Below are 72,089 nucleotides of genomic sequence, written 5' to 3'. Positions count from 1 at the left end.
TTTTTGCCAACAGAGTTGTTATGTATATGGTCTGAGAAGAAATCAGGAAAATTCTAAATCACTATAAATTGGGTATATTTTAAGAATATTGTTTCATTCTATATGACATATATTCTATGGATAAGACTCGACCTTTTACTTCAACAAGTATAACAAAAAATCAAGGCTCTACAATTTATTACTTACCTAGCTTTTTACAAGTAACAACTTATCTAAATTTCATTTCCGCATCAGTAAAATCCATGTGTTGATAGTTCAGCTTGAGCCTAAACTATATTCACCACTGGGATTTACAGAGGTATGGAGTTGTGTCATGAGGAAGAAGACCAGGACAGATCCTAGAAAAACACTAGGTACTAGGCTTAGTTACCCACATTACAAACAGATAATGGTGGGTTTGACCCCTTTGTTGTCTATATGCTGATCTTCTTGTCCAGCTTCCCTGACATGATTCTGATCACCCTAGTGATTAGATTTAAGAAAATAGGAAAGATCTGAGTTTTACACAAATCACTAAACTACTCTAAGCATAAAATGGTAAAACTTTGGGACCAAGGGTGAGGTAAAAGATTCTTGAACTTTATTCAAGCTGTTTCAGTTTTGCACACCTTTGGTCAATTCTCAGAGAGAATATTCAGATTTGTTTTTCACTCAACACTCTCTTTTTGCATGCCTATTTGAAGTCAGGCAATGTGCTTGATGTTAAGATGAACACAACTGAATAAAATATAGGACATGCTTTTTAGTAAACCTGTGGGACAATAGCTCTTGATTTAACTCTTCCTTATAATTAGTATTTTATTTTATCATTGTACTCGTACATCACTACCACCACTACTGCTAATGATACTACTTTAATAATATGAATTATTTCAACAAAGTTTTTAATTGAACCATTCTTCTCTTCTACGGTCTCAAAGCCCATGATTCACTTAAGGATTTTCCATGAGTTTCTATGGTTTGCCATCACCACTGATTCCCAATGTTTTATCACCTACTTGAGCTCCAGATACATATTTCAGGCTATGTACTGGTTACCATATAGACTTACTATAGGCATCTCCAGCTCAGCATGTCCCAAATTGAATAGATGATGATTCATCATCCTTTATTCAACCTACCCATTCTGTCACCTAATTTTGTCAAGTATATTTTAAATATATGTTTTTATTATCTCCTTTTCATGCTCACTTTTATTTATGGAACTCCTGACTTTATCATCTTTACCTCGGCTGTTGCAGTATGTTTCTCATTTACTTCAGTTATTGTAAAAAGCTCAGCTGTCTAATTCCCATATGATTAATTGGCTAATTCTCTTTTGTGAACCTGTCTCCCAGAGTGGGATATGAAGTCACTTCACTTTGAATCTTTTATCATCAAACTATATACCTACTAGCTCTTCAATAGCATTTATCTACTCATTACATTCCCAGGCCTCCCTCATTCCTTGAAGATTTTGGTAACTGATTCCATGTTGATCACTAACATCTCTCCTGCCATAACCCTTGATGTCAATATCCAGATACATCGTTTTTTCTTAGGCCTTGTCCTAGTTATATAACCTTATCGAGCTACTCAATCCTATCTATAAGAATGTCCTAAATTCGTCATTAACAATAATCACACTCTTCCATAGTCTCAATTTCTAGCACACAGATTCACATCCGCTATTTTACCAGGTGACTTCTTCTCACACCCTGACTCCAAAAATTGTTTGACCCCATCCGGACAAGTAATTTATCCTCTCTTTATTCTTTATTCCCCTCAAGTCTTTATTTTTGCTCTTTTGCCATTTAAATTATTATACTCTCAAACTCATTGCCATTCTCTCCATTTCTATAACTTCCCTGGAAAAGCCCCAACTATAGAAAAAAAAGAAATCAATTTTACCTGCTTTGAGCCTGCACCATCACAGATGAATGTAACTAGGGAAAACACACATGTATCCAGCCATTCTAACTGTTCTTTCTTAATATTAAGGCCACTGACTTCAAATGGGCCTTTGTCCTTTGACTCTTCCATCCTCCTGGATGACTACCTGATAGTTTCATATCCTGCTCAATCCTTCAATGCCTTCTCCCCCATTGTTGCTTTCAACTGATTATCTAGATCCTATTTGAGAATTACAGTAGAAGCAACTTTAAAAAGACCTTCACAAGCTACCACCATCACATCTACTTACCTGTGTCAACATCTAAATGCTCTCCTTTCATTCCTGTTACTGACCTCAAACTGGCTATCCTCCTACCTAAGGCCAATAGCTCCATTTGTGTACCACATCATCTTGTCTACTCAGGGACATCTCATCATCTCTGTTACCTCGCTTGCATCACTGTTATTCCTCTATATATACTGGATAATTTACAACAGCATTCAAACATGTTTAAATCTCTTCTTTGGTAAAGAAAATTATCTCTTTATTCCACGTCTTCTATAGGTAACACCTCAATTATCTGCTTTCTTTTATAAGAGCAATCCTCAGAATTGTTCAAGGTGTAATTTTCTCCCTCTCAGTCTTTCTCAAAACCACTTTAATTGGGTTTTTGCTCCCATTGCTACATATAAACTGTTCTTGAAAAGCTCACCAATCTCCATGGTATTCAATCCTAGGGTCACTTTTAAGTCCTCATTTATTTGATCTCTCAGCAGCATTGATCACCCCCTATCTTGAAGCACTTCAAACACTCTGCTTTCTAGAGTCCATATTCCCTTTTGTGGTTCTGTCCTAATATCTCTTTTCCAGGTTTTTTTTTTTTTTTTCCTCATTTCCTTGCTATGGTTAGCAAACTTTTCTGTTTGAAGACTTTAGCAGGGAAATTGTGTTTTGCATTCTCTCCTGGTGATCTTATCCAGTTTCATAGCTACTTATAACATCAACATACTGAGAACTCCCAAATTATATCTAGAGAGCAGATCTTCCTCTTGAACTCCACATTGTGATTTTTGCTGCCTATTTGACACCTATACTTGAATGTTCAATAGGCATTTCAAGCATAACATGCCCCTATTATGTGTTACTGAATTTTTCTCCCAGTACCACCTGTTCCTACTGAAATTTTCTTCAACTTGGTTTATGGAAACTCCATTTTTCCCTATTTCTTTTACCCAAAATCCTAGTCAGCCAATTTATCTCCTTCTTGCCCACCCCATATACAATTCATCCATAAATCATGTCCGCTGGACTATTTCATACTCTTCAATTGCTATCAGCTGGTCCAAGGCACAATCATCCCTCACATTGATTTTTGTGATAGCTTATCTGCTCTCCCTATTTCTACCTTGCCTCCAACTTCAGTTTGTTTTCAATGCAGCAACCCATATGATCCATTTGAAATACATATAAAACCAAGCTGTAACCAAGCAGGACCCTATGGGCCTTCCCTGGACAGACCCCTCCCTCACATCTTCTGCTGTAGCTCCTCTGTGAAGTGCCCAGATAATAGTATCTGATGCAGATTTCCTGAGTTGTTTTACAGATGCTAAAACCACCACCAAATGAAAGAAATTAACTACTTTGTGATGAGCACGTAGCCCCCAGACTTACTGGAGCCTGAGGACTGATCTTGTTAACTCCTGTGACACCACCCTGTTACCTCACCATCAACCAATCAGAGAATCCTGCAGGAGCTGATCACACACCCACGACTCCCCGCCCTCACCTTGCCTTTAAAACTGCCTCTCTGAAGCTCATCTAGGAGTTTGGGTTTTTTGAGCCTTAGCTGCTGTGGACTACTTGCTTGGTGCCCTGCAATAAATGCTGTACTTTCCTTCACCACAACCCAGCGTCAGTAGATTGACTTTATTATGCGTGGACAAGTGGACCCAAGTTTGACTCGGTATCAAAGCCATTCCTTGCCCCAAACCACCCATTGACTTCTTATCTAGGTGAGTACCAAAATTTTTGCAATGATCTACACGGTCTGGGTTTTGCTTACTTCTGTGATCTTACCTTTCATCTCTCTGAGTTTCAATCACTATATTCCTAACTCTTTGATCTTCACATACTCTTTAAAATGTTACTATCTCAATAAGGCCTTTCCTGACCACTATATTCCAAATTTCAGCCTTACCCGCAACAGCACTTCTCTGCCATATTTTTAGTAAGATTTTTACCATCTGATGAACTGTATATTTCACATATGGGTTTGTTATGCATTTCATCCCCACTTCTGCTGCCTACCATCCATTTAGAATTTAAATTCCATGAGGGCAGGGATTTTTATTTTGTTTGCTTGTGTCTGCAACAGTGCTTATAGATAATCACGTACTATTTATTGAATAAACAAATTAATGAAGAAATAAATTAACAGATGAGCAGAGTTGAAGGAAAAAATGAAGCATTCTCCTAATTTGTGAAAAGATCACATGTTTACCTAGCATTAAGAGTGCTTTCCTTGACCCACCTGGGGAATGAAATAGAGGGCCATCACGATTCCAAGGTTTGGAGGTAGGAAGAAGCACGCAGCAGCACTGCTAAATCGGCTTGAAGAAATCGAGAATTGAGTCTTAAGAAGCCACTAACAGGGCAATTTAACCATTGCCACTTTTGCTTTGGAAGTCATCTTAAATATTGGCGATAGTCGATGGTGAGGATTGGTGGATTTTCCTACTTTGTTTTGGATATTAAAAAATAAGTCACTGCAGAAACTAGAGAGTGGGTATTAGGTATTTTTAGGGGACACTTTTATCTGTTTCAGAATGATCTTTCCTACCTTCTGTTCATTAATAGAAAACTTAGAACCCAATATGTAGCTCATCTTCATGTATATAACACTTCAGACATCTGTTTTGTGTATATGTAATTCACATGAGATTCATTTAAGAAATAAGGCAATGAAAATAGTAACACTTCTTAAATATACCTAAACAGTTCTCAGAATAACACTGTTTAATTATTTAGCAACATTTTGGGGATTTCATGGTGGCAGCACAGTTCAGCCATCCTCCCTGGTGATAAGCAAATGGGACTACAAGATGATACAAAGAGATTAAATGGACAGCATTCATTTCTCACTTGTTACATAAATGCTCCTAGTGTTCAATATAATGAAGAAGGAAATCAGCAACACTGGCAGACTACAGGGGTAACAGCAGGGGCAGATTAAGCTACTGAGAGGTTCTGGGGAAATATAGTAAGGAGTTCTGATTTTGAATATGAGGGAAAGCTCATACAGACCGCAGACTCTTTCCAAATTCTAAAATTTGAGATTCTGAGAAGAGCATCAAAAGTTTGGTGACTCAGAGAACTATGTGTAGCAATTAACACAAACTCTGAGAAATGTTTGGAGAATGGCGACGGTCCACAGTATAGGGCATAAAGCTGGGGAGAGTCCTGGGGAATGTGGCTTCCTGGTGCAGGAGAGCTCTGGGGCCAACAGATGAGGAAGAGCCAAGTACACAAAATAAACATGGGCCCACTCGATTTATATTACGTTCAAGAGAACTTGGGTTCCTCACTTCTCTTTAAGCCTGGATTTATTAATTTCCTATTTGCCAGAAGTCAGTTTATGAATTCATGAATTTAGGGAACATTGGCAGAATCCCAACACTTTTTTCCAGCCGTATAGCTGTATCTAGCCTGTAGTTACAGACATAACCTATACGTTTTAATGAGGATAAACAACATTTGAACAAATGTTTTCAACATAAGAGAAGACATTTCAAAACCAAATGTTCGTAGCAAAATTATACCTCCACACAGAGCAGAATTTCAATCACCTGTAGAAAGGATCTCAGTTCACCCCTCTCCTCACTCAGTCTTTCCCTCTCCCATGAACGTCTCTGCACGTTGAACTTTTAAAAACATATTTTAATTTGGTGATAGACTATTAGTAACTTGTGAAAAAAATCACAGATAACAAATTTAAATCATTAAAATTACAAAATATGTTTTTATTTTAAAACAGATTTTCTTCAGAAGCAGAGTGAAAATAGACTGTCACATTCAGCGTAGCATTTTCAGTCAATATGATGTCTGAGCTTTTGCTGCTGATTCGAAGACACTTTTGGTGGACTCTGGACATCCACCTCACTGTTTCCCAGTTTCTGTTTTCATTGTTTTCCCAGTGAGATGGGCAATATCATCACTTCGGTATTTACAACCTGGACTGTGACCCTCCAGTTACAGACAATCAGAATTCAGATCTGTGTTTGCAGAGCCCAGGGAAAGAGTGCCAATAAAGGCTCACATCCTGTATTTCTAAATATTGAAAAATTCAAATCTTCTGACTTTGGCAAGTAGCTCTTCATAACATCTAGAAGAAGGCCAGGTTAAAATGCATAATTTCAGACTCTTGAGTTTTTTCACCAGGATGAGATGGCACAAGGGGAGCCAGTTCCTTGGCCCAAATATGCTGCTCTTGTTTTCCAACTCCTTACTCTGTCTTGACCACAATGTGCATATCCATACTCATGTGCATGGTTGTGGCTACCTTGTTTCTGCAGTCCAAGTTCTGTCAAATACTCATGCGAGTACCTACACCTTATCTGGCCTCGTGCTTAGTGATTTGAATATTAGAAGTGAGTAGGCTCTGGAAGTAGGCTTAGAGTCATTTTGATAAGGACTTTTGGGATCCCAGATACCTAAGACATGACCTAAAGGGGGAGGCATGGGATACAGGTGGAAACATCTTTTAGACCTTGAGACTCTTTGCTGCATGGGGAGTCAAAATCCCAGCGGAGAGCCAGAGTGGGTTCCTTAGGCCTTTGCCCAGGTATAAGGATGTTACTGGTTAGGCCTATAGTTTAGAGATTCTTTCTAAATAAAATATATATAGTTTTTAGTCTTACTGGTAGGAGTAAACAGAGTTGATTAGATTAATTCACATGTACTGAATTCTAAATTTTTATCATTATAGTACTAATATTAGTTATTATTATTACTATGTTATTCCTACTGAAATTTACATGATTTTTAAAAATTTTTTAACAACTTTATTGAGGTATAATTGAAATTTTAAAAATCCCTACCTGTTTAATGTACATAATTTGAGTTTGAGCATATGCATACATCCATGTTATATAAAAATCTTTAAGAAAACAAATTTTATCTATAATATATGGATAGATAAATATCATATGAGATAGATACCAACTTTGTAGCTCTTGACTATTACTTATTTTTCCCTTTATCCTAGTTTCTAAAATTCTTCTCCTCATGCAAAGCTGTCACTGAGTGAGGGATATTGATAGAACACTCATGAAATGCGACTGGTAGAGTAATTGAATCCACACAATTCATTTAACTTGTAAGGAAACTATAATAGTTTCTGGAGGGATTTATTTATGTCTTTTTCTTGTACAAGTGCTGGATTTGGTTACTTTGTAGAATGAGTAGGGTCATTATACAATTTAGCACTAAGGAAAAAAATTCTTTTTGATCTCATTGGTTGAGTTACTTCTCTAAAGTAACAGCTTAAGAGATGTTTTGATGATACCAGAAAACTTAAAAATCTCACTAAAACTATGAAATCTAAAAATTACATTCATAGAATCTAAATTTAGTCTTCATGTCAATTAGATTCACTTGTTAAATTCCCCATGACAGTAGAATATTGGCTTTGATTTAGCAAGATTACATGAAGTTATCAAAATGTTCTAAACAATTGACTTTCTTTTCAGAAGTGATATGTCTTTTGCTTTGTTCAAAGTTGGATCAGTGTGGTTTGACTCAACATGCATACATTGTCATTAAGTCCAGGTTTTGTTCATTATTTAAATAATTATTTTAAAAGTTAATTATAATTGTAATGTATATATAATTTTTCCATTTTATTGATATATAATTGACATATAGCACTATATAAGTTTAAATGTACAGCATAATCACTTGAATTACACATATTGCAAAGTGATTACCACAATAAGCTTAGTCAACATCCATCATCTCATAGATATAAAAAACAACAAAAAATATTATTTATATATATAAAAGGTAAGATGTCCCACTGCATCAATATTACAAGGAAAACACTGGATGAAATTCGTGTATGTCACATAATGGAGGAGGACTCAAACAAAGTAGTGAGATTGCAATCATTTGCTTTAAACAATTTAATTAACTTACACTTCTATGGCCAGGCAGAGATACTTTTGGCCACCTTCATAATGGGAAACAGTTTACAAAAGTCTTCCTGTGTACAAAGCATACCTCGGATGCTATCAAGAGAAAATATTGTATGTTCACCAAACTGTGTAAGTTAATTGACAATGTCAATATACAAGTATTGACCACATAGAAATTGCAGGTAGTAAATGAGGAGAAGATGAAAATCAATTGTTCTAAGAAGAAAATGCATATTACACCTGGCGGCTCTGTTTAATGGAAACTGTGAAGTAGGGTGTTAGAAAGTCATATGCGAAAGGAGAAGAGAAGTTCATGCTCAGGGAGAGGGATTTGCATCCAGATTTCTCCCCTAATTAGCTTCTCCTGTTGAGATTATCTGAGCAAGCTGTAATGAATATAAGGAGTTAAGTGCTGTAAGGTTATAAAATTGTGGTCAGGGGGCTTCCCTGGTGGCGCAGTGGTTGAGAATCTGCCTGCCAATGAAGGGGACACGGGTTCGAGCCCTGGTCTGGGAGGATCCCACGTGCCGCGGAGCAACTGGGCCCGTGTGCCACAATTACTGAGCTTGCGCGTCTGGAGCCTGTGCTCCGCAACAAGAGAGGCCGCGATAATGAGAGGCCCGCGCACCTCGATGAAGAGTGGCCCCCGCTTGCCACAACTAGGGAAAGCCCTCGCACAGAAATGAAGACCCAATACAACCATAAATTAATTAATTAATTAATTAATTTTAAAAAAAATTGTGGTCAGGATTATGGAGTTGATATGAGGTGTTAATAACCAGGTGTGGGTAGAAGGGAGGCAAGGAAGCCAGGGCATGGGCTATTCACTCAATAACACAGAGATTCTCAATTCTGCCTGTATACAGAAGTACTTCAAGAACTAAAAATGCTTTAGTTCTACCCAGATCAATTTACTCAGACTCTCTGGTAGTGGTTTCTGTGTAGTTTTATTTGTGTTTTAAAACTCCGTGTAGCCAGTGTTGAGCAACATAGATTTAGAATTATGATAGAAACAGGAACAGGAGAGTTGTCACCAAGAAAGGTACCTAAGTCTTCAAAAAAAAAAAAAAAGTGCAGCTGTTACTAGGATACAATTAGTCAATGGATTATTATTATATACCCATTAACTGATCATGAAGTGGAATCATAAAAGCAGTATACAAAATGTTTTATAATCTGATTACAACCATAAATATGAATACTATATACTAATTCTATTTTAAATATAAAAATGTAAACATTTATTTAATTAACATGATAGGATTATGGGATAAAATATTTCATTTTCTTTAATGTTACCACAATGGTGCTTTAAAAATGTTTTTAAAAATAAAATTTAAGATATTACTTAAGAAAAAATTGGTTTATCAACATGCAACATCTGAATTTAGCTTTTTTTTTTAAACATCTTTATTGAAGTATAATTGCTTTACAATGGTGTGTTAGTTTCTGCTTTATAACAAAGTGAATCAGTTATACATATACATATGTTCCCATATCTCTTCCCTCTTGCATCTCCCTCCCTCCCACCCTCCCCATCCCACCCCTCTAGGTGGTCACAAAGCACCGAGCTGGTCTCCCTGTGCTATGCGGCTGCTTCCTACTAGCTATCTATTTTACATTTGGTAGTGTATATATGTCCATGACACTCTCTCACCCTGTCACATCTCACCCCACCCCCTCCCCATATCCTCAAGTCCATTCTCTAGCAGGTCTGTGTCTTTATTCCCGTCTTGCCACTAGGGTCTTCATGGCCTTTTTTTTTTTTTTTCCTTAGATTCTGTATATATGTGTTAGCATACTGTATTTGTTTTTCTCTTTCTGACTTACTTCACTCTGTATGACAGACTCTAGGGCCATCCACCTCACTACAAATAACTCAATTTCATTTCTTTTTATGGCTGAGTAGTATTCCATTGTATATATGTGCCACATCTTCTTTACCCATTCATCTGTCAATGGACACTTAGGTTGCTTCCATGTCCTGGCTATTGTAAATAGAGCTGCAATGAACATTTTGGTACATGACTCTTTTTGAATTATGGTTTTCTCAGGGTATATGCCCAGTAGTGGGATTGCTGGGTCATATGGTAGTTCTATTTGTAGTTTTTTAAGGAACCTCCATACTGTTCTCCATAGTGGCTGTATCAATTTACATTCCCACCAACAGTGCAAGAGTGTTCCCTTTTCTCCACACCCTCTCCAGCATTTATTGTTTGTAGATTTTTTGATGATGGCCATTCTGACCGGTGTGAGATGATACCTCATTGTAGTTTTGATTTGCATTTCTCTAATGATTAATGATGTTGAGCATTCTTTCATGTGTCTGTTGGCAATCTGTATATCTTCTTTGGAGAAATGTCTATTTAGGTCTTCTGCCCATTTTTGGATTGGGTTGTTCGTTTTTTTGTTATTGAGCTGCATGAGCTGCTTGTAAATCTTGGAGATTAATCCTTTGTCAGTTGCTTCATTTGCAAATATTTTCTCCCATTCTGACGGTTGTCTTTTGGTCTTGTTTATGGTTTCCTTCCTGAATTTAGCTTTTGATCAAGATTCCTTGGTAACCAAACTCAGGGAAAGGAAACAAAAATCATTTCTGTAGGGAATAACCTCGTTTTTTCATGAAAGAAAGTCTGATCAGATTTCCTTTACTTCTCTCTGGGAAATGCCAATGTCATTGCTACACCTGCTCACCAAGCAAAGTCAGCTCTCCAACTTCCTTCTTCTTCCATCTTGAACCCTTCCCGTATTTGTATTAATCATTGCAATCATGGCAGAGTGCAACTTTATTTAATGAGCAAGTTTTTGACCAACTACTGTCCTACTGCGTTTTGGATATTCTTGAAGATGTGAGGGATACTGAGAGTAAGGTCAATATCACAAGGTTATGGAGAATATGGAATTTGGACTCATGTAAGCCTGGGTTCAACTGTTACTCCCATCTTAAAGTGCCAACACCACAACAAACACCACTCACACTGTTCAGCCCTCCCTATCCTGCATTACTCAGTTAACATGTTTAATGTCTCTCTCCCCATCACTATAGCACATGCCACATGGTGACAAAACTTTTATGTCTTCATTTACTGACTTATCCCTATTGTCTAGAATATTTGGCTTATAACAGGCTCATGGAAGGTGCTCAATAATATTTATTAAATAAGGGAATTCAGAAACAGCATCCCAGTGTCATTTTGACTCCCTATCACTTGCTACTTCTATAGTTTTGCCTAAGGTCCCAGAGTCGGTAAGTTACAAAGACAGAATTTAAACACTAGGTTTACATGAGTCCTAATTCCATGGTCTTGTTGATTTTTTAAGCAGCAAGGCATGGTTTTATCTCAAGGCCTTTGCATTTGCCATTTCTTCAACTTGGACTGCTTTTCTGGCAGATAACATGATGGTTTTTTCCCTCACTCCCCTCTGCTCTTCACTCAAATGCCAGAATATCAAGACCAGTATGACTAAGACAGAGTGACTAGACATGTCTTTTCTCTAAGCGAGATGGGGAGTCACTGTAACAAAGAATACAATTACTTGGTTTATGCTTAACAGGATCACTCTGACTGAACTGTTGGGACTAGGCCAAAACAGGAAATGTCAGAGCCTTGTCATAAATTACTGAATTAATCGAGAAGACAGATGATTGGACAAGAGTCATAACATAGGTGTGAAGTGATGGAGCTTGGTTATATGTTGATTATAGAGTTAATGGGTTTTACTGTTAGAATAGATAAGATATAAGATAAAAAGTGACTGATGGTTAATTCTTAGGCTTTTGGTTTGAGGAACTGGAAAAATAGGGCTGTAATTGATCCAGAAAAGTACAGAGAAACTGATTTGGGGTGGAGGAGAGATCCAGGAGACTAGTACTGTTCATGTTAAGTTTAATATGATTTTTAAGTGGTTGTGGTGAGTAAACAGTATGATACACAAGTGTAGAGTTCAGATATTTAAATTAGGAAGTCATCAACATAGAATATTTGAAGTGACTCAAGGAGATTACCAAAGGAGTGAATACAGATGGAGAGGAAAAGACGTATTAGGACTGAATCCTGGGACATCAGTGTTTAAGACATTGAAGATATAAGGAGGAACCAGCAGGCAGACTCAGAAAAGATCAGCTGGGGTCGGAGGATGAATATGTGAAGTCTTAAAGCCAAATTTCCAGGAGGAGGGAGTGATGAATTGCATCATGACTTTTATAAATCAAGAAAAAGGAGAAATTAAGAACAGAGTATTGGATTACATTCTACTTCTTTCTACACGTCGACTGAATTTTCTCATACAGACATCCTCCATATGACTGGAAACATAGTCATTAGAATGTCCTATATTTCATAATTTTTCTACCATAGAGACCAAAAAGGTTCTCATGCTTCAGTTCAAAAGTTCTGAGTAAGATGTCCACTTCCAGGTGTATAAACTTTGGCCCATGAGAATGGTGCCAAATAAAATGCCAGTTTGGCTTTTTCTCCATGGCCACCATCATTCCACAGTTATAAAAAGTAAAGGAACTTTTTTAGGACAAAATTATAGATTTCTACTATAATCATTAATTAATAAGATTTACCATGTACATAGACTTATATATATTTATTTTCTTATTCTCTCAGAAGAAATAAGAGTAAATCAGGCAGTTTTATGTTAGTGCTTTTGTTGGGCATGTAAGTAGTCCTCAGTACACAGGTCTTTGGGACAGTACTGCACTTTAGCTGCCTAAGTAATCCTTGATGTCTCTCCGATTTAAAAAAAAAAAATTATCAAGAGACCTCCTAATTTCTCTACTTCTACCTAATTTAAACTTGCATTTTTAGTTCACAAAAATTCTGTAAGGTAGATGATGTTTTCACTAAATTATAAATGAATCAACAAACGTAACAAAAATGTAAAAAAAAAAACCCACCTTTTTCAAAGTTAAGCAACTTAACCAAAGACATATAGCTAATAAGTGTTAGGATTTGGATGTAAGTCTGTTTAAATTAAAAAATATATGCTTTTCTCAACCTTGACACATTTTATTTTTTTATCTTGTTTGACTTGCTAAACTCTGTGTGCTATTGTTATATTAACATCTGGTGTTGTCTCTCTTCAGTAAAGCTCACATTACTCATGTTCTGGTTAATATGGGATCGAGATCTAATATCAGCTGTAAGGTACAAGAATTATAAGAGGTCTCATGACATAGGAGAAAAACAAGTTTTGGAAAGAGACAGACTGGGTTCAAATGTTGACAACTATTTCATAGCTGGGTGTAATTAGACATAATATTTAACTTCTATGACCCCAATGCCCTCATCTGACACATGAGTATACTGTTGTACCAGCCTCATGAAGCTGTTTGAGCATTAACTAAAATAACATATAAAGTATCTAGTGCAGTTCCTAACATACAATGTGTGCAAAAAAGCACCAATCCCAAGAGCTACCAAAAGGAAGAGGGAGAGGCTAATGCCTTACAGGGTCCTGACAATTGACTGGAACTGAACGGCTTATTACAAGAGAAGAGGATCTTAGAAGTCTGCAAGTTTGATTTGTAGAGAACTAGCTTTATAATTCAGGTGGTCTAAGTAAACTCCATGGGATGGAGATAGAAGCGAGGATGAGTTGTCACAAGTATCAAGATCTTTGATGCAGTATTGGTTCTTGGTAAAAGGCAGATTGTGTGCTCACATTAACACTGGAAACAGGACTTAGTGCCTTTGTGCATTGAGAACTACTAGGAACTAGGCATAGGAATATAGTTATGAGCAAATCTCTCTGGTATATTTTGCAGGACTCCAGTCTTAGTATGTATATATAGTGAAAATTGGTGCTTTATATTAAGAGGCAGTTATCTGGATTGGCCTTTTACTGTGGGAGGTTTGGAAAATCAGCTTTATCTCCAAGATTATATAAGGTCCATAGGATTATATTCACCCTTGGTCAAAAGGCAGAAAATTATTTCTGGCTTTCACTAATCTGTACTCTACACTGGAATTTCTTGGCTCTGGATTTGTGATAGGCTGAGCCTAAAATTACCAGATTAATTTTCTTCATAATTGGGCAGGTTAGAGGAAAAGTAGGAATGGCTAATAGACTTTCATCTGAGATTCTTTCATTCATGTGTGTAGACATATCAGAATTTTTAGATGCATTGTGGAATAAGTCACATAATATGGGGGAAATTACATTTCAGGGGAATGAAGTGAAATAAATTGCTATAAACCAAATTATTTTATATAGATGATTGACTACATTAAAACTGAATAGCTTTTGGATTATTGTCTGGAAATTACAAGTCTTGGGTTTATGTATACTTTAATAGCAGAGAGTATGAGAATCCTGGTTTTCTGCTGAGCATGGAAAATTCAAAACAGTGAAAAGCAGACATTTTACTCATTTCATTTCTGCTGCCATGCACTAGAATCAAACTCAGTGAACTAATTTCCCCCTACCCATGATTCCGTCAAATGAAAAGAAAGTTAAATATCTTATATCATCAACTAAAGATCATGTATTCAGTTAAGGATTATTAATAAGATTTTTCTCTGTGAAAAATCCAACTGCTTGTGATTTTGATTATTTTGTTTCTAGAACATGGAAGGTGTCTATTGTTCATATTCCTGAGAATTAAATATATCAGGAGTTTTAATTAAACACAATGACTGTGAATCTGATTTCTAAAATCAGATAAATTGTACTTTTAGTTAATAGTTTTTTTAATGCCATAGAATTATTTTCAATCAGACATTCCTAATGTGAAACTGGTATAACCCCTAATTTATTAAAATTCATAACACAGTATAAAAGGTATCATCAGATATTTTAATTCCAAACAGATTAATATTATATCTTTAGTTACTAGAAATAACTGAAGATAACTGATTAAATGTTAAATGTTATTAAATAACATTTAATAACTGATTCTGAAGATCAGTGAAAATGTATTAAAGTAGGAATCAGCAAGTGAAATTAATTCAGTATACCATGTCATTTCAAAGATAAGTTCAACTATGCTGAACATCTGAATAATGAAAAAAAACCCACACAAAATAAACTAACATAATTGAGAACAGAGTTAAATACAAGTGGAATAGATACTGAGTTGTTGAAATATACAATCAAAAGTAAATCCTATGGAGATCCACTTCTGGTAATGGAGACAGCTTGTTTCATATAGATTTTTCCATGAAGAAAAACTATAAACTATAGGGAAAATATTTTGTTTGAAGGCAATAGGGAGTAGAGAAAAACAGGTAGAAACTGAAAAGAATACAATCCATAAAAAAAGATAACCACACTGGGTGATATTCACATTTATGTAGCTTTCTTCCTGAGAGCATTGTCTTGTCTGCAAGCAATTGGGTAGCTAGAACTCAGGCAGTAATGCATAATCCTTTTGGCTTGAAGTGTCAGAAGATAAACTTTGAGATTGTCTGGGTGACTAGAAATTGAAGGGTGGGGAATAATGCAGGAGGAAACCACAGAAGTGTAGCACTTGATATCTGCAGATAATGCATCTCAAATCCTTAAGTGACCTCTGAACTACATACCTACATATGAGTGGGAGAAACTCTAAAGAACCTAGTAGAAATAAACATTTGTGAGGTAAAAACAAAACAAAACAGAAATTTCCATTTTTGCCATCAAAGGAAGCAGAATTTGGAATTTAAGCTCCTCAGAAGAACTTGATAAACATCTTGGGCTTTCTAATAACTGACACAATCAAATTAAAAGTGAACATTAATTAACTGCCTACTAGCATAAAAATATTCTTCAAAAGAAGATATAATTGAGAATCTCTAAAACATTTTATTCAGTGTCTGTCACACAAATTATTTGAAATGGAAAGAAATAGGAAATTCTTTCTCATATTTAAGAGAAATGAAATCAAAAGAAACATACCTAAAGATGGCTTAGATATTGGATTAGCAGACAAGAACTTTAAATCAGCTAAATTATGTTCAAGGCTTAAAGAAAAAGATGAACCAATAGGGAATCTCAGAAGAGAACTGGAGTGCATGAGGAAAAAAATAGAAATTTTGAAAACTGAAAAGTGCAGTCTTAAATGAAAATTTCACCTGATGGGCTTTAGAGCAGATTGGAGGTGGCAGAAGACAAATAGTGAGCCTGAAGAGATCAAATAATGTCTGGGGCAATACCAAGTGATATAACATCTATGCAGTTTGAGTCCTAGAAACAGAAGGGGGAGAGAATAAGTGAGAAAAAATATGTGGAGAAAAAAACCCCTGAAAATATCCCCAATTTGGTGAAAAGCATGGGTTACAGAGCCAAGAAGATTGGCAAACCCCAAGAAGGATAAATACAAAGAAAACCACACATAAGTACATTTAGTCTAGGTGCTTAAAACTAAAGATAAAGAGAAAAACCTTGAAAGAAGCCAGCGATAAAGAGCATATTCAAGCACAGGAACAATGACACTAATGAAATGTGTCGGTAAATATATACTTTCACTTTTTAATAGGAAAACAGACAGCTTAGAACAAGTTATAACATTGTATTTTGGGGTTTACAGCATTAGTAGATATGAAATATATGACAGCAATGGAATAAAATGGTAGGTTGCTAAGTGGAACTATATGTTAAATCTCATATTTTAATTGAAGTGATAAAATATTAACTGCTATAAGAAGACTGTGAAAGATAAGGATGGCTATTTTAATCCTTTGAATAACCATCTAAATTATTAAAAAGTTTACTTGAAAGTTAGTAGAGCAATTAAAATGGAATGATTAAAAATATGTAGTTTACTGGAAAATTCTGTGTATACAAGTCACTATTAATGCAATGAAAAGAAAGAAAACTACAATATAAATTGACAAAAGACTTGTAACTAAAACGTATAAAGCATTCCTAGAAATCAATAATAAACATATTCTTTGTCACTTTCTTAAACTTTTGCGTATGCTTATCCCATGAGCTAGTAATTCCATTCCTAAATATTAGGTTGGCCAAAAAGTTCGTTCGGGTTTTTCCATCCAAAAACCCAACCCAATATTTACCCAAGAGAAATGAAAGCATATTTCCACAAAATGTCTGGCATAAGTATGTTTATAGCTTTACTCCCAGTAGTCACACATTTCAAAATAACCCAGATTCCATCATAAGGGGATGGATAAACAAATTATGGTATATTTACTCAATGGAATACTATTCCATATTAATAATAATGTACCACTGTTCTAACAATATTAATAAATTGAAAAAATATGTCTAGCAAAATAAGACAATCACAGAAGAGTTCATACTATTTGGTTTCATTTTAGCGAAGTTCAGAAAAAGGCAAGATAAATATTTAGCAATAGAATTTGGAAAGTGAATGCTTATTGGGGCTGGGGATTGGCTGGATGGGGAAATATGAATTTTATGAGGTGATGTAAAACTTCTGTTTCAATAAGGATTTTGGTTAGACAGGTATATATAATAAGACTAATCAAATTGTAAAGTTAAGATCATCATTTCACCCTATGCAAATTTTGCCTCAATGAAAAGAAATCTTGAAATATTATTTGACTCCTTGAAGTTTTCTATGCAGTTTTTTTTTTTTCCCTGCTAATATTCCTGTTTGGTCAAATCATTTTTAAAGTTATTTTTCATCAGCTTAGAAGTAGTTTCATACATTTTTATTTCATTATTATTACTTTCATTTATTATTTATAAAGCATCAATAATTAATGTGATAGTCTACAATAAAGTTCACATATCAAAGACCTTGCCATTCAAAAATGAGATAGTTTGAAACCAAGAAGTGCCATGTTGTAAATGTAAGCAAACATAAGTTTAGGTTACATTTGTTTTCTTCTTTATCTTTTGCTATTCTTCCTGTATTTTTTTGCTATTAGAAAAAGAAATTGTTATTTAAAAAGTTTTAAGATGAAAGTTCACAGATGACTTAAGAGATGCACATAGGCCTGCAGCCTAGGGGATTTCAAAGTGGATAGCTATTCAAAGTCTTTTTCAACAGATAAATGAAAGACAATGGATCCAAGTGGAAAAAGTCTTTGCATCAAATACACCAAAAGATGGTAATGGAAAATGCATGTTAACATTTGTCTTATACCTGCTCTGAATGGCTCTCTCAGAGCACGCTCTCTCTCTCTCCCTGCGTATGTATATATGTCTGTGTGTGTGTATAATACATATTTTATATTATGTATATATACATATAATATGTGTATATATACAGTGAGTTTATATGTACATATATACAGATACATATACAGATAACGTACATATACTCATATTTTCATAGTTTCTATTCAATATTTTTTCAATTAGTATTTTAGGCATGTTTCATCTATAATTTTCACTGAGTTAATTTGAATTTATAAATTTATTTAATATTTGTGAAGTTAAAATTAAAATCTCCTCATGTTTTCTATGTATGTAATGGGGATAATAATAGAAAATATCATATAATGTTGCTATTTATACATTGCTAGAAGAGGGACTGACACATTACTACCCTACACAAGTCTTCTATTATTATTCAAATTATTAAATTTATCTTAAATTTTCAACAATATTGCTGTTTTTCAGTTGTTTGTTGTTTATGTGAATAATTTCTACTTTTTTCTTACTGCTTATGGCCTAGAAGCTTAAGAAGGCTTTTAAATCAAATTCATGTTTATATCTACAGGAATGATTCAATCTATGTAACAGTAAACTTAAAAAAAAAAAAAGAGTAGGAGAAAAAAAAGAATTTCTTTGGTATTTTCCTTTTAATCTAAGAAGCAATATTTTCTCTTTTGTTGTGAGTTCAAGAGAAAGAATCAGTTGAGAAAACATAATAAGTCACAGCTTCAGTAATCTATATTGTGTAAGTTCTTAAAAAGAAACAGATAACTTAGGCAACATATATTTACAGTGTATTAAAACTAGGTGAGGCATTGATAGAGGGGACATACCTAAGTATGAGAGCTCTGTTCTCTTTTTTTGTTTATTTAATTATCTTGATCTCACTTCTACAAAGAGATGAAACAGCCTTTAGAAAATTTAGGCTGAAAGATATATTCTATAAATCATGAAACACCCTCTGCAAGACCAGGCCCTTTTATTACCCGCATCTTTAAGCCAGTTCTAGTATCAAAGCAAGTTTATACTATCTTTGAACACCTTGAGGCCAGATAATTCTCTTCGTGGTCTACATAATTGTAAGCATGGTCTTCATGGCCATTAGCTCTGATGGGGAGAACTTTTTTTTTGTCTCCCAGTGACCATATCATGTTCTGCAAGTTGCATTTACTCTATCTGAAAATATTTTTTGAGCGTCTACCATCAGGCACTGAGCTGGACATTAAGGACACATCAGTGAAAAACATGGCCTCTTCCTTCAAGAAATTCACATTTTGGGGATAGCAGAGAGCAAAGAGGAAGACAGATATGTGCCAGATAGTTTACTATGTGCTAATATAAACTTATGCACTAAGTGCTATTGAGTACATGGCAAGTTCACAAGAAATGGCCTGGGAAATTAAAGTAACATTCAAGGAATATTTATTGAGGTTTGTGTGTTTGTTTATTTTCCCCTCCAAGAGGGTAAGTGGCTGATTAATGGAAAACACATAATTTTGTCAGGTGAAGAGGGAGGATTGGCATTGGATACACAGGAGCAGCATGTACTAGAGTCAAGAGTGTAATTTATGCTTTGGAAACAGCATGCAAATCATTGAGTGTGTCTGGAACAATATCAGCAGTTTGAGACAGCGAGATAGCCAGAGATCATAAAGTAAAATATCTAGAATATCATTCTAAAGAGTTTAGAAAGACAAATGGGATACTAAGTTTAATAAAAAAAAGTGACAAGACCAGTAGAAAGACAGCTCTAGCAGATGATTTGTGGATGTATCTTAGGTATGTGACACTAGAAGCAGAAAGATTGCTGATATTACAGATAATAAGTTTTTAGTTTGTAAGCTAATATCTATGATCTTAGAAAGAATGAGGTATTCAGAATATAAAATTGAAAAAGCTGTGTGATCAATAGAATGTGTGAGACCAGGTAGTGGGACCAAGTTTCTGACTTTGATGATTACCATGTGAAATCTCCATTTACCAATGTAAGAAATGAAGAAAGAGGAGATGGACTATATGGGGACTAAGATGGTGATTCCAGTTAATTCATTTATTCAGCAGAAATTTATTGAGAATTTACTATGTGACAGAAGCTTAACCCTTTAAGAGGATACTTCCTAGTGGGAAAAATAGGCAATATAGAAATACAGAAATTATATATATATATAATATATATATATTATATATATATTATATATATATATATATATAAAGTATTTTTGATGGTGGTAATATAATGGCTAAAAGTGGGCTAGGGAGAAGAGGAATGTACCATAGGTTGTAGTATCATGTGATGTTGTCAGGAGACCTCACTAAGAAGAAAATATTAGAGGAAAAGCCCAGGGCAAGAAAAGGAATAAGTTAGAGGCTATCCAACCTGGGAATGAAAGGGAAATCGCTATGCTGCGGGGACAACCATTCTAAGTCCCTGTTGTGAGAATATGCGCAGCAAATTGGTGTATGCTCAAAGAGGCCAGAATGGTTGCAGCCAACAGAACAAGGCATAAAGTATCAGGAAAACAGAATGTTTGAGAGGGTGAAGTTAAAGAATTATTTAGAGCTTTGTGGGCCAACATAGGACTTTAAGTTTTTGCGTGAGATGGGATGCCATCAGAGTATTTTGAGCAGGAGAGTGATATGATCCAACTTTTGTTTAAAAAAAAGAAGAAGAAGAAGAAGTTGTTTTAGGGCTGTCATGTTGAGACCAGAAGGGGCAAATGGTGGAAACAAAGAGATTCATTTTTAGACATTCACAAATATCATCAAGAAATTATTGTAGTTTAGGCCATAGTAATAGAAGTAGGGGTAAAAAGAAATTGCCAGAGTCTGTGGGAGTTCCCTGGTGTCCAGTGATTAGGACTCAGCACTTTCACTGCTGTGGCCCCAGGTTCAATCCTGGTCAAGGAACTAAGATCCCACAAGCTGCGTGGCATGGCCAAGAAAAAAAAAAAAAAAAAAGAAAAAGAAATTGCCAGAGTCTGAAAATATTTTAAAATCACAGGCAAAATAATTTGGAATGTGAAAGAAAGAAATACTAGATAACTGTAAGATTTTACTCGAAGAGATAGAAGAATGAAACTGCTATCAACGAAATTGGGGAAAACTAATGAAGAAATACTTTAGTGTGAGAGTTCAATTTTGGAGAGACAGTTTTGAGCATGCTAGGTTTTAGATACCCTCAAGACATCTAAGTGATGGTATATAGAGGAGGAAACTAGATATACCATTCAACAGTTTACTGGATGTCCCAGAGTTGGGCTATAAATTGTGGAGACATCAATATATACATAGTGTGATGGTTGATTTTATGTGTGAACCCTACTGGATCACAGGGTACCCAGATATTTGGCTACACATTATTCATGGGTGCGTCCGTAAGGATGTTTCGGGAAGAGATTAGCATTTGAATTGGTAGACTGAGTAAAGCAGATTGCCCTCTCCAATGTGGGTGGGCATTATCTAATCCATGAGGGCCTGAATAGAACAAAAAAATGTAGGAAGAGAGATTTTGCTTTCTTTTTGCCTGATTGCACGAGCTGAGACCTTGGTTTTCTCCTGTTCTAGAAATAGGACTTAGATTATTCGTGCTCTTGGTTCTCTGACCTTAGGACTCAGATTGGAACTTAGACCATTGGTTTTCCTGGGTCTCCAGGTTGTAGATAGCAGATCTTAGAACTTCTCAGTCTCCATAATCACATGAGCTAATTCCTTATAATAAATCAATCTCTCTCTCTCTCTCAATCTCTCTCATATATATATATATATGGGATATATATATGGGATATATCCCATATATATATGGGAAACAGAATAAGTAGGAGATAATATAGATGATATAGATAAATAGAGATAATCTCCTTTTGGTTCTTTTTCCCTAGAAAATCCTGACTAGTACAGATAGAATTTAAATCAATGAGACTTGATGAGTTTGCTCAAGGAATAAATAAAAAAGAGGTCCAAGGACTAAGCCCAGAGTAATTACAATGTTTTGAAGTCTGGAAAATGAGGAAGAACATGCAAAGGAACCTAGAAGTTGTTATTCAGGTAGAAGAACAAAGAGAAGTGTGTGGTATTATGAAAGTCAAGTAAAGAAAGTTATTCAGAGGAGTGAGTATACTCTCATGCTGTCAGTAACTCAAGCAAGATGAAGACTGAGCATTAACATTTTAGACGTTTGATTTGCCTCACATTTTAGTTGAACGTGAGTTTGTATTATAGAGAAAATTCTATATGTATACAAATTTAAGAATCATTTGTGGTAATTGAAGCCAAAGGTATGGATTAAATTTCCTGAGAGAGTAGCTAATCATGATGTGAAACCAAGAAAATGAATAACCAAATCAAGCTGATGTATTAACACTGAGAGATCAAAGTAGGAAAGTGAAGCATGAAAAAAAAATTCTCATCTATATTCATGTGTTCATTATAATTCTTTATGTTTATCTTCAAGTATGGCTTTTCTGATTTGATTGCCTTTTATTTCCTTTTATGCCTAATTGTTCTGGCTAGGACTTTGAGTACTATGTTGATAGAAGTAGAGAAGGTGGACATGCTTGTCTTGTTCCTGATCTTAGAATAAAAGCTTTCAGTTTTTCACTGTTGGGTATAATCTCAGCTGTGGATGTGTCATTTATGGACTTTATTATGCTGTGGTACACCCCTCTATATCTAATTTGTTGAACACTTTTATTGTGAGAGAGTGTTCAATTACTTTATTACTTTAACAAAATAAGCTTAGATTGAAACTGGACGTTGTAGATAATAAATTGCAGGAAATATAAAGTCTGTTGTGCTCCTCTGCAGAATTTCTTTCTAGAAGACAGTTAAATTGCTTAGATTCAAACTGAAGTTTTCTCACCCACAATATTAATTTGCTCTATTTTTTGTAGTTTCACACTTAATTTTTTTTAACTTGACTTCCAGAAGTCTCTCTTATATCTTTATAATTCGGTATATAGAAAAAAAATTGGATAAAGATGGTATTTACCCTCTCCATAGTTCTAACTCCTAGGGATTCCTCTAATTTTCAGATGTTGTGCCATCTTTGAGATCTGTTTTCTGATGCTTCAAATCTGTAAATCTATAGCTTTTTGCTACCCAAGCTGAATGCAGTTGGAGGATGCACTCATTTTAGAAGCAACAGGTTCCCACGCACTTTTGTTTATTAAAAGTGGATTTTTCTTTGTTTTCTGCCTGTTGTCTTAGGCTCTTTGGATTCTATCCCAATTGTCAGTCAGGAATTTGGATAAAGTTAATATTCATATTTTTGGGACTCACTTCTCCAGTTTCCCCATAGTCTTGCAAACAAGGTCACAGTCAGGATTTTTAATTTTGAACATTGCAATATGTGTGAGGTAGCTTATTATAGTTTTGGTTTGCATCTTACTAGTGACTGATGTTGAACATTTATTGATGTGCTTATTAGCCATTTATATATATTATTTTGTTAAATGTCTACTCAAATGTTTTGCCAAATATATAATAAATTTTAATGTATACATTTTTTGTTTAATATCTGGTCACCTTGTTAAAAGTAAAGTTGTTTTTTACCTTAAATTCCTTAAACTGAAATTGATTTTTCTATATGTCATCTAGTAGAAATCTTATATTGATTATTTTTTATATGACTAACCAATTGCCCTAGCATCATATTGGATTTGTCCATATTTTTCTCAGTAACTTGTGATGCCAGTCAGATATAGATCACGTTTCTATACATATAGGCTTGTTTCTGAGCATCTAAGCTCCCTATTCTCCCAATAACTTTGTATGTAGAAAACTACTATATACTTTCTTAATATCCATTTAAATACACATTATATATGTATATACATATACATTTGAAACCTTGATATATGATAAAGCAAATCTCCATATATACACTTTCAAAATTGTCATTCTGGGCTCTTGCTCTTCTACATCAATTAAAGCACAAGCTTCTTAAGTTCCATGAAAAGACTTTGATATTTTAATTAGAGTTACAGAGAATGAATAAATTAAATGCATAACGAATTGGGAGAGCGTTGTCATCTTTATAATATTTTGGTTTCCATGCTTGAATATGACTTTCTTAATGAATTTGAAAAATGTTTTATTATATCCATGTTTTGCATATTTTATTAAATTTAAACCTAAATCCCTTATCATTTTGTTGTTATTGTAAATGGTATCCCTTGTTTTCCTTACAGTTATATTATTTTGAGAGTTAGATGTCAGTATATTAGAAAGAAATTAGTTTTTATATATAATAGATTGACTTTACCATTGCCAACATCACTTATTTCTGTATTTTCAATGTAGACAAGTATATCTTCTGAAAATGATTGAGCTTTTTTATGTTCAAATACATTTATTATGTTTTTCAGTTTTCACTTATCTTAATGCATTGCTTAGAACTTCCAGAGCAGTTTTTACTAAAAACAATAACTGCTAGTATTCTTGTTCCTTGTTTCTAACTTACAAGAAATTACTTCCTAGTGGGAAGTGATTTATAGTTATTTCATTTCCTCCTTCTACTTCTTCCTCCATCACTTCTCTGCCTCCCCCTCTCCTCTTTCTTCTTCTCTGCCCGGTTCACTACTTCCTCCTTTTTCTCCTTGTTCTCTTTGTTCTTTTTCCACTTCCTCCTTCTTTACCCTCTTGCTCTTCCATTTCAGAGTCTTTAGCTCAATTTAAAACCTTTCCTTGAAGTATAAATATAGAAAAATGTGCGCATAAGTGCAAAAGCTCTGTAAATTCACATCTCCCTAGGCCATTTGGTGGCAATTTCATTAAGTATGTCTTTTCAGTGGACTTGTTCATTTAATTTAGTTTTTAAAGTTGTTAGTCATGAAATTTTACATAGTAACCCCTTAAAATTAAAAAAATAACTTCTACACCTCTCTTTTTTTATTGTTCCAAATCTCGTCTGATATGTGTTTCCTTTTTTGGTTGTTTTTGTTTGGAGTTTCTTTCCATTTTTCTCAATTAGATTTGCAATGTTTGGTATTTTTATTTTTCTTTTCAAAGAACTGGCTTTTTATTTTATAAGTCAAACCCATTTAAACATCTTTCTATTTCATTAACTTCTACTTTTTAGGTACATAGTAACTAAAAAGTAGAAGTTACTTCTACTTCTATTACTTTAAGCTTATATTTCATCATATTTGATTTTTTTGCCATTTTTATTTATTTGCTTTGGTGATTTCTGATTACAATACACAGTTATTAGCTAGTGCTTCTAGGATCTAGTCCCTGAGTGCTAACTGAATGTGCAATTCTCACATTTTAGCAAGTCCCCCTAGGTGATAATAAAGCCATTGTGGTTAAGTAATGTTTCTACACATTGGAAAAATTGTAATACCTACAACTTAAGTAGAGAAAATATAACAGGATTTATATGTTGAAGCCTTTTTTGATAGACAAGGCTGCTTCTAAAATCTAAACCTGTCAGTGATTACCTGGGATTTTCTTCTTCCCTGAAACAACTCAGTGACTCAGATTTCTCCCTTTCTCTCTGTCTCTCACTCTGCCTGTCAAGCTCCCTCTCTGGATTTCACTGTCAGGGCCCCAATATTTGTGGTCTGGGATTTCATTTTGAATTCTTTTCTATTTCTTTATTGTGGTAGCAAGACTTTTGGTAATTAAATGATAATTTTTCCCCTAAGGTGTAGATATCTCTGCACTGGATAATTCCGGATTCTCTTTTTTTCCTTATATTATGGGCAAAAGTTAAACCACGGTATCCATTACCTTCTCAGACAATTGAAAATTAATTTCTGATATATTAAGAAAGTCAGTAGGAAGATCTTAAATTCCATTATTAAAATCAGCAAATTGCTCTCGGCTTTTCATTGATTTCATGTTACACTAATCACTATATTCCCACTCAATCATGGAAGCAAGGGCTTCAGTTGTAAATATTCTTAAAATACAAAGAAATTTACATACAATTGAGATAAATATTTAAAAAAAGAATATGTGTATTTTCATTAAAATCACAAAACTTACATAAAGATACTTTCCCCCCAGACTTAAAGATAGGTCTTTAACTATTATAATTCATAATCCCATTATCATAGGTCTTTGTTGTTAAGATGAAAACTCTTGGGGATGCTTATTTTGCTTATGTTTATATTTACTGAGTGCCACTTTGTACTGAAAAAGTTGGCTGACTTTGTTTAGAACAATTAATTGTATTGTCCCTAAAGAAGAAATGTCTTGCAGAGAGAAATATGTCGTTATTTTAAAACTTGAATAGAGTGAATGAAGTTAATCAATAGACGTAATCATAAAATAGAGATGCATAAAATGAGTGGAGGCTCATTCTGTACTAGACACTATTATGGGCATTCTACATTAAATGGATGTATTTCCTGAAGACATGCTCTATACAGCTGTGTGTACATGAAAATGGGTTATAGAGGAATGAGTCACTAAGAGTATGGTGGGAGACATCAGTAGAGACTCCAGAAAGGGCTTGACATTTAAATTTTATAAAAGATGAGTGAGAGTTTCTTTTTCCTAACAATGTTACTGATACTGAATAGTGCTACTGGTGTTACTTTAGTTTATTTAAAACGGTATGTCTGGAGACTTGGATTCCAAGAAACACCCAGATCCTTAATTTGGATACACTTAAATGAGTCACTTGACCTTGATGAGCTTCATGTTTTAATTTGAAAATTAAAGATCTAAACAAGGAAACAGCTAAATTCTTTTTCGTCTTTACAGTTAAATTAGATTATTTGAAATTTTTTGTGTTACATACTGCCATGTCACCCTAATTCTCTATTTGAGCATTTACTTCCATTGACATCTGCTTATTCACTTTGGCTCTGAATATAAATTGACCATAGCCCCAATCGCTCGCTCTTCCTTTCTCTCTCTCTCTCTCACTCTCATCAACCAAATTTTAATTCAGTGTTGTAGAAGGAAGTTTAACTAATAATAAAAGTAATCTCCCGATAATCCCATAATATTCATTTGTTATTTTTTAGTTGGTCAGGAAATGCTTCTGCAGCCATTCCATACTGCAGTGCTGCCAAAGGCTCTCAGTAGATACAATTTTATTTCTCTACAAGTTCACCAACTCTCACCGAACATCCCCATCAATGATTTATTTCTTTTCTGTACCATTACTCACTTATTTATTGCCATCTTTATTATCACTTGCTTTCCAGAAGTACCTAGAACCTCCTCTAAAAGCGGAGCAACCTAAAGCCCATAATATAGCAAGAACTAGGCTAAATGGTTAGGTAATAAATTTCCTGTTATAATCTATAGCAGGGTGTTTTAAACTCAGCAAACTTGACACTTGGGGGCTGGATTATTCTTTGTTATGAGAGACTATTTTGTGCACTGTAGGATGTTTAGAAATATCCCTGGCCTCTACCCACAAGACGGCAGCAACACCTCCCTCCCCAGTTGTGACAAAAATGTCTCTGGACATTGTCAAATGTCCTCTGTGACCCATAGGGTTACCAGATAAAATGCAGGATACACACTTAAATTTTAGTTTTAGATAACCAAAAAAATGGTTTTTTTAAATTTAAGCATATTCCAAATATTGCATAAATCAGTTATAAAAAATATTTATCTGAAATTCAGATATAACTAAGCATCATATACTTTTGTTTTAAAGTGGCAGTTATACTTGAGTTGGGGGGAAGGTGGGCATTCACACCCCCAGTTGAGAACCACTAATCCAGAATTCTATTAAAATGTAAAATAAAAATGAAGTGTTTCAGGCATAATTTTGACATTGCCACGTATTAAAACATTTAGCTAAATGGGTTATTATTACTATTAATATAATTATTTTGGTATGCTCAAACATGCACAATAGTGGAAAATAAAGCAAAATGTACCACTTAGTTTCATTATGGGGTCTCAGTTCTTGAGGTACTTAGTACTTTGACTGATGGCTGTAAAGACAAGTGGCTCCATTGACTTCAGTTTCTGTAGCATTCATTAGGCTGGAGGCAGGCTTTCTTCAGATATAAAAATGATGGATGGAACTCAGAACCTGATAGTTATTTTCATGGTACAGTAGACATCAGGAATATGTGTTTGCCCTCTGAGTGAAGCCCACACACTCTGCCACGTAAACCCCCAAGTGCACAGACGCTGAACCATTTAATCTGCTCAGGGCCTGTGTCGCCTAATCCTGCAGTTGATATAATCATCTTCAGACATTTTACAGGTCTCTAGACGACACAGCTAAGGAAGATAAAAAGACAAGGTGAACTTGTGTTTGCCCTCTCATTAAATTTTGCAAGTTGCTATGTTTAAGTTTCTATTTTATGGACCACTTAGGCAACTATTAACCTTTAAAAATACATTAGCATTTTTATTTCAGACTTTCAAGAAGACACGAAAACAGAAATAAATGATGATGGGAAATTCTGACTTACAAATTGATATTGAAATGTTCAAAACATGTTTTTCCTCCTACCATATTAAGGCAATATTCCAAATAATCCACCTATTCTAGTTCTCTTTTAAAATTGGCTATACCTTGTTGGTACAAATTAATCTGATGGCAGTAAGCACCTGAGGTTTATTGAAATACAATGTTAGGGAAGGACTACTGATGTTATATTACTTCTAAATTGAAAGATGATGAAGACTTAAATGAGCAGAGGGGGACTCATTTATGCACAATAAAATTGAATCTATTTGCCTTATAAGATGATAATTAAAATTATTAGACCTTTTAAAATTTCATTTTAAAATTTGCATTGGCTAGAAACTGTCTTCTATAACATGGGTACTTTAGGCAGATAATGATTTTAAAATATACAATTTTGTTTTAACATCATTATACTAGTTATCAAAATGTTCTTTTGGCTGGCAGAACTGAGAAGATATGGTACTTTTAGTATCAGTCTTTGAACACTTAAAATGTTTTTTAAAATACATGTACATCATTTTTAAGGACATTTCTGGCCTCATGATTTTTTACTTTATTTTTGCAAATTTGGTGCCAATCTTAGACTTTGGACACTAAAATGGTAACTTGCAGTTTGAATAGTTCCTTACAGATTTTAGTATTAAGAATCTATAATATACCAGGCTAACTGCACATGGAACAGGAATGAAATCAGTTGTACTGTGTGTCCTTCTTACCCAGCACTTTCATGCAGGTTATAACGAGCATCAAATGCACTTCAAATTTAAATATAAAATTTCTAACCACGTCTGCCTGCAATGAACATGATTTGTTCTATGTGTTTGTGATACAAAGATGACTAAAACAGGGCCCTATAGGCTTAAAGGTTTGGAAAAGAGAGAAGGAAATTGAAAATCTTTTCTTTCTATTAATGATTGTTTGGAACTGGGAAGTGAAGAATTGAAGAACAGGTGCCAGAGAGAGGAAAGAAGACTAAATAAAGTACAGGGTGATTCACTGCACACTTATGGTTATATATTCTATTTCTTACAGCACGACGTAAGAGAGCCAGAGCCTTTTACTGTGCAAGCTATATCTCCATTAGGAAATTTGATAGTAAAATGTGAGACATTGCCCAACCTTATGGCTGAAGCAAGAGGAGATTAAAAAAATAAGGAGTAGTTGCCAAGTAGTATATAGGGTGAGAAAGCACTAATTCTGAAATAAGAAACAGCCAAGGTATTTAAGCTAGTTGTAGAGGTAATGGTTTGGGGTGAGAGGAGTCCCCAACACTGTTTCATAGCTTCACTGCAGAAACAGTCCATATTAAGGAAAAAGTCAACTGAAAGAAATGTTTCCCTAGATGCACTGGTAAGAAGCTAAGAGTCCAAGATAGCTGCTGATTATGACTAGAGGCTAGCTCAGGTGAGGTGTGTAACTCTGCTTCTCACCCTTGTCTGCCCTCAGCTTCAGCTAAATTGTTGTAGGAGAAGAATTGAAACATGGCTTTGGCCACTCCGGTGCTAAATGACAGATGACTGCCAGGTAAAAATAATAAAGTTTGGAGATTCATAGGATAAATGGTTGAATAACTATCATAAAGTGGAAAAGTGTGGTCATGACAACAGGTGAGAAATTTTATTTACTCCCTGGAATCAGAAGACTGTCAGTGTGATTTAATTTAGGGGACCAGTAGCAATTTATGGCTGTGATATTTTTAGTTTTACTATATTATACCCTTAGACACTAATGATTTGTTTGATCATTTTACTTAATTGAGAGGAAATTTAGAGAACTATTGTGGTACAACTGAGATGTATAAAACTTAATCTGTTTTCCTAAAAAATTTGATAAAATATCAACTTCTTAAATGAGTTTAAAAGGCAAATAAAATCACCACTGTCTTAAATTTAACAAAAGTCCAAGTTTATTTTGACTTAGAAAATATTTCAGAAAAATCATAAATGTTATGTCCTTATGCTTACATTTCTGAGTTTGAATCCTCAGAGTTTTATTTAGTGTGCTGGGTGCTGCCACATTAGAAATGAAGGCCACGTAGAAGTGGTGAGGTGATGCATTTTCTCCTTGGAAACTTTTAAACCTTGAACACAAAAACATTCTGAAAATTTATCATTGTTTAGTTTTGGGCCAAAACATTCAATATGGCTTTAATTAGCTTTCAAAATCTCCAGCACAAAATAGAGTGGTGGCAGAAATAAATTGTTTAAAGGAAAAATACAGACTGTGCTGAAATGCACAGTCTAACCTTCAAGAAATATTGTATTCCAAGCACAACATAGTGTTGTCTTCATATTACCTTTGCTTCATTTTGATTTAAAAATGCATTTCTTCCATTTTCCATAGAATATAAATAGCTTCAGAAATTTGAAGTTAACTGAAAATTGTAACCAACAGTACTTTTTCTGCAAGAGTTCAAATTTGTCATTTAAAGGAACAATGAACTCTTAAAAGTTTATCCCTCATCAAGTTCTTTGAGATAGTGTTTATTCACAAGTTATTGAAAATGGTACAAGGATATGAGTCTCTAATGCAAAAACACTTCTATTGAGAAGACTGTTGGTCACCTCCACGTTGGCTCTAAGGTTATGTCCAGCCCTAAACATCTATGCTGGAAAGGACAAATGACACCTGGATAGGAGGAAGTTTAATGAAATTTAAAGTGAAACAGTTGCTTAGAGGGTAGATTTGAAATATTCTTTGAAAAATTACAGGTTTTGAATGCTTTCTCCCTTGAAGTTTATCTTACAGTAATACTCCCAAGTTACGTTTGAGATTATAAACTTATACAAATTCCTTCCCAACTGATTAATAAAAATGGTATCTTATATGAATATATTAATTTTTATTCTCAGAACTTTTTTATACTGTTATCTCATTTAATCTAATGAAACTCCTCATAAATGCTGGGCAGTTGTTTTTGCCACTTGAAACATGAGAAAACTTATGAAAATATATTGACTGACTTAAGTCTTCATTGATAGAAACAGATATTTTTCTATATATATTCTGTCTATTTTGCCCTGTGCATGCAAAAACTTTGGTTTTTTTTTTTTTTTTTTAATAAATTTATTTATTTATTTATTTTTGACTGTGTTGGGTCTTCGTTTCTGTGCGAGGGCTTTCTCCAGTTGTGGCAAGCGGGGGCCACTCTTCATCGCGGTGCGCGGGCCTCTCACTATTGCGGCCTCTCCTGTTGCGGAGCACAGGCTCCAGACGCGCAGGCTCAGTAGTTGTGGCTCATGGGCCTAGTTGCTCCGCGGCATGTGGGATCTTCCCAGACTAGGGCACGAACCCGTGTCCCCCCTCATTGACAGGCAGATTCTTAACCACTGCACCACCAGGGAAGCCCAAAAAAAAACTTAGTTTTATAAGATGTCAAAAACAGAACAATTTTCTAGATATGGTAATATAGTAGTGCTGTCTTCCTCTGTTAGGTATGAAGGGTGCTTTTTCCTGAAATTACATCGATTTCATTACCCATGCAGTAGCTACTCCCTCCAGCCTCTGCAGCTTAAAGATTTCAGCTTCCAAGAACAGGACAGAGCAGCCATTTTGTCTTCCTATGATGCCACGTTGTATTGCTCAGTCATATGATATTCTAGCCTAGACCCCTTCAACCCAACAATGCTATTTATGTGACCTTGGGCTAATTATTTTATTTCTCTGTGCTTCCCTTTCTTCATCTGTAAAATAATACTTACCCCATGGAGAGTTGTGAGAATTAAAAAACTTAGTATATGCAAGATTTCTAGAACCTAGTAAGTAATCAATAAATGAGTTATTATTAGTAGTAGTAGTATTTAATTTAGAAACATTATCAGCTTAAGAACAATCAGAATAGTAATTGTCATTTTTCTTTCATACATTTACATGAATTTTCTTATGGAACCCTCATAATAACCATATTTGTAATTACTAATCCTAATTCCATTTTACAAATGGGCAACAGAGGTCAAAGAGTGGTTCATTAAAATTGTTCTGGGTCACACAGACTAGTAAATAGTGAAGTCTGTATTATAAACTCATGGAGTCTGACTCCAGAGCCATAATCCTTGAACTGTGTAATAGATGACTCCTTATATATTTCACATCGGGTTCTCTCTCCTCTTGACTTTCAGACACACACTGAAATTATTTTCTCATGTAAATTGTTAAAGGTGTTCTTTTCTGCATTCATTGATTGAGAGAAAATTCTAGCTCGTAATTTTATATTTCATTGTTCCAAGGTTTCTGAAGAGACAAGCATGCCAACAAACCCAAGTTAGACTGCATCATTTTGTGACCATATAAATATTAGACAGCCAGGTGAATGTCAGAACACATCAACTAGGGCCTCCACTACTTGGAAACTCAATTATTTTTTAATAATTTTTAAATTAATTAATTTTTTATTGGCTGCATCATGCAGTTTGTGGGATCTTATTTCCCTGACGGGGGATTGAACCCGTGCCCCCTGCAGTGGAAGCGCAGAGTCCTAACCACTGGACTGCTAGGGAACTCCCAGAAACTCAATTCTTTAATTCACCCAGAAGAAAAGTTCTGTTTTATGACAGTTTTGTCCTCAAGCTATACATTTGTCTACTTAGACATAGAAAGGTTATACGACTTTTTCCCATACTCCCTATTTCCTTAAATATCCTGTCTGACAGTCATACAGTAGTATCATAAATTATATATTTTCATAATTCAGTAAAAAATCAGTATGCTGTGTAATTTGAAATCTACTACACTAACATTATTCAGTCCTGATTTTTTAGTTGCAACTAGAATTAGCATATATTAGTGAAATTATAATGTGGTGTGCTTACTCTTTTTTTTTTCAGTTGAAATATAATTGATGTACAATATTATGTTAGTTTCAGGTGTACTACATAAGGATTTGATGTTTGCATACATTATGATATGATCACCACAATAAGTCTAGTAACCCTCTGTCCCCTTACAAAATTATCACTGTATCATTAACCATATACCTTATGCTATATAATACATCCTCATGAATTATAATAAATATTTATTTATTATATAAATAATGACTTATTTATAAATAATTCCTTTCACATATTTCAGTCACCCCACCATGCCCCTCCCTTCTGAAAACCACTGGTTTATTCTCTGTATCTATAAGTCTGTTCTCATTTTGTTTTGCTTTGTTTTTTAGATTCCACATATAAGTGAGATCATGCAGAATTTGTCTTTTTCTGTCTGATTTATTTCACTTAGCATAATGCTCTCTAGATCCACACATGTTGTGGCAAGAGGCAAGATTTCATTTTTTATGGCTGAGTAATATTTCACTGTGTGTGTATATATATATATATATATATATATATATATATATATACACACACACACACACACACACACACACACACACACACACACACCACATCTTCTTTATCCATTCATCTGTTGATGAACACTTACAATGCTTCCATATCTTGGCTACTATAAATAGTGCTGCAATGAAAATGGAGTGCATATATCTTTTTGATTTAGTGTTTTTGTTTTCTTTGAGTAAATAACCAGAAGTGGAATTGCTGGATCATATGGCAATTCTACTTTTATTTATTTATTTTTTTTTTTGAGGAATCCCCATTCTGTTTTTCATAGTGGCTACACCAATTTACAATCCCATCATTAATGCACAAAGGTTACTTTTTCTCCACATCGTCACCAACACTTATTGTTTCTTGTCTTTTTGATGATAGCCATTCTTACAGGTGTGAGGTGCTATGTCATTGTGATTTTGATTTGCATTTCCCAGATGATCAGGATGTTGAGCATCTTTTCATGTGCCTGTTGGCCATCTGTGTGTCTTCTCTGGAAACACGTCTATTCAGGTCCTCTTCCCATTTCTTAATCAGTTTTTTTTTTGTTATTGAGTTGTATGAGTTCTTTGTGTATTTTAGATATTAATTCCTTATCGGATATGTCATTTGAAAATATCTTCTCCCATTCAGTATGCTGCCTTTTCATTTTGTTAGTGGTTTCCTTCACTGTGCAAAGGTTTTTAGTTTGATGTAGTCCCATTTGTTTTTCTTTTTGTTTCCCTTGCCTGAGGAGACAAATCCAAATTATTATTTCTAAGACTGATGTCAAAAAGCATGTTGCCTACACTTTCTTCTAGGAGTTTTAGGTCTTACATTTAAGTTTTTAATCAATTCTGAGTTTTTTCTTTTTTTTTCTTTGTATATGGTGTGAGAAAGTCGACAATTTTGATTCTTTTGAATGTAGCTGTCTAGTTTTCACAACACTATTGAAGAGGCTTTTTTTCCCCATTTTATATTCTTGCCTCTTTTATGATACATTGATTAATCATGTAGGTGTGGGTTTACTCCTGAGGTCTCTATTCTGTTTCATTGATCTGTGTCTTTGTAGTATAGTTTGAAATCAGGATGTGTGAGCTTCCAGTTTTTGTTCTTCTTTCTCAAGATTGTTTGGCTATTTTGAGTCTTTTGTGTTTTCATACGAATTTTAGAATTATTTGTTCTAGTTGTATGAAAAAATGCCACTGGTATTTTGATAGGGATTGCATTGAATCCAAGGATTACCTTCTGTAATATGGTCATTATAACAATGTTAATTCTTCCAATCCATGAGCACACTATACCTTTTCATTGGCTTGTGTTGTGTCCAATTTGTTTCATCAATGTCTTATATTTTTTTGAGTATAGGTCTCTTACCTCCTTGGTTAGATTTATTCCTAGGTATTTTATTCTTTTTTATGAAATTGTAAATGGGATTGTTTTCTTAATTTCTCTTTCTGGTAATTCATTGTTAGTGCATGGAAACACAACAGATTTCTCTATATTAATTTTGTATTGACACTTTAATGAATTCATTGAGTTCTTATAATATTTTGGTGGTATATTTAGGATTTTCTATCTATAGTATATCATCTGCAGTGACAGTTTTACTCTTTCCTTTCCAATTTGGATTCCTTTTATTTCTTTTTTGTTTGTTTGTTTGATTGTTATTGCTAGAACTCCCAGTACTATGTTGAGTAAAAATGGTTAAGAGTGGGCATCTTGTCTTGTTCCTGATATTAGAGGAAATGCTTTCAGCTTTTCATTGCTGAGTATGATATTGGCTGTGAGTTTGATATATATGGCTTTTATTATGTTGAGGTATGTTCCCTCTATACCCACTTTGTTCAGAGTTTTTATGATATGTTGAATTTTGTCAAAAGCTTTTTTCTGCATCTATTGAGATGATCACGTAATTGTTATTTAATTTGTTAACATGGTGTGTCACATTGGTTGATTTGTGGATATTGAACCAACCTTGTATCCCTGTGACAAAGTCCACTTGATCATGGTGTATGATCCTTTGAGTGTACTGTAGAATTTGCTTTGCTGGCATTTTGTTGAGAATTTTTGCATCTATGTTCATTGGTGATATTGGCATGTAATTTTCTCTTATTATGGTGCTTTTGTTGGATTATGGTATCAGGGTGATTCTGGCCTCATAGAATAAGTTTAGAAATGTTCTTTTCCATTCAATATTTTTGGAATAGTTTCAGAAGGATGGGTCTTAATTCTTCTTTTAATGTTTGGTAGAATGCACCTGTGAAATTATCTGGCCCGAGACTTTTGTGTGTTGGGAATTTTTGATTAGTGGTTCATTTTCAATTCTGGTAATCGATTTGATCATAATTTATATTTCTCCCTGATTCAGTCTTGGGAGATTTTATGCTTCTAGGAACATATCCATTTCTTTAGGTTGTCCATTTCATTGGTATGTAATTGTTCATAGTAATCTCTTATGATCCTTTGTGTTTCTGTGGGATCAGTTGTAACTTCTCTTTCATTTATGATTTTATTGATTTGGGCCCTCTGTCTTTTCTTCTTAATAAATCTGGCTAAAGGTTTGTCAATTTTGCTTATCTTTTCAAAGAACCAGCTCTTAGATTCATACATCTTTTCTAGTGATCTTTTGGTCTCTATTTCATTTATTTCTGCTTGGATCTTTATTATTCCTTTCCTTTCAATAACATGGTTTGTGATTATTCTTCTTTTTCCAATTATTTTAAGTGTAAGGTTAGATTGTTTGAGATTTTTTTCTTTTTCCTGAGGTAGGGTTGCATTGCTATAAACTACCCTCTTAGAACTGCTATTGCTGCATCCCATAGATTTTAGATGATGGATTGTGTTTCAATTTTTCACTTGTCTCCCAGTATTTTTTAATTTCCTGTTTGATTTCTTCAGTGACCCATTTGTAGTTAGTAGCATATTTAGCCTCCATGTGTTTGTGTTTTTTGCAGTTTTTTCTTGTAGTTATTTCTATTCTCATACCTTTGTGGTCAGAAAAGATGCATGATATGATTTCAATCTTCTTAAATGTATTGAGACTTGTTTTGTGGCCTAGCATGGGTTCTATCTTGGAGAATGTTCCATGTACACTTGAAAACAATGTGTATTCTGCTGTTTTTGGATGGAACATCATATATATATATATATATATATATATATATATATATATATATATATATATATATGTATATATATATATATCTGGTCTAATGTGCCATTTAAGGCCAGTATTTCCTTATTGATTTTCTGTCTGGATGATCTGTCCATTGATGTAAGTGGGGTGTTAAAGTCCCCTACTACTATTGTGTTACTGTCAATTTCTCCCTTTATGTTTGTGAATATTTGCTTTATATATTTAAGTGCTCCTATCTTGGGTGCATAGATATTTACAACTGTTATATCTTCTTCTTAGATTGATCCCTTTATCATTATGTAATGTCCTTCTTTGTCTCTTGTTACAGTCTTTGTTTTAAAGTCTATTTTTGTCTGATGTAAGTATTGCTACCACAGCTTTCTTTTTGTTTCCATTTTCGGAAAATAACTTCTTTCATCCCCTCGCTTTCAGTCTGTGTGTGACTTTAGATCTGAAGTAAGTCTCTTGTAGGCAATATATATACACGTCTCAATTTTTTAATTCATTCAGCCACCCTGTCTTTTGATTGGAGCATTTTGTCTACTTAAATTTAAAGTAATTATTGATAAGTATGTACTTATTACCATTTTGTTAATTCTTTTCTGGTTGTTTTTGAGTTCTTTGTTCTTTTAGTCTTTTGTTCACTTTCCTTGTGATTTGATGACTATCTTTAGTGTTATGACTGGATCCCTTTCTTTTTCTGTTATATGTGTGATTATTTTAAGTTGATGAGCTAAGTTCAAACACAGTCTAACAAACCTGCATTTTTACTGCAGGTTATGGGAGTTCCCTTGTACATAACTAGTTGCTTTTCTTTGCTTTTAGATTATCTCTTTATCTTTATTTTTTGCCATTTTAATTATTATATGTTTTGGTGTGGGCCTCTTTGGGTTCATTTTGTTTGGGACATTCTGTGCTTTCTGGACCTGAATGTCTGTTTCCTTTCCTAGATTAGTGAAGTTTTCAGCTATTACTTATACAAATAAGTTCTTTGCCCCTTTCCCTCTTTTCTCCTCTGAGATTCCTATATTGTGAATATTAGTACACTTGATATTGTCACAGAGGTCTTGTAAACTATCCTCATATTTAAAAATTTTTTCTTTTGCCTGTTCATCTTGGGTGATTTCCACTAATGTCTTGCAGTTTGTTCATCTGTTCCTCTCTATCATCTAATCTGTTGATTTTTTTCTAGTGTATTTTTTATTTCAGTTATAGTATTCATCTCTGGTTCTTTATATTTTCTAACTCTGTTAAAATTCTCACTGTGTTCATTCATTCTTCTCTTGCGCTCATTGAGCATCTTTATGATCATTATCTTGAACTTTTTATTGGGTTGACTGCTTATCTGCACTTCATTTAATTCTTTTTCTGAGGTTTTATCTTCTTCCTTCATTTAGAACATATTCCTCTGTCTCCTCATTTTGCCCAATTGTTTGTGTTTATTTCCATGTATTAAGTAGGTTGGTTACATTTCCTGATCTTGGAGAAACAGTCTTATGTAGGAGACATTCTATGGAGCATAGCAGCACATTCCCCTCTGGTCACCAAAGCTACATTCTATAGTGGTGCCCCCTATGTGGGCTGTGTGGGACCTTATGTTGTGGCAGGGCCAACAACTGAGGGCACACTGGTAGGTGGGACTGGTCCCCAGCCCCGTTGGCTGCCAGGCCTTTCCTTGTGTTGTGGCTGCTGGCCCATTGTTGAGTGGGGCAGGGTCCTGGTATGACTGGTTGTGGGACCTGGGGCTGGTGGTTGAGGCTGGTGCTGGTCTTCTCATGGGTGGGTAAGCCCCTACTGCTAATAAACTAGATGAGACCTCCCAAATGGCACTTGCCAGTACCATTGTTCTCCTGGTAAGATGAGCTCCCAAAAATGGCTGCCATCATGTCTATATACACAGGGGGAATTGCAGTTGCCTCCTGCCTCTCTGGGATGTTCTAGCAAGTGAGTCTAACCCAGGCTGGGACTGGGACTTGGAGTGTGTGAGATTTTGCACACACCTTTTAAGAGGAGAGTCTCTGTTTCCTACAGTTCTCCAGCTCTCCTGTATCTAAGCCCCACTGGCCTTCCAAGCCAGATGTTCTGGGGGCCTGGCCTCCTGGTGTAGTACCCCCAGGCTGAGGAGCTTAATATGGGGCTTGGACACCTTGCTTCTCAGGGAGAACCTCTACAATAGTGATTATCCTCCCAATTGTAGGTCACCTCCCCCAGGGGTGTAAGTCTTGACTATTCTGCATCTCTACCTTTCCTAGCCATCTTGTTTTGTTTCCTTCTTTGTATCTTTAGTTGTGGAAGATCTTTCCTGCTATTCTTCAGGTCATTCTCATTGATAGCTTCTCTGTAAATAGTTGCAGTTTTGGTGTGCTCATGGGAGGAGGTGAGCCCAGGGTCTTCCTACTCTACCATCTTGGCCACACCTCTGTGCATACTCTTTTTAATATCAGCTTGTGATCATGACTAAGGGAAAAGTGATTATTACTTAGGAAACCATTAGTGTGCATTTCCTTTATTACTGCATGTACGTAAATCTAGGATAAATGCTTAATATGTCTCTGGAATAGTATCTGATCTCACCTAATACACAAAGGGCAAGACACACTCCCTTTTAATTGGGAAGCAGAAAGATAAATCTGCTTCAATATCATCTCTTGAATTAGAACAGAGAGATTGCTTCAATAATTTAACATTTCTTCTAACTTTAAAGCAAAATGGTGTCATGATGCCAGAAAATTGTATTTAAAAGCCTATTTACATAGCATATGCTAAGCATACATTTTGAGTTTTATGAATTTACTTCATTTAGAAAAGCTTTTGGAATTCTTATTAGACTATCAAAGTGTTCAATTCCTTTTGCCCTTTTTGCTAACTGATGGGTCCCATAAATATTGAACCCCATGAATTGTACTGATTATAGTCTCTGTGCTCAGAATTCTTACTCTTAATTAAGTGGTGAAGCTCATAAATTTCTGACCATGAATTTTCCAGGAAGCCACAGTTAGAATGTTTATCAGCCAATCAGATCTCTTAATTTTCTCTCTTGTTTTATAAAATAAAATGTTGCTGCTATATAACATTGAATGTGATGGATACAGAGTTGTTTGTTTGGCCTCCTTTGTTTTTGTAAGCACTAATATTTTGGAAGATAAATAGTACTTGATGTTTCATTTACTTTGTTTATAATCTCAAGGTACTTTGGAAAGTTTATTATGCTATAAAGCTTGAGTTAGCTACAGCTTTTCTGTTCTGATCCAAATAAGCAACAATCGTCAAAACATCAGTAATTCAGAAACATTGTGTCATGGATATAGCAACAGAACCATTTCAGAATGAAACTAATTATTGATTATCCCCAGGGCTTCTAAGATCAAGTATGCCTCAGTAGAGTTAATTATGCCCTCAGTTCTGCAGAGTTTTTGCAATGGCAGGTTCAATTTACTTAGCAAAACTATTGCTTTGTAAGATTTGCAGATGAGTCAATTAGACGGTCATTAATTGGGTGGCCATTGAAAATGTGGTGGGTCCCAGTTGGGAAATGGTCTACTCCAACGACTAATGTATATTAATGCCAGCATTAACGACCTTTGAGCTTTTCCCCATGTATCCATGGGAAAACAAATCAAAGAACCATTCAAGGAAAAATAGATTTTGCTGAATTGGTATGTTTTTCTGTTCAGAGATTAACATTGCTTATTGAATGTACCAAAACCACAAAATTTCAGGGTAACATTAATAGTTATCCTTAACTGAGTAAAACTAAGTGCTGGAAAGGTCATAATTAATTTTAAGAGTGTTGTATTTTCAATGTTTTTATTAGGTAGGTGATTTTAGTCTCCTTAAGGAAGTATATTTTATTGCCAATATATAAGAATTTTCAAAATATAAGAATTATATTCAAAATAAAAGAATTAAAACATTTTCCATTTTAAATAAATTAGATGGATGGATGGATAGATAGATAGATAGATAGATAGGTTTGAGTCCTTTATTATCTTTATACCTGGTAGTTTATCACCAAATATTTTTTACTTTCCAAGGTCAAATTTGAAATATAAAAACAAATGAAGACTTTGTAGTGGGTTTAGTCTTAAATGTAGTTGACTCTGTCCCAGAGTGTTTCACAGTATATGACTAGGGCATAGTAGCATGCAGTAGCTTTTTCACCTACTCAGATATCTTTGGCCTAAGTCTATTGGTATAAGATGGTTTTCTGTGTATTACTTCTATCTTGATGATTTTCTGAAGCTTGCATATTTGTTTTGCAAATATTTTCTGAATTGACTACAAAGATGATACTATTATTGACGGTTAACTTTGGTCTTCTTTCTGGCCTCAGAATTTCAAAGGGAGAGATCCTTATTTTCTCTACTGTCAAAGCAAATGTTGAAAAAAAAAAATGAGGTTGACCTTTATTCTAGATCACTCATTACTTCACTTAAAACTGGATTAGCTCTTGCAAACCTAGCCGTAAAGACCAAGTCATTGTTTATGTTTTACTTTTTTATTTTACCTTTTGACTCCCTTCATCTATTTCTCCTACCCTCTCACCCTCCACCTCTGGCAACCAACAATCTATTCTCTGTATTTATGTGCTTGTTTTTTGTTTGCTTGTTTTGTTTATCATATTCCAAATATAAAAGAGATTGTATGGTATTTGTCATTTATCTTTCTCTGACTTGTTTCACTTAGCATGATGCCCTTGAGGTCCATTCACGTTGTTCCAAATGACAAGATTTTATTTTTTTTTATGACTGAATAATACTCCATTGTATGTATACACCACATCTTCTTTATCCATCCATCCATACACGGATGGACACAGGTTGTTTCCATATCTTGGTTATTGTAAATAATGCTGCAATGAATATGAGAACAAAAATATCTTTTTGAGTTAGGGTTTTCATTTTCTTTGGATAAATACCCAGAGGTAGAATTGTTGGATCATATGGTAGTTCTATTTTTAATTTTTTTTGAGGACTCTTCACACTGTTTTTCCTAGTGGCTGCACCAAGTTATATTTCCACCAACAGTGCACAAGGGGTTCCCTTTCTCCACATCCTGGCCAATACTTGTTATTCCTTGTCTTTTTGATAATAGCCATTCTAACAGTTGTGAGTTGACATCTCATTGTGGTTTTGATTCGCATTTCCCTGATGATTAATGATTTTAAACATTCTTTTCATGTACTTGTTTGCCATCTGTATGTCTTCTATGGAAAAATGTCTATTCAGGTCCTCTGCCCATTTTTAATCAGATTGTTTTTTTGCTACTGAGTTGTACAAGTTCTTTATAATTTTTGGATATTAACTCCTTATCAGATATGTGATTTGAAAATAGTTTCTCCCACTTACTAGGTTGCCTTTTTATTTTGTTGATAGTTTCCTTTGCTGTGCAGAAGTTAATTTGCTGTAGTCCCATTTGTTTAGTTTTGCTTTTGTATAAATAGTATTAAGGAGCTTATTGAATTAAATTGTCTAATTTCTCAAGGGTTAACTAAAAAATTAAGAATTTTCCCTTTTCCTCTTTAAGCACATGGTAATTAAAATAATAGAATTATGCTATATCCTTATTTATGAAACTTATTCTGAATTGCTAATATACTTTGCTGAGTAAATTTTTATCCCTATATTACTGCTATTAATTTGAGGCAGTGTGGAAGTAGCACAATCTGATTTTCAAGAAGAATCTCTGTAATTAGTATAATTATAGTCTAAAAGAACCATATAATCAAAAATTGAATTAAGTGAAGAGGAGAAAATATCTAGTTAAAAAGTTGGCCTTGTAATGTGTGTAAGAATGGGCCTAAAATTTTTCAAAATATGTTATATTTTGAAAGCTTTATTTAAATTTCTTTGTGGAATTCAAAAGAAACAAACTAGATATATGTGATCTAGCAATCTAATACAAAACTAATATTAGGTTTGCACCTATGGGTAAAACAATTTAAGAAAGCATAGACATCAATATATGATTAGGTCAATATTTATATCACACAAAAATATACCTATGCTGAAGGAATACAGAATAGAAATTCAACCTCCCTACACAAAATCAGGCCTGCAGAATTGGTCTGAGAGATTTTCCCTAATATCATCTTTCAGAATTTTTCAGAGATTTATTTTTTTCCTCCCATGAATGCAATTGGTGGCTATAGATTTACAACAATCCTGGTAAGTGTAGCATCAATATTTCCTAAAGTATGTTCCACTCAACAGTATTTCCAGTTATGATAAATGATGGAAGAAATGTGATCACACTTTGAGAAACAATGAATTTTAAAAATCAAATATATTTATTTACTAAAGGTCTTCTCTAGGCCTATACTTTTACCACTGCCCAAACTTAGAATAAGAACTTAGAACTCTTTAATTCCATACATTCCTTCCCATATGTTATCTTACTGTATTCCTGTATTTTAATTTTGCATATATTTTAAACCTCTCAAAACATTGAGATTGTTTTAATCAATGTTACTTCTTATTTACCTATACATCTCTCTTGTAGTCTCCCTGCCTGCACTGCCATATTTTCTTGGGATAATTTAGCTTTTGTTCTAGGAATTCCCTTTTATATTTCTTTTGTTTAAGTTTGTAGGCAAAACAGTCTTTCAATTTGTTTATCTATAAACATCTTTACATAGCTATCATTTTGAAGGATATTTTCAAGAAACTTAGAATCTAGGTTGGCTGGTATGTTCTTTCAGGTCTTTAAAAAAATTCATTCTGTTTTCTTTTGGTTTCTGTTGTTCTGATTGAAAAGTTAGCCTTCAGTTTTACTCTTCCTATTTAACAGTGTTATGCCTTTATTTTTCTCTGGCTGCTTTTAGACTTTTTGTTTGTTGCTGGTTTTCAGCAGTTTTTTGTTTTTTTTTTTAATGATGTAACTAGGTGCAGAGGTCCTTTTATATCTCCTTCTTACCTTTGTAGAGCTTCCTTAATTTGTAGTTTAATTTTTTTCTGCCAGTTGTGAAAATTCCCAGTTACTTTTTTCATATTGCTTCTGCCCCTTCTCTCACTCATCCCATTCAAAGATCGCATTACAGCTATATTACAAATTTTACCCATGTCTCATACATTAGGTGTTTCTTATAATTCCTTTTTTCTCTCTGTGTTTTACATTGGACATTTTTACTCACCTAAAGGCCAGTTCACTAGTTTTATACTTGTTCAATGTGTGGTTAAATCTATCTGTGAAGTCATTTATTGTAAATATTGTAATTTTCAATTCCAAAATATGCATTTTCTATTTTAGTACAGATTTTATTTTCTGGTGATATTCTCCATCTTGTCATATATTTTAGCCAACATACTTATCACAGTAACTTTAAAGTCTGTGTATGATAACTCCAGTTATTTTCTCTTGGATTTGACCATTTGCTTCTGTTTTTTAGTTTGTTTCTTTTGCTTTTTTGTGGATTATTTTGCATACCTGTTACATTTTGACTAAATTCTGGAGATTGTATTTGAAATTTCAGAGCTTCAGGATGATACTATCTTCCTCAAAAAGAAGATGTAATTTTTAAAGAATTCCTGTCAGGTAGTTGGAGAAAAGTAAATGACCTTGATCCAACAAGGTTTGATATAATCTGAGACTGAATTTCAGTCATCCTGAAGAACTTGTCTATTTCCAATTTTCCTTTACTCCTAGAATTCCTCCAGAACTTTCAAATAACAACCTGATATTTCCAAAATATGCCCTAATTGGTGAGCCCCGAACATGTTTTTGTTTCTCCTCCCTGGCCATGCAATTGTCAGCAACTCTGAACTGCTATTTTCTGTTTGTTCCCTTAATTGGCAAATTCTTAAGTGAGAAAATGCAATATAATTTTTCCTTTTTCTTTGGGATCTTTGTTCCTCCTAGAGTCTAGCTGACTCAGTTGTTCTCTGATGCTTACAAAAGCAGTGTGTGTGTGTGTGTGTGTGTGTGTGTGTGTGTATGTGTGTGTGTTGTATTTGTACAATTTTTAGTTCTCACAATGAGGGTTGTTTTCTGATATAGGCTATTTCTTCATAGATGGGAGGAATCAATTTTGGGTGTATTAGATGAATCCAAGGACTCATATGGTTTGAATGCAAAGTGTGAGAAAAAAATGAAATTAAAGATGATCTCAAGATTTCTGTCTTGAGCCACTTAAAGAATGGACGTGTCATTAAATGAGATATGGGAAACTACAAGTGTTGCAAGTTTTGAGAAAAGTATTAGTTATAACAACTGAAGCTCAAGAATAGGAACTGGACAAGAGATATGAATATAGGAGTCATTAGCCTACTGAGAAAATTTAAAAACATGTGACTAGAAGAGATCACCAAGGATATGAATATAAATAGAAAAGAGAAACATGGACTGAACCCCAGGGCATTTCAATATTCAAAAGTTAAGGAGGGCTTCCCTGTGCTTGGCCAATGGTCTCTGGGAGCCAGCGGGCAGTGGCCCTCACCAGAGACTCTCCAACAGGCCCAGGGGGACAAAAGTGGCTGTAAATCCAGCACATGCATAAGCAAGTTAAAGGATTTAATATGAAGCACAGAAGCAGATAATGCCAAAAAGCAAGCAGTAGTTGGTACATATTTAGTGAGTGGGGCAGCATTTCCTTCTTCCACTGCTGCTGAGGTGGTAGAAATTAGTTGAATTCAGTATGAAATGGAATACACCAAAGGTATTGGTCAGGGTATTGAAGGTCCTGGAAAAATTATAGGTAGCACCACCAAATGCTGACCTTGAACAAGGATTCCGAGAAGGAGTTTCAAATGCTCATGTGATTATGCAGGTTCCAGGGAGAATTGTTGTATCAGGAAATAATGAAGACATTCCACTTTCAAGACCAGCAGATCTTGACCTTATGCAGTCAACTCCCTTTAAACCACTGGCACTAAAAACACCACCTCATGTGCTTATGCTAAGTGAAAGACCACTAGATTTTCTGGATTTAGAAAGACCTCCTCAAACCCCTCAAAATGAAGAAATCCATGCAATTGGCAGGCTAAAAAGAGAGTGCTCTATGAGTGAAAATGCTGTTTGCCAAAATGGACAGCTGGTCAGAACTGACTCCATGTATAGCATTTCAAATATAGGTACAATGATTGAAGGAACTTCAGATGACATGACTGTTGTAGATGCAGCTTCATTAGGACGACAGATAATCAAACTAAATAGATGTCTACAACTTCTGGAAGTGGAGAACAAAGAAGGTTCTAAAAGAGAAATGGTCATGTATTCCATTACCGTAGCATTCTGGCTGCTTAAGAGTTGGCTCTGGTTTTGCCGCTAGAGGTAACCTCAACTCTCAAAAGTGTTGTCTCAACAGCTGGAAATATAAAGAATTTGTGAACAAACAAAACGTTAGGGAGAGATGGAGGAATCAGCAAAGAGCCTGAGGATATGCAACCAAAATGAAAAGGGGAAGACAATGAGAATGTGGTGTCCAGGAAACCATAGAATACAATATTTTAAGAAGAGAATGAACAACTGTATTATATGCTGCTGCTAGGTCAACAATAATAGAAACTTGGCCATTAGATTTAGAAACATAAATATTATTGATGACTTTTAGAAAAAAACATTTTCAAGGAGGAAAAAACAATCCCTCTATTTGGAGTTGGTTTAAAAAAGAAATTGAGGGGACCATTTGGAAGCAATAAGTGTCGACAACTGTGCAAGGAATTTTGCTGCAAAAAGAAACAAAAATTATCTCAGTAAAGAGAAAGAAAAGAAATAAAGGTAGGCTTCTAAAATGTTAGGCAAGTTGTATATCAGCCAAAGGGGAAGAGGCAGTCAAGACTGTTGTTCAGTTGTTTTTATGTTTTTGTTTTTTAATAAACTTTATTTTTAGAGCAGTTTTAGTTTCACAGCAAAATTGAGTGGAAGGTAATGAGATTTCCTATATCCTCCCCTGCCTGCACATATGCACAGCCTCCTGCATTACCAACATCCCCAACAAGAGTGGTACATTTGCTACAATCGATGAACCTACATTGATATATCATTATCACCCAAGTCCACAGTTTACATTAGGATTCACTCTTGGTGCTGTACATTCTACCAGTTTGGACAAATGTATAATGACATGCCTCCACCATTATAGTATCATACAGAGTACTTCCACTGCCCTAACAAGCTTCTGTGCTCTGCCTATTCATCTCTCTCTCCCCACTAACCCTCGGCAACCACTGATATTTTTACTGTCTCCATAGTTTTGCCTTTTCTAGAAGGTCATATTTATAGTTGGAATCTGACAGAATGTAGTCTTTTCAGATTGAGTTTCTTTTGTTTTAATAGGAAAAATAAAAACGTGTCAGCTAATGGTAGAACAGGGAAATGATCATGTAAGGCAGAGGAGAGAAAGACTGATATAATATTTTTATGGAACCACTAACAGACACATTATTCATTCATTTAATTCTCACAAAACACTTTAAAGTAGATATTATTACTGTTATTATTACTGCAATTTTATATATGGAAAGAGGGAGGTTCTGTAATGTATTCAGTTCTACCAGTTTTGGAAACTGTATTTATCTTTTTATTTTTTTTAGGATCCAAGAATTTTTTATTGGAGTTTATTATTATTATTATTATTACAATTATTATTCAGTGTGAACTCCAAGTTCCAGTGCTTCCTTTCTATCTTATATGTAGAGGAGATTTTAACTCTCTTTCCCAAATGGATTTATTCTCCCTCACCCTTGTTCCTCAACTCTTCCTTATCTATTTCGCGAAAATGGTTGCTACAATTATTCAACATTGAATGGGGTTTAGGAATCATTTAATCCAGTGCCTTTATATAATACAACACACTTTGCAGACTCAGAAATATTGCTATGGTTGTAGAACTGGGACTGAAATCCCAGCTTGAATCCCAATCCAGTTTGTTTTCCTTTATGACGTGTTTCCTTGCCTCATGTCTTAGAAACTGAATTTGACCTTGAAGAGCCCAGCCTGCTTCCAGAGTCCACTGTTTTAAGCCCTCTGCCTACATTGGGCTCATTGTCACTTGCAGACATTTATTCCTGTCATAACTCTCGGTGTATTCCAGGGTCACCTAAATATTCCCTCTATGGCCTTTTATTTTCTTGACCTCATCTTCTACAATGACCTTTTCCTGGACACTATTTTAGTTAATTACTCCATGATCATAATCTAGTCATTGATAGTCTAACTCACTTCTCACCCCACAATCTTATTCTCAAGTTTCCTAGTCTTTGAGCTGGAAAGATAGGAGGTTGTTGTCAGAATCCTCTCACAGTTCTTGACCACACTAGAACCTCCTGGTTATTGTTCTTTATATTTTTCACTCTCTCTCAACCCATTGTGCCTTTCTTTCCCTCCTTACCCGACTTAGATTTCATGGTCCTGTCGGTGTCACAATCATTGCCTCACGTACAGTCTCTATCTCCTTACACCATCTACCATACTCAATAGGAAAAATCTCATCCCCAATTAAATCCAGCTTTATTACCTTTCACTCTACACCCTAGAAGCTGTGGAAGGTCTGGCTGCAGAAACATACAGCCATAGTGCTTGACCACCTTTGAAATTATTGACAGTTAAATACAGGTGTAACCTTAAGTTTGCCCGGCAATGCTCTTACACTTTCCCGTGCCATTTCACCCTCTCACTCTCCAAGACAACAATTTCATACTTTGTTTTCCAGTATGCCTTCCTTCCTCCTCACATTTAGTTTATGATCTTGTTTTCTATTTCACTGGGAAAAGTAGTAGAAATCAGAGCACTTCCACACTCTCCTACAAGCAAGCTCAATTTGCATCTCTACCCATCTATCTATCTGCCCTCATTTTCAACTGATGAATTTTCCTTGCTCCAAAATATTGAGAACCTCTCTATCTGTGTGCTTGATCATCACACTTCTTGTCTACTCAAGAATATTCCTAGAATTTTGCCCTCTTAATCTCTCTACATCATCAGTTTTTTCCTCACAACTTGTTTATTCTCACCATTACTCAAATAACATATTTCTTATCTTCAAGAAGAATTGTCCCTTGACCCAGACCCTCCTGCAACTACTGTACAAAGTATCTGCTCTTTACATAAAAACACCTTGAAAGAGTTCTCTATACTCATTGTCTACATTCCTCTTCGCATTCTCTCCTAAATGCCCGCTTGCCTCCAGCACCTCCCCAAAAGGTTTTTGCCAAGATCAGTGATAACTTAGATATGGCAACATTCAAGGATAAATTCTCAGTTTCTGTGTTATTTGACCTATCTGCAGCATAGGTTCCAACTTCTTGAAGTCCACCTTTACTTGACCTCCAGGATCTCACTCTTCATTATCTTCCCACTGCACTGGCTGATGATTACAGTTCCTTTTGATCTTCTCTTCATTTCTAATTAAATAACCTGGGCTTACTACTTCTTATTTTCTTTACTCCCTCCTAAATCAAGATTTAAAGAGCAGGGAGGCTGGATTTCAACTTCTTCTTGTGATGCCAATGACCATATTGTACTTGCTACCCATTATGGCCAGTTTATCACAGTGCCACTGTATTCCTGCCAGACCTTGGACTGAATGGATATGCTGCTTATCTCATTTTGGAAGCATTTGCATTTCCCACTGCTTCCAACACCTTTTCTGAAAATGAGTTTAATTGGGATAAAGTGTTGACTAAACAACTGAAAGGAGAAAATGAGTTAATTCCTTTGCTGTCTGTATTTTTATTTTGTTTTACAGAACTATAAAAATGGATATAGGGAAGAATGTAAAGTGGTAAGGTGAATTGAAAGCTCTACTTAAGGTTCTGAATGATGGCATTTTTCTTTGGGGACTTAGGAACATGAGCTTTCTGGCTGTATTTTTTGAAGGTAGGATGAAATGTGTACATTCTACAGGTGACTGTGAAAGAGCTTTCAGTAAGTCTTCTAGGGGAATGATAATTTGTATACTTCAGTGCTCACAGTGGTTGATGCGGTGGTTAATTTTTTATGATATTATGCTCACTGTGGCCTAGCCTAAGATAGTCAAACTTATATTTTCTCTTAGTGGAATTTTTCTACATAGCTTAAAATTTTAAACACAATGCTTAATTTCACAGTGACTTTCCATGCTTTTTCTGACATATGGAACCTCTGGCATTACAAATAATTTTATTCAACAGAAATTTTCATTTATTAACATGGTCCTTATTTAACCATGTATAACATGACAAATGTTTGGGTGGAATTTGTCTGTTTTTATTATTTAGCTGTTTTTCTAGCAATGCTTTTGCTTTTCTTTTTTACTGTGTCTACCTCGTTTATAATAGCAAGTGTAGCTGCACATGCACGCCCAAACAGACACACATACATATATGCCAAGGAAGGAAAAAGTTTTTCACAGCACATATGCCCAAATTGTGCTGGTTTCAGTTAACTAGATATGGTTATTGATACGGAAGGTCACACTGCAATTTAGAAGCAGTTAAAAGGTAATGAATGTGCTGAACTGAAACCTCTGCCTAGAAGGTTTTTCTTTTCACACAGAGGAAGTAAATAGATTTGTGTGTCTCTGTTGTCCCCTGCAGTAATGTCTTTAGGCCAAATGGCAACGTCAAGGACTACTGACACCTGCCTAAAATGCGTGAAGGATATTCTTGATTTTTAATTCCTGCAGTGTTTACATAGAGAGTTATGAATGCTTCATTGGTGCAGCAGCATGAATTATCCTATAGATAGTTATTAAGCATGGACTAATTTAAAAATCAAATTGCCATTGTGAATATCTATTTTTAAAGGCACTCTCATGATAATATGTTTCATAGTATTGAATAATGACAGTCTTTGATGGTTTGTGAGGAGGTGCACTGGGAGTGTGGATTGGACACTTGAACATTTTCCACAGGCTCCTGCATGGCCATCTTATGATGAATACCCCACAGAATGAGGCAGAATAGCCTGTGTGCTTAGTTAATGGCAATATGCCCCAAACACCGACAAAATAAAAATTACGGGTGTGATTTTAGGCATGAAAACACCAGATAATTTTGTTCATATTGAAAAGATGTAGCTAAAGTGTTATAAAAACTCAGGTCCAACTGCTTGCCACTCAAAAGCCAATACTCAAGAGGCAAGGTTGGTGGAAAGGAAAGTTTGCTTTATTCTGGAGGCCGGCAGCCAGGGGAGAGGGTGGACTCATGTCCAAAGGCCAACTCTCCACTGATAATCACTGGGCAAGAGCTTTTAAAGGGCAGTTTCAGGGGTGTATAGGTGGAGGGAGGGGGCTACATGCAGAAACAGCACAGTCAGCTCTGACAGTCATCTTGAAATTGGTTATGCAGTGGTCTGATCAGCATCATCTTGATTGTTTTTAAGTACAATTAATCTTCAGTTCCAGGGTTAATTTGTTCCCATTTCTTTGAGGCCAGTTCTCAGAATTGTGGCAGCTTATGTCATGGCTACGGTCTGGTCATCATGTAGTTAACTTCTTCGATCTGGTGGGGGTTTCAGTATCTATAAAACAGCTCAGGGCTTCCCTGGTGGCGCAGTGGTTGAGAATCTGCCTGCCGATGAAGGGGACACGGGTTCGAGCCCTGGTCTGGGAAGATCCCACATGCCGCAGAGCAACTGGGCCCGTGAGCCACAATTACTGAGCCTGCGCGTCTGGAGCCTGTGCTCCGCAACAAGAGAGGCCCGCGCACCGTGATGAAGAGTGGCCCCCGCTTGCCACAACTAGAGAAAGCCCTCACACAGAAACAAAGACCCAACACAGCCATAAATAAATAAAAAATAAATTAATTAATTAAAAAAAAAAAAAAACAGCTCAAAGGCTATGGCTCAGAATATTATCTATAGCCCTTGAAGAAGAACTAAAAGTTATTTTCTTTGTTTAATGACTAAACTATTATCATTTGGTCCTGTTGGACTATTTTCCTTTGTGTCTGCATTTTCTCACTTCTGATTAATTTTTTTCTTTGACTAAGTTTTTCTATAAGCAAATGCAGGCTGAGGACATGGGAGGGGGTGGGGTCTGTCCTGGGGAGGCCCCATAGCATCCTGCTCCGTTTCAAAAGTGGTACATTACTATTACATTATTTTCGTAGAATGAATAGATTTTTATTCTAAGAATAATTTTCTGATTAATCTTATCATTAACTGTGTATGCAGTCCCTATCCAGGGTGTGGTTTATTGTATCTGTTCTATGACCAAATAGAAATTTTGAATATAACTAAAATAATTTAGTAACTATGTTGTCTAATTCAGAACTCTCAGCATAACATCTAGCCCATGGTTCCCATATTTTTATTTTCATTATCTTGTTTTCCTTGTAGCCTTAAGATTAGTTGTCCTGAATAATGTTCTGGTCAAGAAAAGATAGATTCTTCTTGAAAAAAATTATGCCACTTTTAGGCGAATTGCTTAGAAAGGCAAACAAGAAAACAACATAAAAGAGCCATTTTAAAGGTCACGTTGCTGACAAATTGCCTATTTAAAATGGAGAGTCACCTAAACTGTGTCATAGTTCTCCAAGTCCTACTCTAAATTCTATTTATGACTTTGTACTGCCATTGGACTTGCCACTGGCAGGAATCAATAAATATAGATTAAAAATGTCAAATTATTGGTGTCTATTGATGCCACTTAAAATGTCCCCTAGAACACATGGTATTAACTGTTGCATTCTCTCCCATTTCAGGATCTGTATCCTTCACATTTTTGACCATTCATTTATATAAACCTCACAAATGTTCATTTTAACTACACAATACTTATTTTGGCAAGCAAGCATTTGTAGAGAATCTACTATGTGCTGGAGGTACAAACAGGAATTACAGAAATCCATGTCTTTAGGAACAGGAAGTGTAGCAGGAAATATTTAAGTAACATTTTAACACTATCTGTGCTCTTTTAAATTGTGCATAAAAATCTAGTTAAAATATAACTGTTTAAGTAGAAAAATTCAGTTTTTTAGCAAATTAATAAATTTTTATTGAGTTTAATCTCATGAAAGTTTAGTATCAAGCAAATACAGTAAGTCCCCTACATACGAACCTTCAAGCTGCGAACTTTCAAAGATTCCAACGTGTGTTCCATCAATGTCAGGCATGAGTGAAATTGCAGCTTGCTCTCCGTCTCCTACTGATGACGATTCTTCAGCTCTACCATCTCCGACTTCCTCTCCCTCCTCCAGTCAGTAACTCTTCTTGCCTGTTCACTCAATGCTAGCCCCTGTATGCCAGCTGTTATACTATACTACTATACTTTTCAAGGTACTGTAAGAGTAAAAATGTTTTCTTTATTTTTTGTGTTTGTTTGTTTTTTATGTATTACTTGTGTGAAAAGTATTATACACATATTACAGTACAGTACTATATAGCCGATTGTGTTAGTTGGGTACCTAGGCTAACTTTGTTGGACTTAACAAATTGGACTTATGAATGCGCTCTCGGAAGGGAACTTATTTGTATGTAGGGGATTTACTGTATGTTGTTTTAGATTCCATATCAGGATTTACCTTTAATTACCTAGGTAATAGGAGTGGAGACCTGGATTTATAAATGTTAGAATATGTACACTGAGCTGCATTATAGACCAGGCAAATAATTCCTCAAATTTGAGTCAGCTTTGAAGAATTATTTCTATGTGAAAGGTCTTTCTATGTTTAATTTTTAAACAATCAGTGGACACTAGTGGTCAAAAAGCAATCTTATAATGCCATTTCTGATAAATACAGCTAGGAGACATTTGCCTTTTTTCAACATTGCTAACAGGTTCTTCAGGAATAGGTCCATTGTTGACCTCACTTTGCTTTACCTAAAGCAGAGCCATTTTCTTTAGGTTCATACATTTGCCCACACTTAGTGTGTTTCATTGTTTTGAATACTTGCAAAATATCTTTCTCCCGAAGAATTTTGAAAAATGAAAAAAAAATAGAATAAATAACACATTTAGCAGTCCCAAAGAGTAGGTTAAATAGGGGCCAAGAGCAGAAAAACAAGAAAAGGTAATAGGAAAGTTATAATAGTCATCAAAAAGAAGTGATAATCAAAGCAAGATAGATAATCTATCTGTCTATCAGAATTCACAGCATGGTTGAAGTAAAAAGGAATGTGTCAAGAGGAAGGACTGGGACTGGATAGGCAAAAAGAAATTGCTTGGGCTGAGAAACATTTGAATGCTCATTCATTAAGAAAATTTACCAACTTCCCCTCTTAGAATGTGTATCCTTCACTGGACACATGTATTTCCATATGGAGAAAAATGCAGAGTAATAAATTTTTTTTGCTTTTGATAAGAATATGAGTAGAATACAGTGATGAAGAGCATTAACATTTCTGATCCTGACAGAAATTAGTTCATATACCAAGTATTTAAATTCCCCAAGTTGAATTTCTTCATATGAAAAATAGAGACAATAATACTTATAACCCATAAGAATGTTGTAGAATTAAATGAGAAAATATTAATAAATCACTTTGCTTGTGCCTCATAACTATTATTGTTTCTTTGCTCTTATTGTTTTCCATCCAGAAATAAAGGGTACTACTATTTTATACCCCATGCTGCACACATCCTTCTATGAATTTATTATTCCTTCAGACAAGGTACTATCCAATTGTCAAGGGTAGCAACTTTAGATCCAATGATAGAGTCAATTTTCATATATCTCACCTGCTCACCTGTTTTTGATAGTGTATACCTTCAAAGCCAAACTAGTTCATTTATAACATGGTCTGGAGAGAAAATGTCTTCAACAACTGACATCTCTCAAGCTCCCCTGGAGGATACCTTTTGTAGTGGCAAAATGTTCATTAGGATATCTAACAATATTATATATGTATTAGAGTTTCCAGAGTTCAAATTACAAGACCAACAATTGGTTTTCATGGAGACCTGAAAGAAAACATATGGACCCAGTATCTAAACTTTTATACTTTGCTGGACTAATTCAATAAAATCATACTTATTCATTCATACAATTTAAAAATAAGTAAGGTACTTAATTTTGAAATTAGTAATACAGAGAATGCTGATTCAATTAATAGAAAGAAGAGCCTACATCAATTTTTACCCAGAACACTGGCCCTTCAAGATACTCAAAAACAGAATCTTTTGCTAATTAATTTTGGAAAACACTGTGTAGTCCATTCATGCTTTAGTTTCACAAAGTAAATTAGTATATAAAATCTTTGAAACCTGAATAAATAAAGCATTTAAACTTTACTAATATCCTTAATAACTAGAGATGGTTGGTTTGGGGATTACTGATCTGAGTTGAATCATTGAGGTCTGCCTAAATTCTCTTATCCTCAGCACCAAACATTCCTCAACTGATGTTGTGACTTTGTTAAATTAACATTTATTAAATAGAGCCTAGGAGTGACAGGATGTTGGAAGGTGAGCCATGGTTCAACAAAAGAGAGAAAATGGAAAGTGAAATTGAGGTTTATTACTCAAGTCCTGGAGGAGGTACACTGCACACTTGCAGAGACGAGTCAAAGCAGGGTCAGACAGAGAGTGGGACAAGACCTGGGACACATACCTGTATTAGGATCTGTGTGTAGAGTTCCTTGGGGCTCCCGGGTTAAGGGTAGATATGTCAATTCAAACTAAAAAGTGTGGGGTTTTGGTGAGCTTCCTAAGAAGTCTTATCTAAGGGATGCACAAGAGGAAGGCCCTGGGAGGTGGGGGAGAGTGCTTATCACAAGGGCATCTTGGAAGAATCACATCAGGAAATTACATTTGTGACTTGTGACTCTGTGTCCATTGTCTACTTGAGGGAGGGGCTAGTGCCTGTTCAAGGCCCCTGTGAATCACTTGGCCACACAAAATGGATGCTAAGGCAGTTCAGCTTAACTCTCAATTAGATGTACTTTACTGAAATTCGTCACATTACTATTTATATACCTCTAAGTTAAGATACTATGTTTCTTGAGGATGTCAGTTTGAATGCAAATGTTCACTGGAAAGATTTCTTTTAGCAAGCATTATCATTGTTGTTGTTCTTGTTGTTGTTGTTAGTTTTTAGAAGACAGCAAAGCCATCTGAGAATAAAATACAAGCTATAAAATCGTGACACATTTACTTTCCCAAGCTGGAAATCTTGGATTTATATACAAATATTCTTCCATCATCTACTGCATTCCATCAACCTCCACCTTTTATTGATTGTACCTCAGACATCTCTAGCGTTGTTCTGTAGCCAGCTGCTATTAGCTCAGCCGAGCTGATCATGTACACCTCTTCCCAATCCTGCATTCAGTGATAATGCAGTTTGAAGTTAATAAGGTAGTTTGTAATTGGCCAAGTGGCATTTATATACCACAGAAGTAGGCAAATGCTACAAATCACGTGTTGTTTTGAGCTAGTTACACATTTACCAGCACATCTTTACACTCTTCTCCTCCTCCTACTCTGCATTCTTATAGCTCAGTGGTAGTTCAGGCCTCCTCATTTCTTACATGGAATATTGCAACTTGGGCCTCATCATTTGAGTATATTCTCTACATAGCTGTCATATGCTCCTTCATAAAGATATAAATAAATTAATGAGTAAATAAAATATTTCTTCATTTTCTTTCCAGCTTGATTTTTCAGTCTCCCTGTTGTCTACAGATATTAACTCCTTAGCAGACCTTAAAAGGCGCTTTTTGATCTGGTAACTCCTCCATTTTCAGTTTTGTAATTTTTCTTAGTGACTTTGAACTCCTTTTCATAACTCAAATGGCCCTGCTTGTCCAGTCTAACTATTTTCTCACCCATTTTTCTAACAGGTAGGATCCTCATCTTTCAAAACACCTGAAATATCATTTCTTCTGTCAAGTATTTCCTTAATAGCTTGACTTAGGCTATTCCTGAATAGCCTTTCTGCTTCCACAATTTAATGTAGAATTTTAAATTCTCATATACAATTGATTACACTGAATTTTAATTATATATTAATATGGCTGTCCTCTCCACTGGATTCTGAGTTTACTGGCACTTGATAGGTGTATATTGCTGAATTCATGGTTCTAAAACCAAATATTCTCACTACTGATAGGAAGTTGGAGGAGCAGAGAAGGAATGTTGAGGACAAACTTGACAGACCTTCTCTACAACTTTTCCAGTACTAACTCTTTATACCATATGATGAAACACAGAGAATTTGTATGATCAAACATTCCTTCATAAAATAAGCAATCTCTTTTAAGACATAGGCATTTAAACTGAGTTTACAAGAGATTGTGAAGTGAGAGTTATTAATGCAGAACCAAATTACTTTAGAGCAGGCAAAACAGTGGATGCTTATAATGGATTCTTCTAGTCATGTTCATTTGAAAAGCTCATATTTTCAAGAAGAGAAGGGAAAGTGGGTTGGTAGGAAGATCAGAGCAGGATTTCTCTTTTTAATCCAGGATTAATTCTATTATAGGGTGAGGGTATATATTATAGCACATGGTGAATATTGATTCATAACCCCATTTAATCTGATACGACACACATGTTTAAAAGCAGTTTATTTTAGCTGCTTCCAAAAGCTGCCTGAAATCCTATTAAGGAAAGGATCTCTGAAGAAATACATCTTACTTGCTGTAAAAGGTTTATAAATACAGGTATCTCAGAGTGATCCTGCCTCTACAACAAATGTTATCTCTAATGCAATGTTATGCTGAACAGTCATAAGCTGCTTTACAGCCAACTCTACAGAAAATATATTTGGAAGAACACAGTGTATCTGTGCCTGTGATACTTTTGACTAAATAGAAAATTGTGTGTGGAAGAGAAGAAAGATCATTATCTAAAGTGATGCTCATTCATCCAGAAAATATTTACTCGACATCCCTGTTAGGCCAGATACTGTTTCAGGCCCTTAGGATAAAACGATGACTACAAAGAGGTAGAAATCTTACTCTCTCTGGAAGGCAGATATTAAATAATAACAATAACGATGTACTATTAAGGGAAACAATGATTCTTTAAATGCAGGAATCGATTGAGTGTCATAAGAACTGAAACTATTACAACATGGCGGGCTTTTTAGGAGAAAAATATAAAGTACCAATAAATTCTCAGGTGGAGTAAATCAGAAGGAATGCCAGAAACTAAGAAATTCTGACGTTTAAGTTTCATTGACATCACTATCCACCTCTATTTAAGTGTATATAACAAAGCAACCTGATTTAGAGAGTATCACTCTGGAGGACCAGGGACAGTATCAGGAAGAGCAGCTCTGATACCATAAGTGACTCTTGATGAAATGAAATACAAAAAGATGTGTAATAGTTAACTGAGGGGGTAAGCAGAGGGTAGAGGGAGAAAGGATAAACATTCCAGAATGCATAAGCTCAGTGGATGGCAGTGTGATATTGGAGAGCATGGTGCTTTCTGGGAAAAAAATGTTGGGCAATTTGACCAGACCACAGAGAGAATAGGCATTGTGGTGCCCAAGAGCTGGAATATTGATAGTGGCCAAAACATAGTCATGCTAACTTATGGCAACATTTCCACCTCTCCATCCTACCCTTAAGAAATTTGTTTAAAATATAAGTAGATTAGGTGTAGACTAATTAGGGTATCTCCCTTGGTGGGAGATGGTCTTGACTATCACTAGGATTTAAGTCTCATGTATTTCTACTTTTCTGCTTTTCCTTTCTTCAATCTACATGAATGTGGACTTGTTTGAATTGCATTATTCTGTTTTATTTCTATTTTTTATTTAAGGGAGTGTGTGTGTTCTATTTTAATTTGACTTGTTTTGCAGAACTCGCTCTAGATCAGTGATTCTGACGCTCCTATTTTCTTATTTTTACCTGAGTTAGCAAAGTGTCATTTATTTTTATCCTGCAAATTTCAGGAGAGTGGAGTGTCATCTTCATTGATAGAACACCAAGCATTGTGTTGTATCTATTTAAACCCTTCAGTACAAATGTTTGAAAAGAAATAGGCATAGTTTCAGTCTCTTCCTTTAGTATTGAATTTAGTCAGGTGATTCAGTTTTCATATTTCCAGAGATATCCTCTAACTGTTATACTTATCAGGATTACTTAAACTATATAAATTTTCTTTACTCAGATCGCAAATATGGGAACTTACAGCTACCAAGCTTTAAACAAATTTTTGTGAGGTTTAACGGAATTAAACTATTTATTCATTCTTTTGTTGATTCTTTCAATATTTATTGTCAACTTACAATTTTCTTCCTACTTTATTATATAGAATCTAGTGCAAAACACATTATTTTATATGCCAACAAGAAGTAAAAAATAAATGCTTACAATTATATTTTAAGATTTCACCAAGAGCAAGAATAATCCAGATTTTAAATATATTAAAATATGAAAAAAGGTAGAATAATATAGATAAAATATTATAGTATTGATTTTTATGGTATAAAGAATAATGTTCCCATTTCTGATAAGTACATAGGAACATCCTAGTTCCAAATTGAGTTACTTTATTTTTCTCAAAGCCAGAGAGCATAATGAAGAGATATAAAACAAACAAACAAAACAATGCAAACCTGTTTCTAAAAACCCTCAGTTTTCCTCCTTCTGTATATGTCCTTCACTATTCACACAAATCAAATCACTTCTGGACACCAAATGTGTGGGAGGACTTCCCGAAGCCTTTTTCTTTAAAGCTAACAAATACATGTACATTATATGTATGTGGTCAAGAATACCTAAGTACAGCTGCTTAGCCAGAGAAAACTGAAGAGATAAAGTAGATTGGGTGAGACTAGACAGGACAAACATAGGGCAGATCTTGAAATTATATCAAATATTCACACCTGGAAGGAAATGGCCCAGCCCTGATTGAGAGCTGGTATGAACAGGATCGACAACAAACAAGCAGAGGTACGGGTATGGGAGTGAGCAAAAGAGAGAGATAGAAATAGAGGCAGACAGAGACAAACTGAATGAGAGTGAGCATGTAACATGCCTAGGAAGCACAGACATGCATATTTAAGAAACTACCACTATAAAAGAGAGAATTCTTCTTTTGACAGCAAAGGTAGTATCCCTTGATGTCCATAGGTCAATGATGAAGAACTTATGGAAATTCAAGGACCTTTTTAGGAGCTATCCTAAGTTGGGTTAGAAGTTGAGAATCAGAAATGGCCTGGCTTCACAGAAGCACCATTAGTAAAGAAACTATCTCTTATTTTAGCTACGTAGGAGGGAGCCCATTAGATCATAAAGAAACTGAACAACTTACACTGGTCCTTCACACACTTCTCAGAATTCTTTATTATTGTTGATTTAGGAAAGTCCATCTTAGAGGTAAATGACCCAAGAAAGCATAAAGACTATTTCCAATCAGATATTGTTAACAAGAAAAAAACTGCAAAGGAGAAGGAGGAAGGAAATTAATTAAATAAAACAAAAGCAGCAGAATGTCCCTGAAGATGAAGAGAAATTCTCCCACATAGAAAAAAAATGTGACGCAAGAAATTTGTGACCCAAATATAGAACACTTTTTTATTATCCTAATGAAGCAATTATAACTATGAAGGAAGACTAGTTACACAAATAACAATTATAATGAGAAAGAAAGCAGGAAAGGATTCTATAACTACACAGAGAAAATATGACCAGATAACAGAAGACTGTAGCCAAATAACAGATGAGATGAACCAGGTACAACAAAATTAATTTAGATGCAAAAAACATACAGTGAAGTACATGAAGGCTTCAATGTAAGCTGTGCCCAAAGTATATCACAGATGTCAAAAGACTATAGAAAGATATAGAAAGAAAGCAATAGATAGAGAAGAGTAGCAAAGAAGATGCAACATACTCATTTGCAATTGCTGAAAAAAACCCAAAACATTGGAACAAATGAATTTTCAAAAATATGAATAAAAATATATTTCCTAAAATAATAGAGACCATCAGTGTCCATATTCCACACACACACACAAACACACAAAAATTGACCTAGAACTGCAACCTATCTTAGTAAACCAATTCAATCCCAGGTAGGCTATTTTATACTACTATCAGCCTGCTGAATCTGCTTCAATAATACATGTTTTATCTAGCCTTTGAATAATATATTTCAGCAGCAGTGTGTGAGTAATAATTTAACTTTCCAAAATAAATATCTTGAGCATATCTCAATGCTACATTTTCTTGTTATTTTTCTTTCATGTTCGTGATACAGCTACAGAAAACTAAGCTAGCACCTCCTGTTCAAAATCTAGTGTTCTTCCATATCTGATTGTAATACATAAAACATATAAGGTGTCAGTATCACACACTGGAACAACAAGCTTTAAGAAATCAGGCAAAAGATGTTAAGTAAAGAGAACCAAAGAGATTTCTACTCTAAGATAAATTTGGAATTTCCACAGAAAATAGGAATTTCTGGATAAAATCTAGGGAAGTTTCTTTCCCCAAATTTCTGTTCATATGAGCTTTGAACAGAAAGCTCATATGGTTGAGCTTTATGTTGGCCTCTGTAATTTTTAAAGAATAATTGGCTACTTGTGCTTTGGAATTATTATTCAACTTATTAAGTTTACATATAAAATAATTTTAAATAACTTTCCTTAAGTTTTCCCATCTATCTTACAAGCAAATTATATTATTTAGAAATTTGGTTACATTTAACTAATACCTTTGTTTATTTTTAAGTCAATCAATTAAATGTTTTTATATGTTTTAAACTATATTAAGTCTTTAAGTACTGATAACACTTGGTCCTTTTTGAAATCATTATAAATGAGGCTGGTAGCAAAATCCTTGTTTCTTGATTTCAAGTTTAGTTTTACCTAATTCTTGGGTAACTTCTTTCAACTTCATGTTCTGTATAAACCTGTAAAACCTGCTTTTGTTAATTAGTAAAAAGACATAGTGCTGAGAAGCCATGATTTTTAAAATTACAGAAGGTTAGAAACTTGGTTGTTTAACATTCTATGTGTAAGAGTGGAATACTGTATCTGACTCTCGTCTGAAGGATCTGAGCTACTTTGAGAGATACACTCAGTTTCTAAACCATGTTTAAAACTTCAGAAAGGGATTTCAGGACACAGTATTTCACAACTTTGTAATTCTGTACTGAATCTATTTCTCAGTTGAGGTCTGATGGTAACCTTTTTCACACAGCCCAGTCTTGATTTGAAATTATCAAAATGCGGCTTTGTAGAAATTTTACCTGGACTTGACTCTTCTGCCAAATCCCTTTAGATAAAATCTTAATTTGTAAGGTGGAAGACGAAAAGCATGTCATGATTCCTCTGAAACGGATTTTTAGAGGAATTTCTGTGATATTTCTACTGCTTAATTCACCACTTGATAGAGCTCAACTATATTTAAATTTGATCATCTTCTGAACTGTTAAAATATTTTTCTGGAAACACCACAATACTTATTAATATTTAGATTACATCCAGTTGGGTTATGGTCATTCCAAGATGAGTTTTCTGTAACAAATTTAACAAATTCATTTAGCAAATACCGTTTAATATATATTTGAACACACAGAAGGCACAATTTTATATGCTTCAGATACATGTAAAATAGTCACCAGGTTCATAAAATTTTACTGGTACAAAGAAATACACTAAAATTTGTGAATATAAATGTGATATAAAATTATTAAGATAAAGTTCTATAAAGCAAATAATCTTAATTCTGTCCTTTAAAATAGCAATGTAATAATAGCTTAAGAATCAAAAAAGGAGAAATTACTATTAAATCATGGAACTTACTCCTGGGAGAAAAACTGGCACACAGATATACATTCTCATTAATTTATTCATTTTTTTTTTACTCTGAAAAAGGCATAACCAAGCCTAAACTCTTAGCATAATATTTTCAGAAAACTACATTTTTTACTCATTGCATACTGCAAATAAATGAAAATTACTGTGATAAGAAATTAAAATCTATGTTCATTTTAATTTAGTACTACCATCAATTATTGAGTTTAAAATGATCTTTTGCTGGAAAAATAATGTAACTGCCCCATAATAATGACTAGAGAGGGGCGACTTCAAGATGGCGGAGGAGTAAGATGTGGAGATCACCTTCCTCCCCACAAATACATCAAAAATACAACTACATCTGGAAAAAATCATACAGAACACCTACTGAATGCTGGCAGAAGACCTCAGACTTCCCAAAAGACAAGAAACTCCCCACGTACCTCAGTAGGGCGAAAAGAAAAAGGAAAACCAGAGACAAAAGAATAGGGATGGGAACTGCACCTAGGGGAGGGAGCTGTGAAGGAGGAAAATTTTCCACACACTAGGAAGCCCGACTGGTAGAGACTGGGGTTGGAAGGGGGGAAGCTTCGGAGCCATGAAGGAGAACGCAGCAACAGGGGTGGAGAGGGCAAAGTGGAGAGATTCCTGCACAGGGGATCGGTGCCGACCAGCACTCACCAGCTTAACAGGCTTGTCTGCTCACCCGTCGGGTCGGGTGGGGGCTGGGAGCAGAGGCTCCAGCTTCGGAGTTCAGATCCCAGGGAGAGGACTGGGGTTGGCAGCATGAACACAGCCTGAAGGGGGCTAGTGAGCCACAGTTAGCTGGGAGGGAGTCCAGGAAAAAGCCTGGACCTGGCTAAGAGGCAAGAGACCACTGTTTCGGGGTGCATGAGGAGAGGGGATTCAGAGCGCTGCCTAAATGAGCTCCAGAGATGGGAGCGAGCCACGGCTATCAGCGTGGACACCAGAGACGGACATGAAATGCTAAGGCTGCTGCTGCAGCCACCAAGAAGCCTGTGTGCAAGCACAGGTCACTATCCACACCTCCCCTCCCAGGAGCCTCTGCAGCCCACCACTGCCGGGGTCGCATGATCCTGGAATCACTTCCCCAGGAGAATACACAGCGCTCCTCAGGATGTTGCAACATCACGCCAGCCTCTGCCACCTGCAGGCTCACCCTGCATTCAGTACCCCTCTCTCCCCCAGGCCTGAGTGAGCCAGAGCCCCCTAATCAGCCATTCATTCAACCCCATATTGTCTGGATGGGAACAGATGTCTGAGGGTGACTTACACGCAGAGGCAGGGCTAAATCCAAAGCTGAACCCCAGAAGATGTGTGAACAAAGAAGAGAAAGGGAAATTTCTCCCAGCAGCCTTAGGAGCAGCAGATTAAATCTCCACACTCAACTTGATGTACCCTGCATCTGTAGAATACCTGAATAGACAACAAATCATCCCAAAATAGAGGCAGTGGCTTTTGGGAGCAACTGTAGACTTGGGGTTTGCTTTCTGCATCTAATTTGTTTCTGGGTTTTGTTTATCTTAGTTTAGTATTTAGAGCTTATTATCATTGGTATATTTGTTTATTGATTAGGTTGCTCTCTTCCTTTTTTATTTTTATATATATATATACGTATACTTTTCTTTTTTTCCTCTTTCTCTTTTTGTGAGTGTGTATGTCTATGCTTCTTTGTGTGATTTTGTCTGTATAGCTTTGCTTTTGCCATTTTCCTAGGGTTCTAACTGTCTGTTTTTTGGGGGTTTTTTAGTATAGTTTTTAGCACTTATTATCATTGGAGGATTTGTTTTTTGGTTTGGTTGTTCTCTTCATTCTTTCCCTCTTTCATTCTTTTTATTTTTTTTATTTCTAACATTTTTTTTCTATTTTCATAACGTTATTTTATTTATTTATTTATTTATTTTCTTTCTTTCTTTTTCTCCCTTTTCATCTGAGCCATGTGGCTGGCAGGGTCTTGGTGTTCTGGCTGGGTGTCCGTCCTGAGCCTCTGAGGTGAGAGAGCCAAGTTCAGGACATTGGTCATCCAGAGACCTCCCCCCCCCCCAAGTAATATCAAGTGGCAAAAGCTTTCCCAGAGATCTCCATCTTGATGCTAAGACCAGCTCCACTCAATGACCAGCAAGCTACAGTGCTGGACACACTATGCCAAACATCAAGACAGGAACACAACCCCACTCATTAGCAGAGAGGCTGCTTAAAATCATAATAAATTCACAGACACCCCAAAACACACCACTGGAAGTGGTCCTGCCCACCAGAAAGACAAGATACAGCTTCATCCACCAGAACACAGGCACCAGCCCCGTCCACCAGGAAGCCTACACAACCCACTGAACCAACTTTACCCACTGGGAGCAGATACCAGAAACAACGGGAACTATGAACTTGCAGCCTGCAAAATGGATATCCCAAACAGAGTAAGTTAAGAAAAATCAGAAGACAGAGAAATACACAGCAGATGAGGGAGCAAGGTAAAAACCCACCAGACCAAACAAATGAAGAGGAAATAGGCAGTCTACGTGAAAAAGAAAATAGATTAATGATAGTAAAGATGATCCAAAATCTTGTAGATAGAATGGAGAAAATACAAGAAACGTTTAACAAGAAACTAGAAGAACTAAAGAGCAAAGAATGATGAACAACATAATAAATGAAATTAAAAATTATCTTGAAGGAATCAATAGCAGAATAATGGAGGTAGAAGAATGGATAAGTGACCTGGAAGATAAAATAGTGGAAATAACTACTGCAGAGCAGAATAAAATAAAAGAATGGAAAGAATTGAGGACATCTCAGAGACCTCTGGGACAACATTAAATGCACCAACATTCGAATTATAGGGGTCGCAGAAGAAGAAGAGAAAAAAAAAAGGGACAGCAAAAAATTTTGAAGAGATTATAGTTGAAAATTTCCCTAATATGGGGAAGGAAATAGTCAATCAAGTCCAGGAAGGACAGAGAGTCCCATACAGGATAAATCCAAGGAGAAACATGCCAATACACATATTAATCAAACTATCAAAAATTAAATACAAAGAAAAAATGTTAAAAGCAGCAAGGGAAAAGCAACAAATAACATACAAGGGAATCCCCATAAGGCAAACAGCTGATCTTTCAGCAGAAACTCTGCAAACCAGAAAGTAGTGGCAGAAAATATTTAAAGTGATGAAAGGGGAAAAACCTACAACCAAGATTACTCTACTCAGCAAGCATCTCATTCAGATTTGATGGAGAAATTAAAACTTTTATAAATAAGCAAAAGGTAAGAGATTTCAGCACCACCAAACAAGCTCTACAACAAATGCTAAAGGAACTTCTCTAGGCAGGAAACACAAGAGAAGGAAAACACCTACAATAACAAACCCAAAACAATTTTAAAAATGTTAATAGGAACATACATATCAATAACTACCTTAAATGTAAATGGATTAAATGCTCCAACCAAAAGACATAGACTGGCTGAATGGATACAAAAACAAGACCCATACATATGCTTTCTACAAGAGACCCACTTCAGACCTAGGGACACATACAGACTGAAAGTGATGGGATGGAAAAAAATTTTCCATGCAAATGGAAATCAAAAGAAAGCTGGAGTGGCAATTCTCATATCAGAAAAAATAGACTTTAAAATAAAGACTATTATAAGAGACAAAGAAGGACACTACATAATGATAAAGGGATCAATCCAAGAAGAAGATATAACAATTGTAAATATTTATGCACCCAAAGTAGGAGCACCCCACTACATAAGGCAAATGCTAACAGCCACAAAAGGGGAAATCAACAGTAACACAATCATAGTAGGGGACTTTAACACCCCACTTTCACCAATGGACAGATCATCCAAAATGAAAATACATAAGGAAACACAAGCTTTGAATGATACATTAAACAAGATGGACTTAATTGATATTTATAGGACATTCCATCCACAAACAGCAGATTACACGTTCTTCTCAGGTGCTCATGGAACATTCTCCAGGATCATATTTTGGGTCACAAATCAAGCCTTGGTAAATTTAAGAAAATTGAAATCGTATCAAGTATCTTTTCCGACCACAGTGCAATGTGAACTAGATATCAATTACAGGAAAAAATCTCTAAAAAATACAAAGACATTGAGGCTAAACAATACACTACTAAATAACCAAGAAGAAATCAGAGAAAATTAAAGTATACCTAGAAACAAATGACAATGAAAACCTATGAGATGCAGCAAAAGCAGTTCTAAGAGGGAAGTTTACAGCAATACTATCCTACCTCAAGAAACAAAAAACATCTCAAATAAACAACCTAGCCTTACACCTAAAGCAATTAGAAGAAGAACAAAAAAACCCTAAAGTTAGCAGAAGGAAAGAAATCTTAAAGATCAGATAAGAAATAAATGAAAAAGAAATAAAGGAAGTGATACCAAAGATCAATAAAACTTAAAGTTGGTTCTTTGGAAAGATAAACAAAATTGACATACCATTAGCCAGACTCATTGAGAAAAAAGGGAGCAGACTCAAATCAATAGAATTAAAAATGAAAAAGGAGAAATAATAGCTGACACTGCAGAAATACAAAGGATCATGAGAGATAACTACAAGCAACTATATGCCAATAAAATGGACAACCTGGAAGAAATGGAAAAATTCTTAGAAAAGCACAACCTTCCAAGACTGAACCAGGAAGAAATAGAAAATATGAACAGACCAATCATAAGCTCTGAAATTGAAACTGTGATTAAAATTCTTCCAACAAACAAAATCCCAGGACCAGATGGCTTCATAGGCGAATTCTATTAAACATTTAGAGAAGAGCTAACACCTATCCTTCTCAAACTCTTCCAAAATATAGCAGAGGGAAGAACACTCCCAAACTCATTCTATGAGGCCACCATTACCATGATATCAAAACCAGACAAAGCAGCCGCAAAAAAAGAAAACTACAGGCCAATATCACTGATGAACATCGATGCAAAAATCCTCAACAAAATACTAGCAAACAGAATCCAACAGCACATTAAAAGGATCATACACTGTGATCAAGTGGGCTTTATCCCAGGAATGCAAGGATTCTTCAATATATGCAAATCAATCAATTTGATACACCATATAAACAAATTGAAGGCTAAAAACCATATGATCATCTCAGTAGATGCAGAAAAACTTTTGACAAATTTCAACACCGATTTAAGATTTAAGATTTAAGATAAAAACCCTCCAGAAAGTAGGCATAGAGGCAACTCAATATCAAAAAAACAAAAAACCCAATCCAGAAATGGGCAGAAGACCTAAATAGACATCTCTCCAAAGAAGATATACAGATTGCCAACAAACACCTGAAAGGATACTCAACATCACTAATCATTAGAGAAATACAAATCAAAACTACAATGAGTTATCACCTCACAACCGTCAGAATGGCTATCATCAAAAAATCTACAAACAATAAATGCTGGAGACTGTGTGGAGAAAAGGGAACCCTCTTGCACTGTTGGTGGGAATGTGAATTGATACAGCCACTATTCACTATTCACTATGTTCACTATGGAGAACAGTATGGAGGTTCCTCAAAATCTGGAAATAGAACTAGCATACGACCCAGCAATCCCACTACTGGGCATATACCCTGAGAAAACCATAATTGAAAAAGAGTCATGTACCACAATGTTCACTGAAGCCCTATTTACAACAGCCAGGACATGGAAGCAACCTAATTGTCCATCCACAGATGAATGGATAAAGAAGATGTGGCACATATATAAAATGGAATATTACTCAGCCATAAAAAGAAATGAAACTGAGTTATTTGTAGTGAGGTGGATGGACATAGAGATTGTCATACAGAGTGAAGTAAGTCAGAAAGAGTAAAACAAATACTGTATGCTAACACATATATATGGAATCTAAAAAAAAAAAAAAAAGTTCTGAAGAACCTAGGGGCAGGACAGGAATAAAGATGCAGACATAGAAAGTGGACTTGTGGACACGGGGAAGGGGAAGGGTAAGCTGGGACAAAGTGAGAGTGGCATTGACATATATACACTACCAAATGTAAGATAGTGAGCTAGTGGGAAGCAGCCGCATAACACAGGGAGATCAGCTCAGTGCTTTGTGTCCACCTAGAGGGGTGGTATAGGGAGGGTGGGAGGGAGACGCAAGAAGGAGGATATATGGGGATATATGTATATGCATAGCTGATTCACTTTGTTATAAAGCAGAAACTAACACACCATTGTAAAGCAATAATACTCCAATAAAGATGTTTTTTAAAAAAAGTGAACACAAGAAAAATGACTAGAAAACCATAAATAAGAATATTTAAATTTTTGCAATAGATATATAAATAAATCCATGAAAATTAGTAAAACACAATAACGAGATAAAATACCTACTTTATATACACATTTTATGCAAAATTACCAGATAGTTGAGAGGCTGTTATTTAATGCTGTGCTAGAATATGCAGTGCTCCAAAGCCTTATCTTCTGTGTTATAGCCATGAAAGTTATTCTGATACTGGAGTTGTCACAAATTGACTGCAGTTGAAGTGCCCAGGCTGCCAACCTGTTTTCTTGTTGGTATTGGAACATATTGTGACTCTCCACTCATAAAATGTCTCTCATCCCTTTGTATAAAACTGTAAGCATGTTTTTTTAATGTACTCTCTACAGTGCCCTATAAAATGCAGACATCTTTCATGATATTTTGGAGCATGCAAAGGCACAGCTCTAACTGCTGAGGTGAGAATCTTGGATAAAAAATTATACTTGGTTCTCTGTGTTGCAGTTCCCACTAACTTTAGGGAAAGAAGTTAATTGTACTTAAGCCTCCTGAGTGGTTCAATATTAGTATTACAACAAGATCATCCTCCTAAGAGAGAAAGGAACACAGAGCAGATCAAACAAAAGATTCTGCCTTTGCCTCTCTTGGTTTTAAACTTTTGCTCAAGGCATTTTCATTAAAGCTAGAAAAATATTAGTAGGCATCATTTTTCTAGGGGGCATATTAAAAATTTTTAAACTTTCATGCTATGCCAAATGCCTGATATTTTTCAGATTATTTTATGGCATAATCATTTTTCATTTAATTTCTACTTGATTCTTGTTAAAAAAAAAAATCTGTACATGATATAGTTCTTATTCAAACACTTAGCTTAATAAGGGTCATCATTTCCTATTTCAGCTGAATCCCAATACCATGCAGCTCTTCAGAGAAGATTATGTCTTGCACATTACATCCCTAGAGCAAGACAACCCTGTAATATCCCTTAACCATCAGTTAGATTGGAAATATCCCTTAACCATCAGTTAGATCTGAAAGAAGGTCTGATACAGTGTTAATGGCTTCAGGTTCTGAATACTCTGAGTGAACAAGAACATAAAACATTTTTCTAGTGGAAATTAAATTTGAAAAGCAAGAAGATAGATAGCCTCATCCACCAGAGGGCAGAGGGCAGAGATCAGAAGCAAGAAGAACTACAATCCTGCAGCCTGTGGAACAAAAGCCACATTCACAGAAAGATAGACAAGATGAAAAGGCAGAGAGAGCTGTGTACCAGATGAAGGAACAAGATAAAACCCCAGAAAAACAATGAAATGAAGTGGACATAGGCAACCTTCCAGAAAAAGAATTCAGAATTATGATAGTGAAGGTGATCCAGGACCTCGGAAAAAGAATGGAGGCAAAGATCGAGAAGATGCAAGAAATGTTTAACAAATGTCTAGAAGAATTAAAGAATAAACAGAGAGGAACAGCACAATAACTGAAATGAAAAAATACACTAGAAGGAATCAATAGCAGAATAACTGAGGCAGAAGAATGGATAAGTGACCTGGAAGACAGAATGGTGGAATTCACTGCTGTGGAACAGATAAAGAAAAAAGAATGAAAAGAAATGAAGACAGCCTAAGAGACCTCTGGGACAACATAAAACGTAACAACATTTGTATTATAGGGGTCCCAAAAGGAGAAGAGAAAGAGAAAGGACTCGAGAAAATATTTGAAGAGATTATAGTCGAAAACTTCCCTAACATGGGAAAGGAAATAACCATCCAAGTCCAGGAAGTGCAGAGAGTCCCATACAGGATAAATCCAAGGAGAAACACGCCAAGACACATAGTAATCAAATTGGCAAAAATTAAAGACAAAGAAAAAATTTTGAAAGCAGCAAGGGAAAAACGACAAATAACATACAAGGGAACTCCCATAAGGTTAACAGCTGATTTCTCAGCAGAAACTCTACAAGTCAGAAGGGAGTGACATGATATACTTAAAGTGATGAAAGGGAAGAAACTACAACCAAGATTACTCTATCCAGCAAGGATCTCATTCAGATTCAATGGAGAAATCAAAAGCTTTACAGACTAGCAAAAGCTAAGAGAATTCAGCACCACTAAACCAGCTCTACAACAAATGATAAAGGAACTTCTCTAAGTGGGAAACACAAGAGAAGACAAGGACCTACAAAAACAAACCCAAAACAATTAAGAAAATGGTAACAAGAACATACATATCAATAACTACCTTAAACGTGAATGGTTTAAATTCTCCAACCAAAAGACACAGGCTTGCTGAATGGATACAAAAACAAGACCCATATACATGCTGTCTACAAGATATCCACTTCAGACCTAGGGACACATTCAGACTGAAAGTGAGGGAATGGAAAAAGATATTCCATGCAAAGGGCAATCAAAAGAAAGCTGGAGTAGCAATACTCATATCAGATAAAATAGACTTTAAAATAAAGAATGTTACAAGAGACAAGGAAGGACACTACATAATGATCCAGGGATCAATCCAAGAAGAAGATATAACAATTATAAATATATATGCACCCAACATAGGAGCACCTCCATACATAAGGCAACTGCTAACAGCTCTAAAATAGGAAATCGACAGTAACACCATAATAGTGAGGGACTTTGCCACCTCACTTACACCAATGGACAGATCATCCAAACAGGAAATTAATAAGGAAACACAAGCTTTAAATGACACAAGAGACCAGATAGATTTAATTGATATTTATAGGACATTCCATCCGAAAACCACAGATTATACATTCTTCTCAAGTGTGCACGGAACATTCTCCAGGATAGATCACATCTTGGGTCACAAATCAAGCCTCAGTAAATTTAAGAAAATTGAAATCATATCAAGCATCTTTTCTGACCACAATGCTATGAGATTAGAAATCAATTACAGGGAAAAAAACGTAAAAAGCACAAACACATGGAGGCTAAACAATACGTTACTAAGTAACCAAGAGATCACTGAAGAAATCAAAGAGGAAAGCAAAAATACCTACAGACAAATGACAATGAATACATGACGATCCAAAACCTATGGGATGCAGCAAAAGCAGTTCTAAGAGGGAAGTTTATAGCTATACAAGCCTGACTCAAGAAACAAGAAAAATCTCAAATAAACAATCTAACGTTACACCTAAAAGAACTAGAGAAAGAAGAACAAACAAAAC

At 35.2% G+C, this 72,089-nt stretch overlaps 1 pseudogene across 1 annotated transcript; it reads left to right on the top strand.

The window, feature by feature from the left end:
• Positions 1-41,762: 41,762 nt before the first annotated feature.
• Positions 41,763-51,427, top strand: LOC309626163 (mitochondrial fission factor pseudogene; annotated as a pseudogene). The gene has a single exon. The product of its transcript is annotated as a mitochondrial fission factor pseudogene (transcript).
• The last annotated feature ends 20,662 nt before the right edge of the window (positions 51,428-72,089 follow it).

This window comes from Balaenoptera borealis, assembly GCF_965194805.1.
Source record: "Balaenoptera borealis genome assembly, chromosome: 1".
Taxonomy (NCBI): Eukaryota; Metazoa; Chordata; class Mammalia; order Artiodactyla; family Balaenopteridae; genus Balaenoptera; species Balaenoptera borealis.
The sequence above is the reverse complement of the archived record's forward strand: the minus strand, read 5'-3'. Positions and strand labels throughout refer to the sequence as shown.